Genomic DNA, 72,089 nt, shown 5'->3' with positions numbered 1-72,089 from the left:
GAAATAGGATTACAAAATAACTTGGAAGAACCCGACAAGATGAAGTCGAACTCCCACAAAAGAAGTTATAAAAGTAATCCCTAAAAGAGACCTGAACAAGGTCCAAGAAAGAGGATTACAAAAATAACTTAGAAGAGCCCGACATGATGAATTCGGACCTCCACAAAGAAGTTATAAAAGTAATCCCTGAAAGAGACCTGAACAAGGTCCAAGAAAAAGGATTACAAAAATAACTTAGAAGAGCTCGACATGATGAAATCGAAACCCCACAAAGAAGTTATAAAAGTAATCCCTGAAAGAGACCTGAACAAGGTCCAAGAAAGAGGATTACAAAATAACTTGGAAGGGCCCGACAAGACAAAGTCAACCCAAAACACAAAGCTACAAAAGTAACCCTAAAAGAGACCTAAATGAGGTCCAAAAAAGGAGGGTTACAAACAACAACTGGAGCAAAAAACCGACCTAACAAAATCGGCAACCACAAAAGTAATTCCTTACAAAGACCTGAACAAAGTTCAAACAAAGTAAATTGCTAAAAATAACATCAGGCAAAGGAATCAAGCCAATCAGGTCAAACAAAGTTCCAACACTCCCAAAACCTACAAAGGTACCGAGACGAGTGCAGACAGACATGATATAATAATAGCAAGCTTCAGAGGCCACCAAGGTCAGCCCAAAAAGCCTGGAAACGACTTTGTTTTTCAAAATAAAGTTGCTTAAAAAGCAACTAAGAAAGTGTCAACAGTCAACAAATACCATTTACAAAAGCAAAAGTTCAAAAGCCCACGAGTCGGGCTAACTACACACAATATCAAAAATAGCTAAAGAGGATCCAGAGGCTTCCCAGTAGTAGCATCAACATGGGGCGAAGGAGGACGAGTTTGTAGAGGCACAGCATCCACGGTCCCATCCTCTCGGTTCAAGATCTGACAGTCAGGTTCTGACTCAACTCCTGGCTGCAGGAGCTGAAGAAGTCGGCACAACAGAAGCCTTGGTGGCAGGCGCAGGAAGAGGATCAGCATCATCATCATCAAGGTCGTCAGGGACAATCTTACCATCCCTTACAACATTGTCAAGACTAAAGAGGGCAAGGTCGAGCTCGGGTGCAAAAACCCGAACCTGCTCCTTTAAGTTCTCATAAGCAGCAGTCACGCTACCCACGAGGTGACCCTGGAGCTCGGCATAATCATCCTGGGCAGTTTCCAATTCACCCCGGAGACGCACCACTTCCCTGTAAGCCGAAACATAACTCTCCTTGTGCTTCAGCGCAGTGTCTTCGGCCAACTTCACAGAAGCCGCCAAAGCCACAAAACTAGCCTTTTCACCCTCTAATTCTTTCTCCACCTGTGCCAACTTTACCTCTAGCTCCTCCTTCAAACCTTTTATCCTATCAAATTCCGACTTAGCCTCCATCATGAAAGATTTGGTAGCATGAACCGGGATACCCTGAGCAGTTCAAAAAAGAGCCACGCCCATATGAGCCATCTTCACACTACTTTTAGTTATGAACTCCAGGTGATAAAGAATGGACACATCATCCATTGAGAGACCTCCATAAGGAGCAATTTGCTGGTCAACAAATTCGATAGCATCAAAATCAGGGGCATCAAGGTTAAAAGGCTCAGATGTTTTTTGCTTTTTCGGAGGAGGAGCGCCAGAAGCAGTAGCTGAAGTTTGTGGAGGGTCAACAAGACGAACCCGGGGAGTAAGGATCACTCTCCTTGGCCCGGGTGAATTCGGCACGGGCATTTTCACCTGAACATGAGAAGATCCCTCTCCTGCCACCTTGGCCGATATGTTTTGAGTAGCAGCAGCCTTCCTTGCCTTTTTGAAGGCCTTCATGGAGTCATTATTTTTTGACATCTCTGAAAAACAGAAGCAACCACAGCAAAGCATTACAATCGCAGATAAGAGGAAGCAAAGCTAAAGAAGCAAAGGATAAAAAATAAGTTGAACTACCCAACATAGTTCAGACCAGGGACGGGTCCCCCAGAAACTTTTTTATATTAAGATAGGGGGTTCCCCCCATATGTCTTCTAGAATAACCACAAAAGCCCGCTCAACCTCGTCAACCATCTCCCAGGTATAACGAGACACCGTCACATTCTTTTGCCATTCCAGAGGAAAAGAAGGCTCATCATTCTCGTCAAGAAAAAAAGGGCCGGGCCCCTCAATAACTCGAACTTTAAAGAAATAGTTTTTAAAAAAGACTCATCATACATGGCAAAGACTTTGTGTCCTTGGGCAGCTCTAAAAGAAACCCAAGAAGCTTTCTTTTTAGAAGTAGCCCCGGGCTTGGCCGAGACAAAGAGGTAGAGGAAAAGAGTCTGAGAAGGTTTGACGCCTAATTCTTGACACAGCAACTGAAAGATTTTTATAAAACCCCAGGAATTGGGGTGAAGTTGAGATGGGGCAATATTACACGACCACAACAAGTCAGTCTCAAAAGCAGTAAAGGAAAAAGTAATGTTCAACTGGCTAAAGAAATATTCATATGCGTAGAAGAAAGGATGCTCCCCCTCGACCGAAGTGGGAAAACAAACCCTCTCGTCAAAACCAGGCGCTACAAGCTCATAGTCCCTCTCCTGGGCACCGCTACCACAAACCCTATGATGTTTTCGCAGCTCTACACAAAACTCAGTATTCACCACAGAAACACACAGAAGAACCATAGACTCCACCCAATCAGTCATGCCCTCAGGGACTTGGGAAGACGTCTCAACAATATTTTTGCGAGAAGACATGAGGCCAACTAGTCTTACATTAAGAAGAAAATATTGGATTACTAAAAAAACATCTCGAACGAAAGCAAAACAACTCGGCTAAAGATAATCCAGTATAATACGAGCAACAAAAGGAAACCCCAGGACCAACACCAAAGATCCAGGGGCATCCTTTGGAGGCAGCCACAGAACAAGGACTCAAGGGGATCTACAGACTCAAACCCCGATAACGACCCCTTTTTCAACTAAAACAACACTCGAAACAGAAGGTCACAAAGTCACAGGTAAAAACATTAAAATAACTACCCTCCAGACCCACAGTCCCAACTTAGTCAACAAAAGAAGGCAATCAAACAAGACAGCTCAAGGAGAAGGCATCAAAGACACGACCTTTTTTCAGAGATATAAAAGAAAACTATTGACATGGCGATAAAACATCAAAGAAGAAATCTTTTGAAAGTAAGAGGATTTACGAAGATCACAAAGAAGAGAAATAAACAGTGCAAACCCTAAAGAGACAGAAAGTTCATATCCAAAAAACCCAAAACCCCCAGCAATAGTAAACAAGCAGATGTACGGCAATGCAAAAGATTCAAACTGTCTAAAATCAAAAAGGGCACAGTTCAAGCGATGAAGAAAGTAGGGGAGAACCCACCTGGAGAAAAGGAGAAAACGCTGGAGAAAGCTGACAAGCAGAAGCGGTAGGAATTAGAATCACCTCACGAACAGAAAAGACTCACAGGAGTGGAAAATGGAAGACGGAATCCAGAAACCGCTCTTCACAGCAAAGAAAGCAACAACGTCACAAAGGGAAAAACGCGAGAATGCAGGAGAAAATAGAAAGTGAGAAAGAAAATGAAAGTTACGAAATAAAGAAGAGAACCGTTTCAAGTTCAAAAATCAAAGAAACGAAGCACTAAAACTAATTAATGAGGGGATTAAACCCTCGCTTGTTCCCAAGGCCAAAAGCGCCAATGTAAAGGCGCGCGCTTTAAAAGAAAGCAGATGTTACGCATTCAAAGGAGAACTCTACCAAGAAAGAAATTGACAAAATGCTCGAATCCGGCTTCACTAGAGAAGGATCGAAGTCCTAAAGACTCGACCTCAAAAACCGAGCTTGAGCAGGGGCACTTGATGTGTGGAAAACGATCCAACACAAAACTCACCGGCAAGTGTACCGGGTCGCATCAAGTAATAAAACTCACGGGAGTGAGGTCGATCCCACAGGGATTGAAGGATTGAGCAATTTTAGTTCAGTGGTTGATTTAGTCAAGCGAATCAAGTATTGGTTGAGTGATATTGTATCCAACAGTAAGTAAATAGCAGGAAATGTAAAGGGAGAGGGATGAATTGCAGAAATTAAAGAGAATTGGAAGTAAAGGTGCTGAATCTTAAAGAACAAGAAATTAAATGACTGAAACTTAAAGTGCAAGAAATGTAAATTGCAGTAACTTAAAGTGCAAGAAATATAAATTGCTTGAATGAAAAAGGGATTTGAGGACTGGGATGTCAGAATTCAAGCAAGGGAAAGTAAATTGCAACAATTAACAAAGCAAGAGATGATTTGAATTCTGTTAAATCTCAAACAGAAGGGGAAATTAAATTGCAGCAGGGGTTCACAGAAGAACCAAAAGGAAAATGGGATCTCAGGACTCCAGAGACTAGATAGCAAAGTCTAGATCTCAATTGCCTTCCCAGATCCAAGTTCACAAAGCAATTAACGAGAAATTTAAGAAGAAGCAGTAAAGGAAATGTAATTGAGCTTAATTATGCAGAAGAGGAATTAAAGAGATCTTGAATGGAGATTGAGATAGAAATTCCTCAATTCTGCAAACCCAAGACTCAAACAAGAAAAGTAAAAATGCTCAAGCAAGAATGAGGAAGAAGAGAGATCAATTCTCCTCCCCAATTCCCTGAAATCTCAGTTCCTAGCTCTCAATGAAGTCTCCAAATTCAAAAATCAAAAGAAGGTTCAAAAATCCAAAGTGAAAGAAAGGTCCTAATTACATCAAACTATCTCCTATTTATACACTTTCTATTCTTGGATTTTGGTATTTGGATGGGCTTTTGATTTGGTGAAGAAATGAATTTAATTGGATTTTTAATCCATTTCCAGCCCATGAGAAAAGTGGCTTCCAGGAGGCTGCCCTGTCCTTGTGGAGGGCAGGGCAGGAAATGGTGCGTGCGGCCCTTGTTGCGTGCGTGTTTGGTGCGTGTGGTGCTGCAGGATGCTGCCCTGCCCTTGTGGAGGGCAGGGCAGAGTTTTCTTGGTGCGCCAGATTCTGCCTGCGCGCGCTGCTGCTGGCCGAGACTCCCTTGGTGCGTGCCAATCTTGTGCACTGGCCGTGCATCACAAAATGCTGCCCTGCCCTTGTGGAGGGCAGGGCAATGTGCCAAAGGTGGAGTCCCAAGTTCGAAACTTGGTGGAGGCACACGCTACTTCTTTTCTTTGGTTTTCTTGGCACCAAAGTCATGCTTAGTTCCTTGCTTCCTCATGGTGCCGTGTTCGATCCTGGGAGAATGAAAGCAAGCTAATTTTTGCTTGATTTTATTGTGCTTGAGCGCTACTCCTTTCCTCTTTGTCCTTGGGTTCGAAACCCATAGGAAGCATTATGAAGCAATTCCTTTTGAATTTTTCTTGGGTGAAGCCCGATATTGCTCTTGAGGAGGGCAGGGCAGAGTTTTTGCTCTCTTTGATCCTTAGCATCAAATTGTGCTCCGCCCTTGTTGTGGGCAGGGCAATGTTGCTTTCAAGGCTTGGTTCATTATGTTGCTCTCCTGGAGGGCAGTGTGCCCTTATGGAGGGCAATGTTTGCTTCCTCCCTTCCATGCGCCACACTTCTTATCTCTTGGGCCACGCTTTCTTAAGCCACGCTTCCTCTTTTCTTCTTTTCTTCACCTACAAGAAACCAAAACAACCACTCAAAGTATCTCTAAACTCATAAGGCTTATAATTCATTAAAATTCAATTAATTCTTGCTTAAATCTCATGATTTAGCATCAATTTAATGGTGGTTGCTTGATTTAAAGAAGTTGTGCATTTTCATTCCAAATTGCTTACTTAAGATACAAGAAAGTGCATAAAGACTAATAAAACAAGTGAAATTAGCTTAAAAAATGGGTATATGATGACCTGTCATCACAACACCAAACTTAATTCTTGCTTGTCCCCAAGCAAGCATCAAAACTAAGAGAAAATGAAATGAACAAGAAAAGAAAACATATCCTTATTAGGCATATAGCAGAACTTGATTCATGGAGTTTTTATGCAGACAATGACAACTCAATTATTGTTGCTGTTACATAATATACATTTTTCCTCAAAGGCTTACTAAACTTGCTGTTATAAGGTTTATTCTTTCTTTGCTCCCTTGCTAACTTTTCTTTTCTCATGTTGCTTATCAAGCTTATTATTCTTTGAAGGCTTGGTGTCTAATGTTGCAGTAGTAGCCTTTGGCTTTATTATTTTTTTTTTACTCAACATCTTTCCACTACAGACACATGGCTCACTACTTCTTCCTAGGATCATTGATGCCCAGCATCTCTTTGGATTACTAAATATTCTGTATCTAGGTTGCTCTTTATTGTGGACTTTCAATTGGTCATCCCAAATCAGTTGATCTAAGTGACCGGGTTTTGAAATTCCCCTCAGAATTTACTTATCCAAGCATATCCTAGTACAAGAACACCACAGGCATGTGTCCTAGGGTCCAAGCTATTGGTGTCCAGCCTCTATTCTTTGTTTTTCTTGTCATATTGGCTTTTTCTTCTTCCTTTTCTTTCTGTTTTATTTTTGTTCTCAAGGGCTTTTTCTTTACTGATAAGAACCTTTATAACAGCAAGCTAGATCACACTTCAATGAAAATGACATTATGCAGCAATTATTTCATGAGTTATGCATTTAATCAAACACATGCACCACCATTAACTTCCATTCTATCTTATGCAACATTGGATATTTACTTTCCAATTCAAACAATTCTCTTTTATTCAAGCATATGGGAAACAAAACAAAATTCAAGCTAAGTGATGAATGACAAGCATTATGCAGATCATTTCTCTAGCTACTTATTGAACAAGGAAAAGTACAAGAAAATGAAATAAAAAGGAAATAAACAGTGGAGGCATATCATGTTTCAGACATGCTTCTCCTTATTAGAAGTATGAAAGAAGAGGTATGAAAGAACTTTGCCACCTTCTAATGGCTGCTGCTTGATTTTCCCTTTTTCTTCTTTCTCTTCCCTAGCTTGGAATAGTCTCAGATTTCTTCACCAGGACATCTTCTATCCCAGACAGAATCTAAGAGTCCTGAGAGCCCAACTTCTTCCAATCTGTTAAATGTTATCTCCGTATAGTGATGAGACCTTACTTGTTGCTTGGCTCCAAATTCAGGGCATTGCTCAAATGGCTTGATCTGTGGATTGAGTGTTGGCAAATTATGGGTCAGGTACTCCAACTTTGCTTGAATATTTTCATCACTCTCCATTCTTTGCGCATATCTAACTTCTCCCATGGTGTGATGAATATTCTTCCATTGATACAGGTTGTGACTATATTCCCCTATTTTAGCTTGACTAAAGTACAGCTTATCATATGATTCTTTGAATTCTTTGTATTGCTCTTTTTGTCCTTCAAGAATTTGTGCTTGAAACTCTTGCTGCTGAGTCATCATTTGTTGTTGCCATCTCTCTTGCTTCACCTCCATTTGACGCTGCCAAGCTTCTCGTTCCTCTTTATCCCTCAAATATTGCTCCCTAAACTCTGGATGGGGCTCTAGATATTGCTCTTGGTGCCCTTGATTTTGCTCTTGTTGAGCTTGCATGAGTTGCTGAGATAGCTCTTCAATTGTTCTTTGTAGCTGGCTCATGTCTATGGCGCCATGAGCTTGATTTCGTCCTTCCTCTCTTTGCGATCTCCTTTGTCTGGGAGCTACCACCCCCTCTTGATCATCTTCTTCATTCATTCCTTCCATACTCTTCTTGGTGATTCCTTTCCCCTTTTTCACTTTTTCTGTGTCCTCATCTTCAAAGATCACTCCAGCTTTGTTGCATAGCCTGAGGATGGTACTTGAATGTCCAAGACCACTTGATTTACTTGTGCTGTTAGCCATCTCTTGAATACTGTCGGCTATGAGTTGTACGAGGTTGACTTCACCTCCATGTAGGATGCAGTATGTCAAGAGTGCTCATTTAATTGTGACCCAAGAGGCATTTCTAGTAGGGAGGATAGACCTTCTTACTATCTCATACCAACCCTTGGCCACAGGAGTAAGATTTATTCTCCTCAAGTGGCTTGGAATTCCTTTTGAATCTCTTTCCCAGTCTGTATTTTCCACACATAACCCTTGCAAGATCTCATCAGGATTGTTTTCCATCTGCAATCTGGTCTCATAACTAGACTCTGCATAAGTTATGGTTCTCAACTTTAGGGCCCTTGTGATGGCTGCTGGACTGAAATTCACTTCAACTCCTCTGACATAACTCGTATAGGGGACACTATCTTTGTTCTCTTTTACAGCATTTGCATAGAATTCTCTGATCATGACTGCACTGATGTCAACAAGAGGAGCACATAAAAGTTCCCACCTTCTTTCTTTAGTGATTTGCCTCATGATGGGGTATTCCCCGTCCTTCAACTCAAGCCCCTTCTCATAAATGACATTCTTTGTCTTCATGAATCTATGATATCTTCCTTCATGGAATTGGGACCTAAATTTTCTTGAATCATATGATGGAGGCTCGGTCACCATTGGTTCCTTTCCCGGCCTTCTTTTTGAACTTGAGGAGGCCATTAGATTTAAGGTGAGAAGAAGGGAAAAGTGGGAGTAAAGGAAAAATGTGTTGTGTTTGGGATGATACTCGGTTTTGTTGTGCAAAAGAAGGGAGTTGTTGGCTTTAACTTTGGGAATAGAGGAGATTATGGTTTACAAGTGAAGGTGGTTTGAATGTGTAAGCCATTTAGTGCTAACGGCTATTTATAGGCAAACTCTTCATATTTTCTAACAAAACCATAATGAATGAGGAAGGAGTTCGTTGGTGCTTATGAAGGGTTGAGATTGAGTTGATCATACAGAAGGTTCATGGATTGAACGGTCTGCATGCATTGTTGAGGCTTTGACGAGGATTCTCTTCTCATTGGTTGCATGCATTTAGGTATTCGATGATACATGCATGCAAATTCTGCTTCCCAAGGAGCACGCTTTTCTAGGCACATGTGACCACTCCTCACTTAGCTTGTCCTAGCCGTGGCCCCTCCTTGTTTTTGTCTCAATCTCTTTTTCCTGAATAAACCAAAACAGCTAGCCTTAGGATATGAATGTATACGTTGGTAAGTGAATTGAAATAAAGAAGAGAGATGTTTTTGTTTCTTTTTTTCATAAATGATCAATTGTGTCCCTTAATTAGAATTGCTAAAGGTTGGTGAACACCAAACTTATCTCTTACTGAGAAGATGGCTTAGCAATGATATATATATATATATATTTTCTCTTTTTTTTTATATATCAAAAATATAATGATGCATGATCCCTCTCTGTAGAATTTTGATTCCATGAATAGGAAATGATCTTCTGAACATTGTTACACATGCAGACACCAAACTTAGTGTTTGGTTATATGCTTCATCAAAAGTGACTGTGCATATGTTCTAAGAATAAACTCCCCCCCCCCCTTTTTTTGAAAAACAAGTAAGGCACACCAAACTTAGAAGTCTGACATATGCTTCAAAACAATGTATGTATTTATATGAAAGTTCAAAATCATGCTCAGGTAATCACAACTTATTAAATGAAAGGCAGGACAAGAATCTTAAATCATGGGTTGCCTCCCATGAAGCGCTCTTTTATAGTCACTAGCTTGACATTGAACTCCCTTTAAGGTGGTTGATGCTGGTGATGTCTCAATTTGTCCCCTCTCACTGTAAACTTTCTCTGTGTGCCTTGATGCTCAATTTCAATGTGCTCGAGAGAGAGTATTTGGTTGACAGTGTAATGATCTTCTGTTCCCAGCTGTTGATATACTAATTTTACTTTGTCACCTTTGGAAAATCCTTCTGTTGGAATTTTTTTCTTCTTCCACCCTTTGTAAGCCTTCTTCTTGTTTTTCTTCTTTTTATTTCTTGTTGATCTGTCTTCTTTGACAGTGACTTGAGTTGTGACACCTCCCTTTTTGTTTATCATCCTGGCCTCTTTTTGAATTCCTTCCCCTCCTTGTACCTGCTCACTCTTCTGTTTTACTGTGTTGTTGTTTGCTTGCCTTGGAAGACAGTCACTTGTCTTGCTTGTTTCTTCATTACTTTGTGATTCTGGAAACACTTTCAAGGTGATGCTCTCTTCATGCATCCTGAGGGTTAGCTCTCCCTGCTCTATGTCTACAATGGCTCTAGCAGTGGCTAAAAATGGTCGACCAAGTATTATGGAGTCATTCTCATTCTCTGCTGAATCTAGGATCACAAAGTGTGCCGGAAAGATGAACTTGTCAACCTTAACTAAAAGGTTCTCAATCAACCCTTTTGGATATACCACTGATTGGTCCACCAATTCCAAGGACATCTGTATTGGTTTCACCTCTCCTATGCCAAGCTTTCTTACTAAGGAAGATGGAATTAGATTTATACTTGCTCCTAAGTCACACATCCCCTTGTTGATGAATAGGCTTCCAATAGTGCAAGGTAGGAAGAAACCTCCAGGATCTTCAAGCTTGGGAGGGAGCCCTTTTTTGATCAGTGCTCTGCATTCTTTACTGAGCATTACAGTCTCCTTCTCATTCCAACTTCTTTTCTTATTGATGAGCTCCTTTAAGAACTTGGCATATAGAGGCATTTGCTCCAATGCCTCAGCCAACGGTATATTGATTTCCAGCTTCTTAAAAGTCTCAAGGAATTTGTGGAAATGTTGATCCTTTGCTTCTTTTTGGAATCTCTGTGGATAGGGTAGTGAAGGTGTGGGACTCTTTTCCACTTGCTGCTGTTTTGAATTTGGTTCTTCCATGTTCTGCTTTCCCTTCTTGAAGTTCTTTGGTTGGTTGTTCTCTTCTATGAGCTTTTCTGGGTCATTCTTGTTTGTTATGTCCTTGTTATTAGCTCCATCTTTCTCTGTTGGTTTTGTGTCATTCTCCACAAGTTTCTTGGTTGCTCCTTGGTTGCCATCCACCAATGTCTTTCCACTCCTTAATTGCACGACTTTGCATTCTTCTTTTGGATTAGGAATGGTGTCACTTGGTAGTGAGCTTGAAGGTCTTTCAATAGAAATCTGCTTGGAGATTTTTCCAATCTGCCTTTCTAGGCTCTTCATGGAAGCTTCTTGGTTCTTTGTTGTCAATTCTTGGTTCTTCATCATCTTCTCCATGAGCAGTTCTAGATTAGTGATCCTCTGAGAGTCTTGTAAGATTGGTTGGTTTTGGGGTGTTGATGGATGATGGTAGGTGTTTTGGTTAGTTGGTTGGTTATTGGGTGGATAATGGTTTGAGTTGGGGTAAATGTTTTGTGGTTTTCTGTATGTGTTTTGGTTAGTGTTTGGCTGGTTGTTGTGGTTTGTGTTTTTCCAATTGTTTTGAGTTGAGTTCCTTTGCCATGGCTGCTGAGTTTGATTGTGGTTGTCTCCCCACCTAAGGTTTGGGTGGTTCTTCCAAGATGGATTGTAGGTGTCACCATACACTTCATTTGATCTAGAATTTTGGTTGTTCATATAGTGTACTTGCTCTTGTTGTTGCTCCTCTTGAGTTTCTTCATTTTGCACCCATGTGGTTGATGGTTGGCTTGTGGCACTCACTGATGCTACTTGCAAGCCATCAATTCTTTTGGCCATTAGCTCAAATTATTGCTGAATCTGCTGCTGCATCATTTTGTTTTGAGCTAAGATTGAATCCACTCCTTCCAGCTCCATTACTCCTCTTCTTTGTGATGGCTGGCGTTGCCTTTGGTGAGCAAAGAAATATTGGTTGTTAGCCACCATATCAATGAGGCTCTGAGCTTCCTCTGCAGTTTTCATCAATTGCAATGATCCTCCAGCTGAGTGATCAAGTGCCTCTTGAGCTTTCAGAGTAAGTCCTTCATAGAAGTTCTGTAACTTATCCCACTCAGTAAACATCTCTAGTGGACATTTCCTCAGCAGAGCCTTATATCTTTCCCATGCCTCATATAAATTTTCAGCATCCATTTGAGTGAATGTTTGCACCTCAGTCTTCAATCTTATGATCCTTTGAGGGGGATAAAATTTGGCAAGAAATTTGCTCACCAAATCATCCCAAGTGTTGATGCTTTCCTTTGGAAATGTTTCTAGCCATTGAGTGGCTTTGTCCCTGAGAGAGAATGGAAAGAGCAGCAACTTGTAACTGTCAAGAGGTACACCATTGGTCTTGACAGTGTCACAAATCCTCAAGAAGGTAGATAAATGTTGATTTGGGTCCTCCAATGGCCCTCCTCCAAAAGAGCAGTTGTTTTGGACCAATGTGATGAGTTGTGGCTTTAGTTCAAAGTTGTTTGCATTGACATTAGGGGTAAGAATGCTACTCCCACAATGTCTAGCATTTGCAAATGTGTAGGAGGCCAGTACTCTTCTTTGTTGTGGGTTATTGTTGGCCCCTCCTTCTGGTTGATTGGGATTTGATGGATCTCCTTCCATTTCTTGGAATTCCTCCTCAGATTCTTCCTCTCCAATAACGTTCTTCCCTCTTTCAGCTCTTCTTATTCTTCGAAGAATTCTTTGGTCAAGTTCCGAGAGAATAGGGGAAGCTCTTCCTGTACCTGACATACAAACACACAATAAGAAACACACAGATCCAGAAAACCAGTGAAACTTCAATCTATTGCTAGAATGAAGTTTTAGTTAGTTTAAGCAAAAATTCAAACAGTTAGCATGTTAGTTAAAGATAAAGAAAAAGTGCTTGATCTAGACCACCACTTCACTTAATCATTGTCAATCTATTTCAATCCCCGGCAACGGCGCCAAAAACTTGATGTGTGGAAAACGATCCAACACAAAACTCACTGGCAAGTGTACCGGGTCGCATCAAGTAATAAAACTCACAGGAGTGAGGTCGATCCCACAGGGATTGAAGGATTGAGCAATTTTAGTTCAGTGGTTGATTTAGTCAAGCGAATCAAGTATTGGTTGAGTGATATTGTATCCAACAGTAAGTAAATAGCAGGAAATGTAAAGGGAGAGGGATGAATTGCAGAAATTAAAGAGAATTGGAAGTAAAGGTGCTGAATCTTAAAGAACAAGAAATTAAATGACTGAAACTTAAAGTGCAAGAAATGTAAATTGCAGTAACTTAAAGTGCAAGAAATATAAATTGCTTGAATGAAAAAGGGATTTGAGGATTGGGATGTTAGAATTCAAGCAAGGGAAAGTAAATTACAACAATTATCAAAGCAAGAGATGATTTGAATTATGTTAAATCTCAAACAGAAGGGGAAATTAAATTGCAGCAGGGGTTCACAGAAGAACCAAAAGGAAAATGGGATCTCAGGACTCCAGAGACTAGATAGCAAAGTCTAGATCTCAATTGCCTTCCCAGATCCAAGTTCACAAAGCAATTAACGAGAAATTTAAGAAGAAGCAGTAAAGGAAATGTAATTAAGCTTAATTATGCAGAAGAGGAATTAAAGAGATCTTGAATGGAGATTGAGCAGAAATTCCTCAATTCTGCACACCCAAGACTCAAACAAGAAAAGTAAAAATGCTCAAGCAAGAACGAGGAAGAAGAGAGATCAATTCTCCTCCCCAATTCCCTGAAATCTCAGTTCCTAGCTCTCAATGAAGTCTCCAAATTCAAAAATCTAAAGAAGGTTCAAAAATCCAAAGTGAAAGAAAGGTCCTAATTACATCAAACTATCTCCTATTTATACACTTTCTATTCTTGGATTTTGGTATTTGGATGGGCTTTTGATTTGGTAAAGAAATGAATTTAATTGGATTTTTAATCCATTTTCAGCCCATGAGAAAAGTGGCTTCCAGGAGGCTGCCCTGCCCTTGTGGAGGGCAGGGCAGGAAATGGTGCGTGCGGCCCTTGTTGCGTGCGTGTTTGGTGCGTGTGGTGCTGCAGGATGCTGCCCTGCCCTTGTGGAGGGCAGGGCAGAGTTTTCTTGGTGCGCCAGATTCTGCCTGCGCGCGCTGCTGCTGGCCGAGACTCCCTTGGTGCGTGCCAATCTTGTGCGCTGGCCGTGCATCACAAAATGCTGCCCTGCCCTTGTGGAGGGCAGGGCAATGTGCCAAAGGTGGATTCCCAAGTTCGAAACTTGGTGGAGGCACACGCTACTTCTTTTCTTTGGTTTTCTTGGCACCAAAGTCATGCTTAGTTCCTTGCTTCCTCATGGTGCCGTGTTCGATCCTGGGAGAATGAAAGCAAGCTAATTTTTGCTTGATTTTATTGTGCTTGAGCGCTACTCCTTTCCTCTTTGTCCTTGGGTTTGAAACCCATAGGAAGCATTATGAAGCAATTCCTTTTGAATTTTTCTTGGGTGAAGCTCGATATTGCTCTTGAGGAGGGCAGGGCAGAGTTTTTGCTCTCTTTGATCCTTAGCATCAAATTGTGCTCCGCCCTTGTTGTGGGCAGGGCAATGTTGCTTTCAAGGCTTGGTTCATTATGTTGCTCTCCTGGAGGGCAGTGTGCCCTTGTGGAGGGCAATGTTTGCTTCCTCCCTTCCATGCGCCACACTTCTTATCTCTTGGGCCACGCTTTCTTAAGCCACGCTTCCTCTTTTCTTCTTTTCTTCACCTACAAGAAACCAAAACAACCACTCAAAGTATCTCTAAACTCATAAGGCTTATAATTCATTAAAATTCAATTAATTCTTGCTTAAATCTCATGATTTAGCATCAATTTAATGGTGGTTGCTTGATTTAAAGAAGTTGTGCATTTTCATTCCAAATTGCTTACTTAAGATACAAGAAAGTGCATAAAGGCTAATAAAACAAGTGAAATTAGCTTGAAAAATGGGTATATGATGACCTGTCATCAGCACTGTTCATACCTTGGGTCGAGCTGTCCGAACCGGGATGTTCTACAGACAAAGCGACCGACCTCTTCAGGACGTGATAATCCGACCTCTTCTCAGAGAGCTCGGCCCAATCACTAGGAAAAGCCCAAAAAGGGCCCAACAGAGGAACACGGCCCAAATCCTAAGGTAGTCCAAGCCTATAGAGATAAGGGCGGTTCCCTTGAAGATAAGATGAACTCACTCAAAGATAAGATAAGACAAGATAACTATCTTATCTCCTGAAAGGTCACTCCACACTATTATAAATACACTGGAGCACCCAGGTATAACTCATACTCTGATACTACTCAATACCTGCTTAATACCCTTGCTAACTTAAGCATAGGAGTCCCTTGCAGGTACCCCCCACCCTCTGGGGACGAAGGATCAGCAGCACCGCCAAGTCCAACAGGTCAGACACGACAGCTCCGACCGGCACAGAAGATCTCATCCGAGATCGACCTATAGTTTCAGGTAACCCGCGGAACACAAACTACTAGCACAAGAGACTCAATTCAACACACAAACAAATCATAATTTACAAACAACACAATCACAGAGAAGTAATACAAGCAAACACAACCAAATGCAAATGCGCAAACATTATAATGCATTTCTGTCCTAAGCAAGCCATAAGCTCACGTGTCGGTTTACACCCTACAGCCCGACATTACCTACGAATAAGTCCCAGATATGGTTTCCCATTGTGTCCTTCGTGCATATGTATTGGTGGTTAAGAATACCACTCCTTTGTGACTACCGGTAGTCGGCGCAAAGCTTGACCCCATAATATACCCACAACGGGAAACAGAGATCCTCAGTTCATGGGCATCCTGACGTTAGGATTTTTGTTAGTAAAGAATTTTGTAAAAGTATAGTCGTGTTGTGAGTATAGATTCTAAACCAATAGAAAATCCCTTCGTACAAACGTTTTGGTTGTCACAAGTAACAAAACCCAATAAATTTATAAACCGAAGTATTCAAACCTCGGGTCATCTTCTCAAGGAATTGCAGGGAAGTATGATTTATTATTGGTTATGGAAAAAGCAGTGTTTGGGTTTGAAAAAGGTTTTAAGCAAGAGAAATAGATTGCAAGAATTAATAAATTAATAACTAATAAAACTCTTGGCAAGGTATGTGGTGCACGAAATTGTGATCAATACTTTTCACAACTCAAATAATCCCTAGTAATGGCTCCAAAGACTTGGTGCTCAATACCATGGCATAAACACAACTTCGCACAACTAACCAGCAAGTGCACTGGGTCGTCCAAGTAATAAACCTTATGCGAGTAAGGGTCGATCCCACGGAGATTGTTGGTATGAAGCAAGCTATGGTCACCTTGTAAATCTTAGTCAGGCAGACTCAATTGGGTATAGATGATGAATAAAACATAAAGATAAAGATAGAGATACTTATGTATATCATTGGTGAGAGCTTCAGATAAGTGTATGAAGATGCCTTCCCTTCCGTCTCTCTGCTTTCCTACAGTCTTCATCCAATCCTTCTTACTCCTTTCCATGGCAAGCTTATGCAAGGGTTTCACCGTTGTCAGTGGCTACCTCCCATCCTCTCAGTGAAAAAGTTCCTAATGCTCTGTCACAGCACGGCTAATCAGCTGTCGGTTCTCGGTCAGGCCGGAATAAAATCCATCGATTCTTTTGCGTCTGTCACCAAACGCCCCGCCTGCTAGGAGTTTGAAGCACGTCACAGTCATTCAATCATTGAATCCTACTCAGAATACCACAGACAAGGTTAGACCTTCCGGATTCTCTTGAATGCCACCATCAGTTCTCGCCTATACCACGAAGATTCCGATTAAAGAATCCAAGAGATATTCACTAGAGCCTCGTATGCTTGTAGAACAAGAGTGGTTGTCAGTCACTTTGCTCATGGGTGAGAATGATGATGAGTGTCACGGATCATCACATTCATCAAGTTGAAGAACAAGTGATATCTTGGACAAAGAACAAGCGGAATTGAATAGAAGAACAATAGTAATTGCATTAATACTCGAGGTACAGCAGAGCTCCACACCTTAATCTATGGTGTGTAGAAACTCCACCGTTGAAAATACATAAGAACAAAGGTCTAGGCATGGCCGAATGGCCAGCCTCCCAAAGTGATCAAAAAATCTAAAGAAAATGTTCCAAAGATCAAAAGATGTCAAATACAATAGTAAAAGGTCCTACTTATAGAAAACTAGTAGCCTAATGGTGTACAAAGATGAGTAAATGACATAAAAATCCACTTCCGGGCCCACTTGGTGTGTGCTTGGGCTGAGCAATGAAGCATTTTCGTGTAGAGACTCTCCTTAGAGTTAAACGCCAGCTTTTATGCCAGTTTGGGCGTTTAACTCCCATTTAGGTGCCAGTTCCGGCGTTTAACGCTGGAATTCCTGAGGGTGACTTTGAACGCCGGTTTGGGCCATTAAATCTTGGGCAAAGTATGGACTATCATATATTTCTGGAAAGCCCGGGATGTCTACTTTCCAACGCCGTTGAGAGCGCGCCAATTGGGCTTCTCTAGCTCCAGAAAATCCACTTCGAGTGCAGGGAGGTCAGAATCCAACAGCATCTGCAGTCCTTTTCAGTCTCTGAATCAGATTTTTGCTCAGGTCCCTCAATTTCAGCCAGAAAATACCTGAAATCACAGAAAAACACACAAACTCATAGTAAAGTCCAGAAAAGTGAATTTTAACTAAAAACTAATAAAAATATACTAAAAACTAACTAGATCATACTAAAAACATACTAAAAATAATGCCAAAAAGTGTACAAATTATCCGCTCATCACAACACCAAACTTAAATTGTTGCTTGTCCTCAAGCAACTGAAACTCAAATAAAATAAAAAGAAGAGAATATGCAATGAACTCCAAAAACATCTATGAAGATCAGTATTAATTAGATGAGCGGGGCTTTTAGCTTTTTGCCTCTGAATAGTTTTGGCATCTCACTTTATCCTTTGGAATTCAGAATGATTGGCTTCTTTAGGAACTCAGAATCCAGATAGTGTTATTGATTCTCCTAGTTAAGTATGATGATTCTTGAACACAGCTACTTATTGAGTCTTGGCTGTGGCCCAAAGCACTCTGTCTTCCAGTATTACCACCGGATACATACATGCCACAGACACATAATTGGGTGAACCTTTTCAGATTGTGACTCAGCTTTGCTAAAGTCCCCAATTAGAGGTGTCCAGGGTTCTTAAGCACACTCTTATTGCCTTGTATCACAACTTTATTTCTTTCTTTTTTTTTCTTTTTCTTTCTCCCCCTTTTTTTTCTTTTTCGTTTTTTTTTTCTTCTCTTTTTTTTTTGTATTCACTGCTTTTTCTTGCTTCAAGAATCATTTTTATGATTTTTCAGATCCTCAGTAACATGTCTCCTTTTTCATCATTCTTTCAAGAGCCAACATTCATGAACCACAAATTCAAAAGACATATGCACTGTTCAAGCATACATTCAGAGAACAAAAGTGTGGCCACCACATCAAAATAATTAAACTATTATAAAATTTAAAATTCATGCAATTCTTCTCTTTTTCAATTAAGAACAATGTTTATTTAAGAAAGGTGATGGATTCATAGGACATTCATAACTTTAAGGCATAGACACTAAGACACTAATGATCACAAGACACAAACATGGACAAACATAAAGCATAAATTTCGAAAAACAAGAAAATAAAGAACAAGGAGATTAAAGAACGGGTCCACCTTTAGTGATGGCGGCTTGTTCTTCCTTTTGAAGGTCTAATGGAGTGTTTGAGCTCCTCAATGTCTCTTCCTTGTCTTTGTTGCTCCTCTCTCATGATTCTTTGATCTTCTCTAATTTCATGGAGGAGGATGGAATGTTCTTGGTGCTCCACCCTTAGTTGTCCCATGTTGGAACTCAATTCTCCTAGGGAGGTGTTAATTTGCTCCCAATAGTCTTGCGGAGGAAAGTGCATCCCTTGAGGCATCTCAGGGATCTCATGATGAGAGGGGTCTCTTGTGTGCTCCATCCTTTTCTTAGTGATGGGCTTGTCCTCATCAATGGGGATGTCTCCCTCTATGTCAACTCCCACTGAATAACAGAGGTGACAAATGAGGTGAGGAAAGGCTAACCTTGCTAAGGTAGAGGACTTGTCCGCCACCCTATAGAGTTCTTGGGCTATAACCTCATGAACTTCCACTTCTTCTCCAATCATGATGCTATGAATCATGATGGCCCGGTCTAAAGTAACTTCGGACCGGTTGCTAGTAGGGATGATTGAGCGTTGGATAAACTCCAACCACCCTCTAGCCATGGGTTTGAGGTCATGCCTTCTCAATTGAACCGGCTTCCCTCTTGAATCTCTCTTCCATTGGGCGCCCTCTTCACATATGACTGTGAGGACTTGGTCCAACCTTTGATTAAAGTTGACCCTTCTTGTGTAAGGATGCTCATCTCCTTGCATCATAGGCAAGTTGAATGCTAACCTTACATTTTCCGGAGTAAAATCCAAGTATTTCCCCCGAACCATAGTAAGATAATTCTTTGGATCCGGGTTCACACTTTGATCATGGTTCTTGGTGATCCATGCATTGGCATAGAACTCTTGAACCATCAAGATTCCGACTTGTTGAATGGGGTTGGTAAGCACTTCCCAACCTCTTCTTCGGATCTCATGGCGGATCTCCGGATATTCACCCTTTTTGAGTGAAAAGGGGACCTCGGGGATCACCTTCTTCAAGGCCACAACTTCATAGAAGTGGTCTTTGATGCACCCTTGAGATGAATCTATCCATCTCCCATGACTCGGAGGTGGAAGCTTTTGCCTTCCCTTTCCTCTTTCTAGAGGTTTCTCCGGCCTTGGATGCCATAAATGGTTATGGAAAAACGAAAAAGCAACGCTTTTACCACACCAAACTTAAAATGTTTGCTCGTCCTCGAGCAAAAGAAGAAAGAAGAGAGTAGAAGAAGAAGAAATGAGGAAGAAGGGAATGGCTTTGTGTTCGGCCAAAGAGGGGGAGAAGTGGTGTTTAGGTTGTGTGAAAATGAAGGGGTGAAGAAGGGTATATATAGGAAAAGGGGGAAGTATGGTTCGGTCATGTATGGGTGGGTTTGGGAGGGAAAGTGGTTTGAATTTGAATGGTGAGGTAGGTGGGGTTTTATGAAGGATGGATGTGAGTGGTGAAGAGAGAGATGGGATTTGATAGGTGAAGGGTTTGTGGGGATCCTGTGGGGTCCACAGATCTTGTGGTGTCAAGGAAAAGTCATCCCTGCACCAAATGGCATTCAAAATCACGTTTTGAGCCATTTCTGGCGTTAAACGCCGGGCTGATGCCCATTCCTGGCGTTTAACGCCAGGTTCTTGCCCTTTTCTGGCGTTTAACGCCAGTCTGGTGCCCCTTTCTGGCGTTAAACGCCCAGAATAGTGCCAGACTGGGCGTTAAACGCCCAACTGCTAACCTCACTGGCGTTTAAACGCCAGCAACATCTTCCTCCAGGGTGTGCTATTTTTCTTCCTGTTTTTCATTCTGTTTTTGCTTTTTCAATTGATTTTGTGACTTCTCATGATCATCAACCTACAAAAAAACATAAAATAACAAAAGGAAAATATATAAAATATAACATTGGGTTGCCTCCCAACAAGCGCTTCTTTAATGTCAGTAGCTTGACAGATGTCTCTCAATGAGCCTCATAGATACTCAGAGCAATGTTGGAACCTCCCAACACCAAACTTAGAGTTTGAATGTGGGGGTTCAACACCAAACTTAAAGTTTGGTTGTGGCCTCCCAACACCAAACTTAGAGTTTGACTGTGGGGGCTCTGTTTGTCTCTGATTTGAGAGAAGCTCTTCATGCTTCCTCTCCATGGTGACAGAGGGATATCCTTGAGCTTTAAACACAAAGGATTCTTCATTCACTTGAATGATCAGTTCACCTCCATCAACATCAATCACAGCCTTTGCTGTGGCTAGGAAGGGTCTGCCAAGGATGATGGATTCATCCATGCACTTCCCAGTCTCTAGGACTATGAAATTAGTAGGGATGTAATGGTCTTCAACTTTTACCAAAACATCCTCTACAAGTCCATGAGCTTGTTTTCTTGAGTTGTCTGCCATCTCTAGTGAGATTCTTGCAGCTTGTACCTCAAAGATCCCTAGCTTCTCCATTACAGAGAGAGGCATGAGGTTTACACTTGACCCTAAGTCACACAGAGCCTTCTTGAAGGTCATGGTGCCTATGGTACAAGGTATTGAAAACTTCCCAGGATCATGTCTCTTTTGAGGTAATTTCTGCCTAGATAAGTCATCCAGTTCTTTGGTGAGCAAAGGAGGTTCATTCTCCCAAGTCTCATTTCCAAATAACTTGTCATTTAGCTTCATGATTGCTCCAAGGTATTTAGCAACTTGCTCTTCAGTGACATACTCATCCTCTTCAGAGGAGGAATACTTATCAGAGCTCATGAAAGGCAGAAGTAAGTCCAATGGAATCTCTATGGTCTCATTTTGAGCCTCAGATTCCCATGGTTCCTCATTGGGGAACTCAGTGGAGGTCAGTGCACGCCCATTGAGGTCTTCCTCAGTGGCGATCACTGCCTCTCCTCCCTCTCCAAATTTCGCCATGTTTATGGCCTTGCACTCTCCTTTTGGATTTTCTTCTGCATTGCTTGGGAGAGTACTTGGAGGGAGTTCAGTAATTTTCTTGCTCAGCTGTCCCACTTGTGCCTCCAAATTCCTAATGGAGGATCTTGTTTCAGTCATGAAACTTTGAGTGGTTTTGATTAGATCAGAGACCATGGTTGCTAAGTCAGAGGGGTTCTGCTTAGAATTCTCTGTCTGTTGCTGAGAAGATGATGGAAAAGGCTTGCCATTGCTAAACCTGTTTCTTCCACCATTATTGTTGTTGAAACCTTGTTGAGGTCTCTCTTGATTCTTCCATGAGAAATTTGGGTGATTTCTCCATGAAGAATTATAGGTGTTTCCATAGGGTTCTCCTAGGTAATTCACCTCTTCCATTGAAGGGTTCTCAGGATCATAAGCTTCTTCTTCAGATGAAGCATCCTTAGTACTGCTTGGTGCATTTTGCATTCCAGACAGACTTTGAGAAATTAAATTGACTTGTTGAGTCAATATTTTGTTCTGAGCCAATATGGCATTCAGAGTATCAATCTCAAGAACTCCTTTCTTCTGACTTGTCCCATTGTTCACAGGATTCCTTTCAGAAGTGTACATGAATTGGTTATTTGCAACCATTTCAATTAGCTCTTGAGCTTCTGTAGGCGTCTTCTTCAGATGAAGAGATCCTCCAGCAGAGCTATCCAAAGACATTTTGGATAGTTCAGAGAGACCATCATAGAAAATACCTATGATGCTCCATTCAGAAAGCATGTCAGATGGACATTTTCTGATTAATTGCTTGAATCTTTCCCAAGCTTCATAGAGGGATTCTCCATCCTTCTGTCTGAAGGTTTGGACTTCCACTCTAAGCTTACTCAATTTTTGAGGTGGAAAGATCTTTGCCAAGAAGGCATTGACTAGCTTTTCCCAAGAGTCCAGGCTTTCTTTAGGTTGTGAGTCCAACCATGTCCTAGCTCTGTCTCTTACAGCAAAAGGGAATAGCATAAGTCTATAGACTTCAGGGTCTACCCCATTAGTCTTGACAGTGTCACAGATTTGCAAGAATTCAGCTAAGAACTGATGAGGATCTTCCAATGGAAGTCTATGGAACTTGCAATTCTGTTGCATTAGAGAAACTAATTGAGGCTTAAGCTCAAAGTTGTTTGCTCCAATGGCAGGGATAGAGATGCTTCTCCCATAGAAATCGGGAGTAGGTGCAGTAAAGTCACCCAGCACCTTCCTTGCATTGTTGGCATTGTTGTTGTTTTCGGCTGCCATGGCTTCTTCTTCTTTGAAGAATTCGGTCAGGTCCTCAACAGAGAGTTGTGCCTTAGCTTCTCTTAGTTTTTGCTTCAAGGTCCTTTCAGGTTCAGGGTCAGCTTCAACAAGAATGCCTTTGTCTTTGCTCCTGCTCATATGAGAGAGAAGAGAACAAGAAAATATGGAGTCCTCTATGTCACAGTATAGAGATTCCTTTAGGTGTCAGAGGAAAAGAAAAATAGAAGACAGAGGTAGAAAATTCGAACTTATCAGAGAAGAATGAGTTCAAATTTCGCATTAAGGAGTAGTGTTAGTCCATAAATAGAAGGATGTGAGAAGAAGGGAAGTAATTTTCGAAAATTAAGTAAAAGATTTTGAAAACATTTTTGAAAAGCATTACTTTAATTTTCGAAAATGAAAGTGGGAAAGAAATAAAGTGATTTTTTGAAAAAGATTTTAAAATCAGAAATCAAAAAGATTTTATTGAAAACTATTTTGAAAAAGATGTGGTTAAGAAGATATGATTGAAAAGTTATGGTTTAAAAAATGTGATTGAGAAAATATGATTTGAAAAACAATTTTAAAAAGATTTGATTTAAAAAAATTAATAACTTGGCTATCAAGAAAAGATATGATTCAATCATTAAACCTTTCTCAACAGAAAAGGCAACATACTTGAAATGTTGAATCAAATCATTAATTGATAGCAAGTATCTTTAAAAATGGAAAGAAATTGATTTTTGAAAAAGATTTGATTGAAAAATTGATTTGAAAAAGATTTGATTTTGAAAAGATTTTGAAAACTAAAAAAAATTTGAGTTGAAAACAAATTCTTCCCCCTTTAGCCATCCTGGCGTTAAACGCCCAGAATGGTGCACATTCTGGCGTTTAACGCCCAAAATACTACCCTTTTGGGCGTTAAACGCCCAACCAGGTACCCTGGCTGGCGTTTAAACGCCAGTCTGTCCTTCTTCACTGGGCGTTTTGAACGCCCAGCTTTTTCTGTGCAATTCCTCTGCTGTATGTTCTGAATCTTCAATTCTCAGTATTATTGACTTGAGAAGACACAAATTAAAAATATTTTTGGATTTTTAATAATAAGGAATAATCAAAATGCAACTAAAATCAAATAACAATGCATGCAAGACACCAAACTTAGCAGTTTGTATACTACTGACACTAATGAGAATGCATATGAGACACACAAAACACTCAAGTCAATTGAATTCAAAGATCAGAGCACGAAAATCATCAAGAATTACTTGAAGATCCTTAAGACATATGAATGAATGCATGCAATTGACACCAAACTTAAGATGAGACACTAGACTCAAACAAGAAATTTTTGGATTTTATGATTTTTTAAATTTTTTTTTTTTGTGTTTTTCGAAAATTAAGTGGAAAAAGATATCAAAATTCTTAATGAGAATTCCAGGAATCAGTGCAATGTTAGTCTAAGACTCCGGTCCAGGAATTAGACATGGCTTCACAGCCAGCCAAGCTTTCAAAGAAAGCTTCGGTCCAAAACACTAGACATTGCCAAAGGCCAGCCAAGCCTTAGCAAATCACTGCTCCAAAAGCAAGATTGATAGAAATCAACAAGCTCTTGTGATGATGAGTTGAAACCTCGGTCCAATGAAATTAGACATGGCTTCTCAGCCAGCCAGATTTCAACAAATCATCATGAAACTCTAGAATTCATCTTCAAGAATTTCGAAAAAAAAATACATAATCTAAGCAACAAGATGAACCGTCAGTTGTCCATACTCAAAACAATCCCCGGCAACGGCGCCAAAAACTTGGTGCACGAAATTGTGATCAATACTTTTCACAACTCAAATAATCCCTAGTAATGGCTCCAAAGACTTGGTGCTCAATACCATGGCATAAACATAACTTCGCACAACTAACCAGCAAGTGCACTGGGTCGTCCAAGTAATAAACCTTACGCGAGTAAGGGTCGATCCCACGGAGATTGTTGGTATGAAGCAAGCTATGGTCACCTTGTAAATCTTAGTCAGGCAGACTCAATTGGGTATAGATGATGAATAAAACATAAAGATAAAGATAGAGATACTTATGTATATCATTGGTGAGAGCTTCAGATAAGTGTATGAAGATGTCTTCCCTTCCGTCTCTCTGCTTTCCTACAGTCTTCATCCAATCCTTCTTACTCCTTTCCGTGGCAAGCTTATGCAAGGGTTTCACCGTTGTCAGTGGCTACCTCCCATCCTCTCAGTGAAAAGGTTCCTAATGCTCTGTCACAGCACGGCTAATCAGCTGTCGGTTCTCGGTCAGGCCGGAATAAAATCCATCGATTCTTTTGCGTCTGTCACCAAACGCCCCGCCTGCTAGGAGTTTGAAGCACGTCACAGTCATTCAATCATTGAATCCTACTCAGAATACCACAGACAAGGTTAGACCTTCCGGATTCTCTTGAATGCCGCCATCAGTTCTCGCCTATACCACGAAGATTCCGATTAAAGAATCCAAGAGATATTCACTAGAGCCTCGTATGCTTGTAGAACAAGAGTGGTTGTCAGTCACTTTGCTCATGGGTGAGAATGATGATGAGTGTCACGGATCATCACATTCAACAAGTTGAAGAACAAGTGATATCTTGGACAAAGAACAAGCGGAATTGAATAGAAGAACAATAGTAATTGCATTAATACTCGAGGTACAGCAGAGCTCCACACCTTAATCTATGGTGTGTAGAAACTCCACCGTTGAAAATACATAAGAACAAAGGTCTAGGCATGGCCGAATGGCCAGCCTCCCAAAGTGATCAAAAGATCTAAAGAAAAGGTTCCAAAGATCAAAAGATGTCAAATACAATAGTAAAAGTTCCTACTTATAGAAAACTAGTAGCCTAATGGTGTACAAAGATGAGTAAATGACATAAAAATCCACTTCCGGGCCCACTTGGTGTGTGCTTGGGCTGAGCAATGAAGCATTTTCGTGTAGAGACTCTCCTTGGAGTTAAACGCCAGCTTTTATGCCAGTTTGGGCGTTTAACTCCCATTTAGGTGCCAGTTCCGGCGTTTAACGCTGGAATTCCTGAGGGTAACTTTGAACGCCGGTTTGGGCCATCAAATCTTGGGCAAAGTATGGACTATCATATATTGCTGGAAAGCCCAGGATGTCTACTTTCCAACGCCGTTGAGAGTGCGCCAATTGGGCTTCTGTAGCTCCAGAAAATCCACTTCGAGTGCAGGGAGGTCAGAATCCAACAGCATCTGCAGTCCTTTTCAGTCTCTGAATCAGATTTTTGCTCAGGTCCCTCAATTTCAGCCAGAAAATACCTGAAATCACAGAAAAACACACAAACTCATAGTAAAGTCCAGAAAAGTGAATTTTAACTAAAAACTAATAAAAATATACTAAAAACTAACTAGATCATACTAAAAACATACTAAAAATAATGCCAAAAAGTGTACAAATTATCCGCTCATCAGTATGAAAACTGGAAGTCCTATCCCAGTTATCCTTATCAATTGTGATGAGAATTGGATTTTTCTCCCACTAAGTTAACCTCTAACTATGAAGGTAAGTCAAGTGGATGGAATAAGTTTGGTTCCTCAGGTCCTAGTCTTTCCTTGGGAAAAGGCTAGAGTTAGTGAAACTCGAGTTAATTCTTGAAGAATTCCAATTTTCAGTCGACAATGAGTTTGATAACTCAAGAGTTACGAATTAATCAATTAAAGCCAAGAATATAAAAAGCTAAATTGAAATCATAAATATCCGGAATACCTCAAATTATATTGAATGAAGATGTCAATTCTAACATGGACAATATTCATAAGCCAATTGGGCAACATAAATCAAACACAAATAAAAGCTTCAGAGTAAACAAAAATAGAAGAGAAACATAAATTATTGAACCTGGTATGAAGAAACAATCCTAATCCTAATAGAAATCCTAATCCTAATCCTAAGAGAGAGGAGAGAACCTCTCTCTCTAAAAACTACATCTAAAACCTAAAATTGTGAGTAATGATTGAATTCTAGTCCCCCCTTGAGTCTCTGCATGTTTTCTGAATTTAATCTGTGTTTCTGGACCGAAAACTAGGTTGAAATGCGGCCCAGAATCTCTGCCAGCGACTTTTGTAATTCTGCAGATCGCGCACGTCACGCATCGGCGTCGTCCACGCATTCGCGTCGTTCGTGCAGCTTCCAATCCATGCGGTTGCGTCAGGCACGCGAACGCGTCACTCTGATTTCTTCCATTTCGCGCGGTCGCGTGAGCCATGCGACCGCATGACTTCTCGATGATCATCTCCTCAATTCCTTGTGTTCCTTCCATTTTTGCATGCTTCCTCTTTATTTTCTAAGTCATTCCTGCACTATGAAGCCTGAAACACTTAACACACAGATCAAGGCATCGAATGGTAATAAGAGAGGATTAAGATTAGCTAAATTAAGACCAAAGAAGCATGTTTTCAATCATAGAACTAAACTAGGAAGGAATTGTAAAATCATGCAAATCCTATGAATAAGTGGGTGAAAAGCTTGATAAAACCACTCAATTAAATACATTATAAACCATAAAATAGTGGTTTATCAACCTCCCCACACTTAATCATTAGCATGTCCTCATGCTAAGCTCAAGGAGACAAAATAAATGAGTAGGGAAAAGCAGGGCTCATGCAATGCAACCTATGAATGTGAATGCAACTACATGCTAAAATGATTCTACCTACTTGGTGAAAAAGTAAATAAATCCTTCAAGAATAAATATGAACTAGATTTCACTAATTCAAATCACAAAATACAATACAAATAACTTGCAAGAAGAAGATAGCTCATGAAAGCAGGGAACATAGAATTAAGCGCTGAACCCTTACTGGTAGTGTATATCATTCTAACTCTCAAGTGTCTAGGGTTAATTCTTTCAATTCTCTACTAATCTTGCTTTCTATAGCTTGCTCTTCATCTAACAATCAACAAAAATTTAATGCACCAATACACAAATCAAGAGGTCTTTTAAGGGTTGTAATGGGGTTAGGGTCAAGGTAGGATTGTATTTGGCCTAGTGGACTAAAATCTGAATCCTTAATTAACATAAACTTTCCACCTAACTTAAGACAATCCATTTAATTAAAATACAAAATCTAACTTCCCATTAACTGTGTTTTCCATATATTCATGCATCCTAAATTTGAGTTTAGTACATATGCATTGATACCAACACTTACTTTGGGGCATTTTGTCCCTTTTTATTATTTGCTTTTTTTCTTTTCTTTTTCACTTTTTTTTCTCTTTTTTTTCTTTTATTCTTCTCAATGCATATGATTAAAGTATTGAATGTAATAATATGTGCTCAACTATTATTTTGCACATTTTCACTAAAATATACAACATCCAATTACTCAAACCAAATATTTTCAAATCCGACTTTCCCACACTTAAATCATGAGCACGTTTACTAGTCTGAGCTAATCAAGGATTCAAATTAAGGACATTATTGTTTTCTGCTTAGAGTTAGTAATGAGTTAAAGTAAGGAACAAATGGGTAAAATAGGCTCAAATTGGTTTGCAAAGGATAATGGAAGGGTAAGGCCATATGGGTATGTAAGCTTAGTGAAACAAGGCCTCAATCATATAAGTGCATGCATACATCAAACAGTGAAAATATAGAATTAAGCAAGACAAAGATTACAATTTTAGAGAGAATAACACACAAAAATAAAATATATTGGTTGATAAAATGCAACCAATCAAATAGGTTCAAAATCTCACTGGTTTTGTGTGTTCGAGCTCTAAACCATGTTCCAATATAATATTTCTCCAAAAAAGTTTTTCAAAAAGTTTAATTCAAATTAGTGAAATGCTATAAAAATTTTCTTGAAAAAGAAAATGTTACTTCAACCAAGTGGTAAAATATGCACAAAATAAAACAGACATGCAATCAAACATGCAAATGCAATAATGAAAAACAAAAATTAGTGTTGAGAAGGGACTAACTAACCCGTGGAGATCGGTATCGACCTCCCCACACTTAAAAATTGCACCGTCCTCGGTGCATGCAAAGATGTGCAGGTGACGGGGGTTGTGGTTCCTCAGCCGGTGCTCGTTGTAGAGTCTTTCTCTTTACTCTTCCTGGTTGCTAGCCTAAAAAAGGGAGAAGAGAAAGGGACATAAAGTCAAAGGGATAGAGCAAGGGAGAGGGCAGTACTAGTAAGAATCATGCCAAAATAAAGAAGAATGTCGTTAACACATGGTTGCGATTCCATGAAATTAGGACCTCAATGGAAGCATAGCATGATAAATTGAGGCAATTAAATGCAAGATGTTTATTAGCATGCTGGCAAAGGCATGAGTAGCGTAAATCAAGCATTAAAAGCCTTAATGTATTATTAGTCGTGAGAAACTAATAATAACGTTTGTATTGACAATTATAATTAATTAATAAAATATTGAAAAGGGTTTTGTGAAAAACAGGCATTAGAGTAGAAGGGTAGAATAATTAAGAATTCACAATGCCATACGGGCTTTTTTCACAAACACAAAGTATGCATATTAAATAAGGTATGGAAAGTATTAAATTGAACATGCAAGCACCCTTAAAAAATGATATATAATTGTCAAACAATTTCTTAACAACCCACAAGCAAAATAATTACCCAAATAAATTTCCAACACCAATTAAAAGAAAAAAGAAAGAAAAAGAAAGGAAGGAAGAAAGAAATAAGAAGGGAAAGAAAAGATTTAGATTTGGGAAAGAAAAGATAAGATATTTGGCCGATTTGGATAAGCTGTGCGACGCAGGCGACGCGAGCGCATGGGGCACACAGTCGCGTGGGTCGTGCTTTGATGAAGTGACGCTAACGTGTGTGGCACGCGGACGCTTGACTCGATATGTGCTAGTGGCGCGAGTGCAGCCTCGCGTTCGCACAACTCTCTGTTTAAATGCATGTTGCCAAAAATCTGGGTGACGCGGTCGCGTGGGGGATGCGATTGCGTGGATGGCCTATTTTGAAAAATGACGCGTACGCATGGGGCACGCGTTCGCGTGGTAGGGCTTGTGCTTCTAGTACGAGTCCAGCCCAATTCCAGCTCAACTTTCGGCCATACACCCTTTTTATGTCGATTTTGAGGCACGCGTTCGCGTGGGTGACGCGGACGCATGGGAAGCGGTTTTCCCACATGACGCGGACGCGTCAGCGACGCGGTCACGTGGACCAATTTGTGCCAAAGGCACGCCTCCAGCCACGATTTTGTGTGACTCTCTGTTCACTTTTCTTTTCTTCCCAATGCACATATGACGCGGACGCGTCAGCGACGCTGTCGCATCGCGTGTGTTTTTTTTTTTTTTTGATGCAGTATGCAGAATGCAAAATGCAATGAATGTCATGCAAAAATTTCAAGTTCAAACAAAATTCAAAAACAAAGCAAAACTGAATTGAAAAAAGAGTGATCATACCATGGTGGGTTATCTCCCACCCAGCACTTTTAGTTAAAGTCCTTAAGTTGGACATTTGGTGAGCTCCCTGTTATGGTGGCTTGTGCTTATATTGATCCAGGAATCCCCACCAATGTTTGTACATCCAATATCCTCCGGGATCCCAAACCTTGCTTGTGCACCCATCTTCTTGTTGATCATCATGATTCCATCCGGGTGGCAAGCAGTCTGAATTTTCACTGAAGCGGCCAAACAACATCTTAGACCCATTCAATTGAGCTTTATACCAACCCTTGCGTTTAAACTTAAAGCTTCCAACCATAATGAACCTTGCAGGACAATTCTTACCACTGATCATCTTCCTCTTACTCTTAATGTCACAAAGAGCTCTAAGTTCATCATCCGCCTCCAGTAACCCATATTCAAGTGGAATTAGAAAGCTAAGGGATATGAATTTTACCCACTTGAATGTTGTGAAGGATGATGGCAACTTAGGGGGAGGGGTTTCTAATGAACGTGTGGGCTCTACTCCATTGTGCTCTTCTTTGACATTTTCCACCTCTTTGCAAGCTTCTTCAATTTCAACCTCTTTCTCTTGGAAGCTTTCTTATGATTCAATGTCTTCTTCATTGTTCACCAAGGGCATGGGAGGTTGTGCTTCTTCTTCTTTAATCTCCATGTCAAGTCCAATGGGGGAGGATTCAAATGTAGATAAGAATTCATTAATGATTGAATCCATCTCTTGATCGTCTCCTTCAAAGTCTTCAACCATGATATGTGATGAGCGGATAATTTGTATACTTTTTGGCATTGTTTTTAGTATGTTTTTGATATCTTTTAGTTAGATTTTAGTACATTTTTATTAGTTTTTATTTAAAATTCACTTTTCTGGACTTTACTATGAGTTTGTGTGTTTTTCTGTGATTTCAGGTATTTTCTGGCTGAAATTGAGGGACCTGAGCAAAAATCTGATTCAGAGACCAAAAAGGACTGCAGATGCTGTTGGATTCTGACCTCCCTGCACTCGAAGTGGATTTTCTGGAGCTACAGAAGCCCAATTGGCGCGCTCTCAACGGCGTTGGAAAGTAGACATCCAGGGCTTTCCAGCAATATATAATAGTCCATACTTTGTCCAAGATTTGATGGCCCAAACCCGCAAAGCAATCCGGCCTCAGGAATTCCAGCGTTAAACGCCGGAACAGGAATAAAAGTTGGAGTTAAACGCCCAAACTGGCATGGGAGCTGGCGTTTAACTCCAGAAAAGTTCTCTACACGAATTTCCTTGATTGCTCAGCCCAAGCACACACCAAGTGGGCCCGGAAGTGGATTTTTATGTCATTTACTCATCTTTGTACACCTAGGCTACTAGTTATCTATAAGTAGGACCTTTTACTATTGTATTTGTATCGAGACTTTGGTAGCTATCGAGACTTTGGTAGCTATCTTTGTTTTATGCTATCTTAGATCTTTGGGAGGCTGGCCATTCGGCCATGCCTAGACCCTGTTCTTATGTATTTTCAACGGTGGAGTTTCTACACACCATAGATTAAGGGTGTGGAGCTCTGCTGTACCTCGAGTATTAATGCAATTACTATTGTTCTTCCATTCAATTCCGCTTGTTCTTTTACCAAGATATCACTTGTTCTTCAACATGATGATGGTGATGATTGACGCCCATCACCACTCTCACCTATGAACAAGGTGACTGACAACCATTCTTGTTCTACAAGCATTCGAGGCTTAGTGAATATCTCTTGGATTCTTCGGAGTCTTCGTGGTATAGGCAGGACCTGATGGCAGCATTCAAGAGAATCCGGAAGGTCTAACCTTGTCTGTGGTGTTCTGAGTAGGATTCAATGACTGAATGACTGTGACGTGCTTCAAACCCTGAGGGCGGGGGCGTTAGTGATAACGCAAAAGAATCACTGGATTCTATTCCGCGCCTGATTGAGAACCGACAGATGAATTCCGCTATGCCGTGACAGGACATATGCAATCGCTTTCACTGAGAGGATGGGAGGTAGCTGCTGACAACAGTGAGACCCTATACGAGCTTGCCATGGAAAGGAGTAAGAAAGGATTGGATGAAGGCTGTAGGAAAGCAGAGAGACGGAAGGGAAGGCATCTTCATACACTTGTCTGAAGCTCATACACCAATGATATACATAAGTATCACTATCTTTATCTTCTATGTTATTTTCGTTCATCACCATATATATCTGAGTTTGCCTGACTAAGATTTACAAGATGACCATAGCTTGCTTCAATACTAACAATCTCCGTGGGATCGACCCTTACTCACGTAAGGTTTTATTACTTGGACGACCCAGTGCACTTGCTGGTTAGTTGTGCGAAGTTGTGTAATGCCATGGTATTAAGCGCACCAAGTTTTTGGAGCCATTACCAGGGATTATGAGAGTTGTGAAAAAGTATAGTTCACAATTTCGCCGACCAAGTTTTTGGCGCCGTTGCCGGGGATTGTTCATGTTTTGAGCAAGCTTTTGGTAACATCAGAGCCAAGATCCGGCAACAACATCAAATTTTTGGTGTTATTGCCCGGGATTGTTTAGGCTGGACAACTGACGGTTCATCTTGTTGCTTAGATTAGGTATTTTTTTCGAAATTCTTGAAGGTGAATTCTAGAGTTTCATGATGATTTGTTGAAATCTGGCTGGCTGAGAAGCCATGTCTAATCTGATTGGACCGAGGTTTCAACTTATCACCACAAGAGCTTGTTGATTTCGTATCAATCTTGCTGTTGGAGCAGTGATTTGCTAAGGCTTGGCTGACCTTGGTCATGTCTAGTGTTTTGGACCGAAGCTTTCTTTGAAAGCTTGGCTGGCTGTGAAGCCATGTCTAATTCCTGGACCGGAGCCTTAGACTAGCATTGCACTGATTCCTGGAATTCTCATTAAGAATTTTGATACTTTTTTTTCACTTAATTTTCGAAAAATACAAAAAAATTTGCAAAACCATAAAATCCCAAAAATATTTCTTGTTTGAGTCTAGAGTCTCATCTTAAGTTTAGTGTCAAATGCATGTTTTTGTTATATTTTTCGAATCCATGCATATATTTCTTTGTTTTGATCTTTGAATTCTATTGACTTGAAGTATTTTGTGTGTCTCATATGCATTTTCATGTTGTTAGTGTCAGTAGTACACAAACTGCTAAGTTTGGTGTCTTGCATGCATTGTTAATTGATTCCTTTTGCATTTTGATTATCAAAAAAATCCAAAAATATTTTTAATTTGTGTCCTTTCAAGTCAATGATACAAAGAATTGAAGATTCAAAACATGCTGCAGAGGAATTATACAGAAAAAGCTGAGCATTCAAAAATGCCCAGTGAAGAAGGCAGACTGGCGTTTAAACGCCAGCCAGGGTACCTGGTTGGGCGTTTAACGCCCAAAAAGGGTGCATTTTGGGCGTTAAACGCCAGAATGTATACCATTCTGGGCGTTTAACGCCAGGATGGTGCAGGGGAAAGATTTTGTTTTCAAAATCAAATTTTTTTTTTTTAGTTTTTCAAAATCAAATCTTTTTCAAATCAAATCTTTTCAATCAAATGTTTTCAAAATCAATTTCTTTCCTTTTTAAAAGATACTTACTAACAATTAATGATTTGATTGAACATCACAAGATTGTTACCTTTTCTGTTGAGAAAGGTTTGAATGTTTCAAATCATATCTTTTCTTGTTAAGCAAGTCATTCATTTTTTAAAATCATATCTTTTCAAATGGTTTTCAAATCATATCTTTTAAAAATGTTTTCAAATCATATCTTCTCAATCACATTTTTTTTTTTAAACTCATAACTTTTCAATTAAATCTTTTTAACCACATCTTTTTCAAAACAGTTTTCAATCAAATCTTTTTAATTTCTAATTTCAAAATCTTTTTCAAAAATCACTTGGTTTCTTTTCCACTTTGATTTTCGAAAATCAATTGATGTTTTTCAAAAATGTTTTCAAAGTATTTTAATTAATTTTCGAAAATCTTCTTCCCTCCTTCTCACATCCTTCTATTTATGGAGTGCCACTCCTTCTCAATGCACAATTCGAACCTTATCTAACTAAAGTTCGAATTTATCTTCTCCTTCTTCTTTCTATTTCTCTTTTCCTCTGACACTTAAAGGAATCTCTATACTGTGACATAGAGGATACCACATTTTCTTGTTCCCTTCTCTTTCATATGAGCAGGAGCAAGGACAAAGGCATTCTTGTTGAAGCTGATCCTGAACCCGAAAGGACTCTGAAGAGAAAGCTAAGAGAAGCCAAAGCACAACTCTCTTTAGAGGACCTGACCGAATTCTTCAAGGAAGAAAACATGGCAGCAGAAAACAACAACAATGCAAACAATGCAAGGGAGGTGCTGGGTGACTTTACTGCACCTACTCCTGATTTTTATGGGAGAAGCATCTCTATCCCCGCCATTGGAGCAAACAACTTTGAGCTTAAGCCTCAATTAGTTTCTCTAATGCAACAGAATTGCAAGTTCCATGGACTTCCAATGGAAGATCCTCATCAGTTTTTAGCTGAATTCTTGCAAATCTGTGACACAGTCAAGACTAATGGGGTTAACCCTGAAGTCTATAGACTGATGCTATTCCCTTTTGCTGTAAGAGACAGAGCTAGAATATGGTTGGACTCTCAACCTAAAGAAAGCCTGGACTCATGGGAAAAGCTAGTCAATGCCTTCTTGGCAAAATTCTTTCCACCACAAAGATGGAGTAAGCTTAGAGTGGAAGTCCAAACCTTTAGACAAAAGGATGGAGAATCCCTCTATGAAGCTTGGGAAAGATACAAACAATTAATCAGAAAATGTCCTTCTGACATGCTTTCTGAATGGAGCATCATAGGTATTTTCTATGATGGTCTCTCTGAACTATCTAAGATGTCCTTGGATAGCTCTGCAGGAGGATCTCTTCATCTGAAGAAGACGCCTACTGAAGCTCAAGAACTGATTGAAATGGTTGCAAATAACCAATTCATGTACACTTCTGAAAGAAATCCTGTGAACAATGGGACTAGTCAGAAGAAAGGAGTTCTTGAGATTGATGCTCTGAATGCCATACTGGCTCAGAATAAGATATGACTCAACAAGTCAATTTGATTTCTCAAAGTCTGTCTGGAATGCAAAATGCACCAAACAGTACTAAGGATGCTTCATCTAAGGAAGAAGCTTATGATCCTGAGAACCCTTCCATGGAAGAGGTGAATTACCTAGGAGAACCCTATGGAAACACCTATAATTCTTCATGGAGAAATCACCCAAATCTCTCATGGAAGAATCAAGAGAGACCTCAACAAGGTTTCAATAACAATAATGGTGGAAGAAACAGGTTTAGCAATGGCAAGCCTTTTCCATCATCTTCTCAGCAACAGACAGAGAGTTCTAAGCAGAATACTTCTGACTTAGCAACAATGGTCTCTGATCTAATAAAGACCACTCAAAGTTTCATGAATGAAACAAGGTCCTCCATCAGAAATTTGGAAGGACAAGTGGGTCAGCTGAGCAAGAAAGTTACTGAACTCCCTCCTAGCACTCTCCCAAGTAATACAGAAGAAAATCCAAAAGGAGAGTGCAAAGCCATAGACATGGCCGAATTCTGGGAGGAAGGAGAGGCAGTGAACGCCACTGAGGAAGACCTCAATGGGCGTGCACTGGCCTCCAGTGAGTTCCCCAATGAGGAACCATGGGAATCTGAGGCTCAAAACGAGACCATAGAGATTCCATTGGACTTACTTCTGCCATTCATGAGCTCTGATGAGTATTCTTCCTCTGAAGAGGATGAGTATGTTACTGAAGAGCAAGTTGCTAAATACCTTGGAGCAATCATGAAACTAAATGACAAGTTATTTGGAAATGAGACTTGGGAGGATGAACCTCCCTTGCTCACCAAAGAACTGGATGACTTGTCTAGGCAGAAACTACCTCAAAAGAGGCAGGATCCTGGGAAGTTTTCTATACCTTGTACCATAGGCACCATGACCTTCAAGAAGGCCTTGTGTGACTTAGGGTCAAGTGTAAACCTCATGCCCCTCTCTGTAATGGAGAAATTAGGGATCCTTGAGGTGCAAGCTGCAAGAATCTCATTAGAGATGGCAGACAATTCAAGAAAACAAGCTCATGGACTTATAGAGAATGTTTTGGTGAAGATTGAAGACCATTACATTCCTACTGATTTCATAGTCCTAGAGACTGGGAAGTGCATGGATGTATCCATCATCCTTGGCAGACCATTCCTAGCCACAGCAAAGGCTGTGATTGATGTTGATAGAGGAGAGTTGATCATTCAAGTGAATGAAGAATCCATGGTGTTTAAGGCCCAAGGATATCCCTCTATCATCATGGAGAGGAAGCATGAAGAGCTTCTCTCAAAACAGAGCCAAACAGAGCCCCCACAGTCAAACTCTAAGTTTGGTGTTGGGAGGCCACAACCAAACTCTAAGTTTGGTGTTGAAACCCACATTCAAACTCTAAGTTTGGTGTTGGGAGGTTTCAACACGGTTCTGAGTGTTTCTGAGGCTCCATGGGAGTCCTCTGTCAAGCTAATGACACTAAAGAAGCGCTTGTTGGGAGGCAACCCAATGTTTTATAATTAATTATTTTCTTTTGTTATTTTATCTTTTTTTGTAGGTTGATGATCATAAGAAGTCACAAAAACAATGAAAAAAGCAAAACAAAATGAAAAACAGGAAGAAAAACAGCACACCCTGGAGGAAGATGCTGCTGGCGTTCAAACGCCAGTCAGCCTAGCAGTTGGGCGTTTAACGCCCAGTCTGGCACCTTTCTGGGCGTTTAACGCCAGAAAAGGGCACCAGACTGGCGTTAAACGCCAGTAAAGGGCAACAACCTGGCGTTAAACGCCAGGAATGGGCACCAGCCCGGCGTTTAACGCCAGAAATGGCTCAAAACGTGATTTTGAGCAACTTTTGGTGCAGGGATGACTTTTCCTTGACACTACAGGATCTGTGGACCCCACAGGACCCTACCATCACTCTCTCTCTTCTTCCCCCATTCACCAATCACCTCAACACCTCTTCCCCAAAAACCCTTCACCTATCAAATCCCATCTTTCTCTTCACCACTCACATCCATCCTTCATAAAATCCCACCAACCTCACCCTTCAAATTCAAACCACTTTCCCTCCCAAACCCACCCTCAAATGGCCGAACCTTTACCCCCCTCTCTCCTTTAAATACCCTTCTTCAACCCTTCATTTTCACACAACCTAAAGACCACTTCTTCCCCCTTTGGCCGAACACACTACCCTCCCCCTCTTCCTCATTTCTTCTTCTTCTACTCCTTTCTTTCTTCTTTTGCTCGAGGACGAGCAAACATTTTAAGTTTGGTGTGGTAAAAGCGTTGCTTTTTCGTTTTTCCATAACCATTATGGCACCAAAGGCCGGAGAAACCTCTAAAAGAGGAAAGGGAAAGCAAAAGCTTCCACCTCCGAGTCATGGGAGATGGATAGATTCCTCTCAAGGGTGCATCAAGACCACTTCTATGAAGTTGTGGCCTTGAAGAAGGTGATCCCCGAAGTCCCCTTTTTACTCAAAAAGGGTGAATATCCGGAGATCCGCCATGAGATCCAAAGAAGAGGTTGGGAAGTTCTCACCAACCCCATTCAACAAGTTGGAATCTTGATGGTTCAAGAGTTCTATGCCAATGCATGGATCACAAAGAACCATGACCAAAGTGTGAACCCGAATCCAAAGAATTATCTTACTATGGTTCAGGGGAAATACTTGGATTTTAGTCCGGAGAGTGTGAGGGTGGCGTTCAACTTGCCTATGATGCAAGGAGATGAGCATCCTTACACTAGAAGGGTCAACTTTGATCAAAGGTTGGACCAAGTCCTCACAGTCATATGTGAAGAGGGCGCACAATGGAAGCAAGATTCAAGAGGAAAGCCGGTCCAATTGAGAAGGCATGACCTCAAGCCCGTGGCTAGAGGATGGTTAGAGTTCATACAACGCTCAATCATTCCCACTAGCAACCGGTCCGAAGTTACCATAGACCGGGCCATCATGATCCATAGCATCATGATTGGAGAAGAAATAGAAGTTAATGAGTTGGAGTTGACATAGAAGGAGATATCCCCATTGATGAGGACAAGCCCATCACCAAGAAAAGGATGGAATACACAAGAGACCCCTCTCATCAAGAAATCCCTGAGATTCCTCAAGGGATGAACTTTCCTCCACAAAACTATTGGGAGCAACTAAACACCTCCCTAGGAGAATTAAGTTCCAACATGGGACAACTAAGGGTGGAGCATCAAGAACACTCCATTCTCCTCCATGAAATTAGAGAAGATCAAAGAATCATGAGGGAGGAGCAACAAAGACAAGGAAGAGACATTGAGGAGCTCAAGCACTCCATAGGACCTTCAAAAGCAAGGAAGAGCCGCCATCACTAAGGTGGACCCATTCCTTGATTTCCTTGTTCTTTATTCCCTTGTTTTTCGAAATTTTTAGTGCTTTATGTTATCCATGCTTGTGTCTTATGATCATTAGTGTCTTAGTGTCTATGCCTTAAAGTTATGAATGTCCTATGAATCCATCACCTTTCTTGAATAAAAATGTGCTTAATTGAAAAAGGAAGAATTGCATGAATTTTGAATTTTATAATAGTTTAATTATTTTGATGTGGTGGCAATATTTTTGTTCTCTGAATGTATGTGTAAACAGTGCATATGTATCTTGAATTTGTGGTTCATGAATGTTGGCTCTTGAAAGAATGATGAAAAAGGAGACATGTTACTGAGGATCTGAAAAATCAATAAAATGATTCTTGAAGCAAGAAAAAGCTATTCAAAAAAAAAAAAAAAAATCGAAAAAAAAAAAAGAAAGAAAAAGAAAAGAAATAAAGTTGTGATCCAAGGCAAATAAGAGTGTGCTTAAGAACCCTGGACACCTCTAATTGGGGACTTTAGCAAAGCTGAGTCACAATCTGAAAAGGTTCACCCAATCATGTGTCTGTGGCATGTATGTATCCGGTGGTAATACTGGAAGACAGAGTGCTTTGGGCCACAGCCAAGACTCAATAAATAGCTATGTTCAAGAATCATCATACTTTACTAGGAGAATCATTAACACTATCTGGACTCTGAGTTCCTAAAGAAGCCAACCATTCTGAATTTCAAGGGATAGATTGAGATGCCAAAACTGTTCAGAGACAGAAGGTTAAAAGCCCCGCTCATCTAGTTAATACTGATCTTCACAGATGTTTTTGGAATTCATTGCATATTCTCTTCTTTTGATCTTATTTGATTTTCAGTTGCTTGAGGACAAGCAACAATTTAAGTTTGGTGTTGTGATGAGCGGATAATTTGTATACTTTTTGGCATTGTTTTTAGTATGTTTTTGATATCTTTTAGTTAGATTTTAGTACATTTTTATTAGTTTTTATTTAAAATTCACTTTTCTGGACTTTACTATGAGTTTGTGTGTTTTTCTGTGATTTCAGGTATTTTCTGGCTGAAATTGAGGGACCTGAGCAAAAATCTGATTCAGAGACCAAAAAGGACTGCAGATGCTGTTGGATTCTGACCTCCCTGCACTCGAAGTGGATTTTCTGGAGCTACAGAAGCCCAATTGGCGCGCTCTCAACGGCGTTGGAAAGTAGACATCCAGGGCTTTCCAGCAATATAATAGTCCATACTTTGTCCAAGATTTGATGGCCCAAACCCGCAAAGCAATCCGGCCTCAGGAATTCCAGCGTTAAACGCCGGAACAGGAATAAAAGTTGGAGTTAAACGCCCAAACTGGCATGGGAGCTGGCGTTTAACTCCAGAAAAGTTCTCTACACGAATTTCCTTGATTGCTCAGCCCAAGCACACACCAAGTGGGCCCGGAAGTGGATTTTTATGTCATTTACTCATCTTTGTACACCTAGGCTACTAGTTATCTATAAGTAGGACCTTTTACTATTGTATTTGTATCGAGACTTTGGTAGCTATCGAGACTTTGGTAGCTATCTTTGTTTTATGCTATCTTAGATCTTTGGGAGGCTGGCCATTCGGCCATGCCTAGACCCTGTTCTTATGTATTTTCAACGGTGGAGTTTCTACACACCATAGATTAAGGGTGTGGAGCTCTGCTGTACCTCGAGTATTAATGCAATTACTATTGTTCTTCCATTCAATTCCGCTTGTTCTTTTACCAAGATATCACTTGTTCTTCAACATGATGATGGTGATGATTGACGCCCATCACCACTCTCACCTATGAACAAGGTGACTGACAACCATTCTTGTTCTACAAGCATTCGAGGCTTAGTGAATATCTCTTGGATTCTTCGGAGTCTTCGTGGTATAGGCAGGACCTGATGGCAGCATTCAAGAGAATCCGGAAGGTCTAACCTTGTCTGTGGTGTTCTGAGTAGGATTCAATGACTGAATGACTGTGACGTGCTTCAAACCCTGAGGGCGGGGGCGTTAGTGATAACGCAAAAGAATCACTGGATTCTATTCCGCGCCTGATTGAGAACCGACAGATGAATTCCGCTATGCCGTGACAGGACATATGCAATCGCTTTCACTGAGAGGATGGGAGGTAGCTGCTGACAACAGTGAGACCCTATACGAGCTTGCCATGGAAAGGAGTAAGAAAGGATTGGATGAAGGCTGTAGGAAAGCAGAGAGACGGAAGGGAAGGCATCTTCATACACTTGTCTGAAGCTCATACACCAATGATATACATAAGTATCACTATCTTTATCTTCTATGTTATTTTCGTTCATCACCATATATATCTGAGTTTGCCTGACTAAGATTTACAAGATGACCATAGCTTGCTTCAATACTAACAATCTCCGTGGGATCGACCCTTACTCACGTAAGGTTTTATTACTTGGACGACCCAGTGCACTTGCTGGTTAGTTGTGCGAAGTTGTGTAATGCCATGGTATTAAGCGCACCAAGTTTTTGGAGCCATTACCAGGGATTATGAGAGTTGTGAAAAAGTATAGTTCACAATTTCGCCGACCAATATGCTTTGGAGGTTGTACACCCTCCTCAACATCAGTTTCAAATGTCTTTGAAGGAGGCTCTATAACTTGACTTTCCCATGGAGGTTCAGCATCTCCTAAGTCTTCAACCACTGCCTTCTCTTCTTCTTCAATAATTTCGACTTCCTCCACTTGTTCCAATACTAAATCGTGCTGCTCACTATCCACTGGAGTGCCTAACTTCTCCTAAATACCACGTTCTTTAGTAGATTCTCCACATGAAGCCATGGGGTTCCTTGAATGTCCGAACGTTGGGAAGCTAATTGATTTATCACTTGCTCCAATTGATGAAGGGTTGCATGAAATTGATCCACTGTTTTCTTGACACGATCCTTTGATTTTTGTTGCGCTCGACTATCATAAGTAGGATCATAGTGCTCTTGGATTGATGGATATGGAGATGGTGTATATTGAGGTGGTGGTTCTGGGTATGGTTCATATGGTGGTTGGTGTGGTGAATAAGGATTGGGGTCATATGGAGGTGAATGGTGGAAAGGGGCTTGTGAGTGTGGTGGTTTAAAGCTATGTTGAGGAGGTGGTTCATTGGCATATGATGGGGCTTGTTGGTAACTACAAGGGGATCCACCATACCTATCATCTTGGTATGCATTATAGAATGGTCTTCATCCATGATATCTTGGAGGGTGTTGTCGCCTAAAGGATTGATCAGATCCTCTTGGCTCCGTCCATCTTTGATTGCTTTGACCTTGATGCATATTCCTGTTATATCTTTCTCTTCCTGCAACATAGTTGTAACCAGACTCAATAGCCAAAGGGGTGAGAGTTCATAGTAGTAGGAGAAAATAAAAACAAAAACTAACAAAAAGAGAATATTTTGAAAAAGATATTATTTTTGAAAAAGGATAAGATAAGATTTTGAAAAAGATATAATTTTTTGAAAAAAGATTTGAATTTTGAAAAATAAGATAAGATAAGATAAAAATTTTAAAATCTAAAAAAAAATTTTGAAAAATATTTACAATAACCAATAATAAGGCACACGTTTGCAACTCCCCAGCAACGGCGCCATTTTGACGTTAGGATTTTTGTTAGTAAAGAATTTTGTAAAAGTATAGTCGCGTTGTGAGTATAGATTCTAAACCAACAGAAAATCCCTTCATATAAACGTTTTGGTTGTCATAAGTAACAAAACCCAATAAATTTATAAACCGAAGTATTCAAACCTCAGGTCGTCTTCTCAAGGAATTGCAGGGAAGTATGATTTATTATTGGTTATGGAAAAAACAGTGTTTGGGTTTGAAAAAGGTTTTAAGCAAGAGAAATAGATTGCAAGAATTAATAAATTAATAACTAATAAAACTCTTGGCAAGGTATGAAAACTAGAAGTCCTATCCCAGTTATCCTTATCAATTGTGATGAGAATTGGATTTTTCTCCCACTAAGTTAACCTCTAACTATGAAGGTAAGTCAAGTGGATGGAATAAGTTTGGTTCCTCAGGTCCTAGTCTTTCCTTGGGAAAAGGCTAGAGTTAGTGGAACTCGAGTTAATTCTTGAAGAATTCCAATTTTCAGTCGACAATGAGTTTGACAACTCAAGAGTTACCAATTAATCAATTAAAGCCAAGACTATAAAAAGCTAAATTGAAATCATAAATATCCGGAATACCTCAAATTATATTGAATGAAGATGTCAATTCTAGCATGGACAATATTCATAAGCCAATTGGGCAACATAAATCAAACACAAATAAAAGCTTCAGAGTAAACAAAAATAGAAGAGAAACATAAATTATTGAACCTGGTATGAAGAAACAATCCTAATCCTAATCCTAAGAGATAGGAGAGAACCTCTCTCTCTAAAAACTACATCTAAAACCTAAAATTGTGAGTAATGATTGAATTTTAGTCCCCCCCTTGAGTCTCTGCATGTTTCCTGACTTTAATCTATGTTTCTGGGCCGAAAACTGGGTTGAAATACTGCCCAGAATCTCTGCCAGCGACTTTTGTAATTCTGCAGATCACGCACGTCACGCGTCCGCATCATCCACGCATTCGCGTCGTTTGTGCAGCTTCCAATCCGCGCGGTCGCGTCAGGCACGCGAACGCGTCACTCTGATTTTTTCCATTTCGCGCGGTCGCGTGAGCCATGCGACCGCGTGACTTCTCGATGATCATCTCCTCAATTCCTTGTGTTCCTTCCATTTTTGCACGCTTCTTCTTCATTTTCTAAGCCATTCCTGCCCTATGAAGCCTGAAACACTTAACACACAGATCAAGGCATCGAATGATAATAAGAGAGGATTAAGATTAGCTAAATTAAGACCAAAAAAGCATGTTTTCAATCATAGAACTAAACTAGGAAGGAATTGTAAAATCATGCAAATCCTATGAATAAGTGGGTGAAAAGCTTGATAAAACCACTCAATTAAATACAATATAAACCATAAAATAGTGGTTTATCACATTCCTAAGATCAACACAAGAAAATAGAGCTCCTCAGTTCGTGGGTTCCTCCGAGATCAATACACAACAGTTCGTGGGTTATTTCCGTAAAAAATGATTATTAATTCATGGGTTTTTCCCGCATATAAAACAAATAACAATTTATAGGTTTTTTCGAGACCAATGATCATTCAAAATTCGTGGGTACTTTCTAAATTTAACCAATTATTAGTTACAGTCTCAAACCAAAATTAATCCTGTCAATTAATCACTCACAACAACAAAACCCAGTAACATTCACAACCATAACCTAAACTCAATAAACTAATTGAAACACTAGAACATCATCTCAATACCAAACTTAATCCAAATTTCACAACCTCAAACCAAGTTTATTTCTATCAATTAATCACACAAAATATTATAAATTATTTGCAATTACTCACTAAAATTTATTGGCATTCATAAATTAAAACGATTAATTTTAAAATTAATCCCCTACCTCAACGTCAAAACTCACAGAAATCACTAAACCCGACAACTCCATCAACGGCGGCTTGTACCACAGCGACCTAGACAACGGCGGAAGCGGTCCCCCTCCCTCTCCCATCGCGTTTTGTCTTTTCTTCCTTAGCTCGATTCGGCGGCAGAGCAAATCCACAGCGGCGAAAATGGCACGCCGACTCCAACAGTGGTTTTCTGATGACAACAGCGGCGACATTGGTGGCTTCAACAACTGCGACGGCTGACGACGGTAGCAACGGGTCCCTTTCATGTTCCCTGTCACAAGCTTCCTTCTCCTCTTATTACTAGTGGCGGCAACCGCAACAGAATCAGCTCCTCCTTCCTCCTCAGTTCGCGATTCCAACAGCGGGGGAGGTCTCTACGGCTGCGGCAGGGAGGCGCGACAGCGACGACATAAGACCGCATCCCTTCCTCCTCTTCTGTCGTGCTAGCTTCGATGGGTCAACAGTGATGGAGGTGTGGCGCGAGCTCTCTCTTGTCGACACCACAATGGTGGTGACGGTCTGACAGCAAGTGGATGGCATCACGGGAAGCTTCGGCAACGACAAATCAATGGCGACGATAACGTGAAATGCCTCCAATTTGGCAACGATAGCTTTGTTTTAGGAAATTTGGGTTTTTGATTTTCAATTTGGGAATTATGGTTAGAAATTAAGGATTTTATAAATGAATAAAGATAGATTTGAATAGATATTTTGATAAAATTGGGAGATAAAATAATTTTAAAACTAAATCTACTGTATTAAAAATATCTAAATATATTATTTATCAACATATTGCTAAGTTTAATTAACTATTTCTAATTTCAATTATAAAATAAACATATTAATCACATTTTTATAGTTTAAATCAATATTAATTATTCAAATTAAATGATATAATTTTTCATTATTTTTCTATCACCGAAACGTTAATTTCAATTTATAAAATAACTAATTATAATAAAAATTGTACATAAATATTAATGGACTTAAACTTACAATATTTATAAAATCAATTTAATCATTCTTAATAAATTATTTTCTAAAATTAAGGAACTTGAATTAAATTATAAATTATTCATAATAGAAATTTACTTAAATTAAATTACACAATTCTTTCTTATTTTTCAATGATTGAAATTATGTGAAATATTCAATTATATAAAAATTATAATAAAATTCTAATTAATTTAAACTTCAATTATCATGAAACTCTATTTAATTATCCTCAGTAAAATAATTTTCTTAAAATAAAATTCTCAACAATTTTAATAAATCCTAAATAATTCATAATTTAATTTTTCGAAAACTTGGGTTGTTACATCAGTAACTCTATAATGGAAAATCTGTAACTGAATTCAGTCTGAAAAACATGTAAGGAAGGACACTTTTTGAGCATCATCTTGTACCTCTCCCAGACTTCATAAAGAGATTTGATAAACCACTATTTTATGATTTATTTTGTATTGAATTAAGTGGATTTTATCAACTATTCTCACACTTATTCATGTAAATTGCATGTTTTTTAGATTCCTTCCTAATTTGTGCTTAAGAATGAAAACATGCTTCCTAGGCCTTAAAATTGCTAATTTTTAATCCTCTCTTATTACTATTCGATGTCATGATATGTTTGTTGAGTGATCTCAGGGTTATAGGGTAGGAATGGTATAGAGGATAGAAAGGAAGCATGCAAAGGCAGAAGAAACACAAGGAATTGAAGATTTGGGAAGTTGGAACCGAAGTTTACGCGTAGCTAATGCGTACGCCTAATCAAGCCATCTTTCAACCGACGCGTATGCGTGACTTATGCGTACGTGTGACTGATACGTATGCGTGGTGAGTCAGCGACGCATACGCGTGGCTGACGCATACACATGACAAGCGGCACGTGCCTCATTAAAGAAAAAATACTGTGGGCAATTTCTGAGCTGATTTTTTGCCCAATTTTGAGCCTAAATTGAGGATAAGGCACTGGGAATGAAGGGGAATGGCATCTAGACAAACATTACACACTTTCGTTTTTAGTTTTAGTTTGAATTCTAGAGAGAGAAACTCTCACTTCTCTCTAGGTTTTAGTTTCTCAATTCAATTTCACTTGGATCCTTTGGTTAGATCTGTTTTAATTCCAATTTTGGATTGTTTTAATTTGTAGTTTCCCTTCTCCAACTTCATTTAGTGTTCTTGTTATTCTAGTTATTTTAGATCTTGAATTTGGATCTTCTTGAGATTGATTTCCATTAATGCATTGAGGAATTTCATGTTCGTTATTGTTAATTACTTTGTTATTGTTAGTTGTTTGTAGTGCATAACTTTAATTTGAATTGCTTTTTCAATTTCATAATGTCTTCTATTCTTGCTCACCAAGTATTTAAAGAAATGTTACTTATGGCTATGGAGTAGATTTCTACTCTTGGCTTGGAGGTTGAGCAATTGGAGACTCTTGAATTGTCAAAGTCTTTTGTTGATTGATAATTAGAAGTTGCTAGTTGACTTGAATTCCACCAAATCTAGTTGATAAACCATTATTTTATGGTTTATCTTATGCTCAATTGAGTGGTTTTTATCAACTCTTTACTCACTTATTCATACAATTCGCATGTTTTACATTTTCCTTCCTGATTTTGTGCTATGATTGAAAACATGCTTCTTTGATCTTATATTTGCTTATTATTAATCCTCTCTTATTACCATTAGATGCCTTGATATGTGTGTTAAGTGTTTTCAGATATTATAGGGCAGGAATGGCTTGGAGGATGGAAATGAAGCATGCAAAAGTGGAAGGAATACAAGAAGTTGAAGAAGTTGTTAAGTTGTCCAGCTTGACCTCTTCGCACTCAAACGGCTATAACTTTAGCTACAGAGATCCAAACGACGCGGTTCCAGTTGCGTTGGAAAGCTAACGTCCAGGGCTTCGATTTGATATATAATATGCCATAGTTTCCCTGACGCTAGGCAAACGCGTGATCTACGCGGACGCGTCGCATCTGCGAACTTTAATCCGCGCGGCCGCGTGGGCGACGCCTCCGCGTCACTTGGCCGCGACCTGTACGGACCAGAAAGCACTGGAAGTGACTTCTAGACTGTTCTACTTACCCTTTTATGCACCTATCCTATTTCCTTTAATGATCTTTTCACATGTTGTCATGACCATGTGTTTATTTCATTCATCTTTACTATGCACTGTCTATTACTCACTCTATCTCCTTACTTGCTTTAATTCTTTGGATTTAACTTACTTTCTCTTCCCTTTTTTAGAATGGCCACCAAGAAAGGCAAAGAGAAAGCTACCCCTAAACCCACAGCAAGGAAAGGTACGAAGAGAGCATTAGTGACAGAGCCTTCTTCAACTGCAGTTAAGCCCTCAACAAAAAGAATTAAAAGGATTATCAAGGTTGATGAAAAAGAGAGAGCCTTCCCAGCCAAGGACACTGCACGATTCCCAAATCGCTACTGTGAGCAGATGTTTCCTATTCTGGTAGCTCGAAATTACACCAATGAACACCTTCTTATCCTTCCGCCTCGTATCGCTGAATTTGTTGAGCCACAAATTGCACAAAGACATTGGGGATTCTTACAGAGACAGCCACGACAGGTTAATCTTTCTTGGGTTGTTGAGTTCTACTCCAACTTCCACCTGCTGACTCTGCAGTCCGTCTATTTACGCCAGAAGCAAATTCCCATTACAGAAGAGGCCATACAGCAAGCCTTAGAACTCCCACCTGCTCCAGAAGGGTTGGACGCTTTTCAGAAAGCCGCAATCAAGCGCCAGGCATACACCTTTGAATGGGACGCTGTTCTCAGAGTTATCGCTCGACCTGGCAGCAAATTGATCTTCAGATACCATTGTTCCCGTCCAAAGGGAATCTCGGCTTCCACACTTACCTTGGAAGCTCACGTATGGGCACAGATTATGTCCCATTACGTCTTTCCAAGTACTCATGAGTCCTCCTTCACCGCAGACATGGCCGTTTGATGAGCGGATAATTTATACGCTTTTTGGCATTGTTTTTAGGTAGTTTTTAGTAAGTTCAAGCTACTTTTAGGGATATTTTCATTAGTTTTTATGTTAAATTCACATTTCTGGACTTTACTATGAGTTTGTGTGTTTTTCTGTGATTTTAGGTAATTTCTGGCTGAAATTGAGGGACTTGAGCAAAACTCTGAAAAAGGCTGCCAAAAGGACTGCTGATGCTGTTGGAATCTGACCTCCCTGCACTCAAAATGGATTTTTTGGAGCTACATAACTCCAATTGGCGCGCTCTCAACGGCGTTGGAAAGTAGACATCCAGAGCTTTCCAGCAATATATAATAGTCCATACTTTATTCGGAAATTGATGACGTAACTTGGCGTTGAACGCCAAGTACATGCTGCTGTCTGGAGTTAAACGCCAGAAAAACGTCATGATCCGAAGTTGAATGCCCAAAACACGTTATAACTTGGAGTTCAACTCCAAGAGAAGTCTCAGCTCGTGGATAGATCAAGCTCAGCCCAAGCATACACCAAGTGGGCCCCGGAAGTGGATTTATGCATCAATTACTTACTCATGTAAACCCTAGTAGCTAGTTATTACAAATAGGACTTTTTACTAGTGTATTAGACATCTTGGGACGATTAGTTCTCAGATCATGGGGGCTGGCCATTCGGCCATGCCTGAACATTTCACTTATGTATTTTCAACGGTGGAGTTTCTGCACACCATAGATTAAGGGTGTGGAGCTCTGCTGTACCTCAAGTTTCAATACAATCACTATTACTTTCTATTCAATTCTCTTTTATTCTTATTCCAAGATATACGTTGCACAACACTTTGATGAATGTGATGATCCGTGACACTCATCATCATTCTCACCTATGAACGCGCGTGATTGACAACCACTTCCGTTCTACTCTAGGCCGGGCGCATATCTCTTAGATTCCCCAACAGAATCTTCGTGGTATAAGCTAGATAGATGGCGGTATTCATGAGGATCCGGAAAGTCTAACCTTGTCTGTGGTATTCCGAGTAAGATTCCGGTATTGAATGACTGTGACGAGCTTCAAACTCCTGAAGGCTGGGCGTTAGTGACAGACGCAAAAGAATCAATGGATTCTATTCTAACCTGATTGAGAACCGACAGATGATTAGCCGTGCTGTGACAGAGCATTTGGACCATTTTCACTGAGAGGATGGGATGTAGCTATCAACAAGGGTGATGCCTCCAGACGATTAGCCGTGCAGTGACAGCGCATAGGACCATTTTCCCGAGAGGATTGAAAGTAGCCATTGATGATGGTGATGCCCTACATACAGCTTGCCATGGAAAGAAATAAGGAGGATTGGAAGAGTGAGTAGTGAAGTAGAGTTTCAAGAGGAGCACAGCATCTCCATACGCCTATCTGAAATTCCCACTATTGATTTACATAAGTATTTCTATCTTAATTTATTTTCTGTTTATTTATTACTTTCGAAAACCCATAAACCAATTTAATCTGCCTAACTGAGATTTACAAGGTAACCATAGCTTGCTTCATACCAACAATCTCTGTGGGATCGACCCTTACTCACGTAAGGTTTATTACTTGGACGACCCAGTACACTTGCTGGTTAAGTTGAACGGAGTTGTGAATTCAAATAGAGCCAATTATTAAATTTCATACAAGTACAAAGAGCATGGATCACAATTTCGTCCACCAAGTTTTTGGCGCCGTTGCCGGGGATTGTTCGAGTATGGACAACTGACGGTTCATCTTGTTGCTCAGATTAGGTAATTTTCTTTTCAAAAATCTTTTTTTCAAAATTTTTCTTTTATTTTTCGTTTTTCCAAACTTTGTTTTCGAAAAAAAATTAATAAAAATACAAAAAAATCATAAAATCATAAAAAAATCAAAAATATTTTGTGTTTCTTGTTTGAGTCTTGAGTCAATTTTTAAGTTTGGTGTCAATTGCATGCTTTAAAAAATTTTTTCTTGCATTTTTCGAAAATTCATGCATTCATAGTGTTCTTCATGATCTTCAAGTTGTTCTTGATAAATCCTCTTGTTTGATCTTGATGATTTCTTTTTTTGTGTTGTTTGTTATTTTTCTTATGCATTTTTCGTTGGTTAGAGTCCATGCATTAAAGATTTCTAAGTTTGGTGTCTTGCATGTTTTCTTTGCATCAAAAATTTTTCAAAATTATGTTCTTGATGTTCATCATGATCTTCAAAGTGTTCTTGGTGTTCATCTTGACATTCATAGTGTTCTTGCATGCATCATGAGTTTTGATTCATAATTTTCATGTTGTGAGTCATTTTTGTTGTTTTTCTCTCTCATCATTAAAAATTCAAAAAAATCAAAAAAAATATCTTTTCCTTATTTTTCTCATAATTTCCGAAAATTTGAATTGACTTAGTCAAAAAAAATTTCAAAATTAGTTGTTTCCTACAAGTCAAGTCAAATTTTCAATTTTAAAAAAATCTTATCTTTTCAAAATCTTTTTCAAAAATCATATCTTTTCCATTTTTTTTTCTTTCTATTTTCGAAAATTTAAAAATTATTTTTTTCAAAATCTTCTTTTCTTATCTTTATATCATATTTTCAAAAATATGCTAACAATTATTGTGATTGATTCAAAAAGTTTGAAGTTTGTTACTTTCTTGTTAAAAAAGGTTCAATCTTTAAATTCTAGAATCTTATCTTGTAGTTTCTTGTTAGTTAAGTCTTTTTAAAAAGAAAATTAAATCTTTTTCAAAATATCTTTTTCAAAATTTGATTTTAAAATATCTTATCTAAACTTCTTATCTTCATATCTTTTTAAAATTTGATTTTAAAATCTTTTTCAACTAACTAATTAACTTATTGTTTGTTTCTTATCTTTTTCAAAACCACCTAACTACTTTTCCCTCTCTAATTTTCGAAAGTATCTCGCCTCTTTTTCAAAAAAAAAATTCTTTTTGTTCTAAATTTTAATTTTAATCTTATTTTTATCTTTAATTTTCGAAAATTACTAACCCTTTTTGAAAATTATTTTCGAAATTTCCCTTCTCTTTTCTTATTCTATTTAATTATTTATTTACTAACACTTCTCTTCACCTCTCTTCATCTAAAAATCTGAATTCTTCTTCACTCTTCTCCCCTCTCTTTTTCTACTAACACAAAGGAATCTCTATACTGTGACATAGAGGATTCCTCTCTCTTTTCTTGTTTTCTTCTCTTTCATATGAGAAGGAACAGGAAAAAAGGCACTCTTGTTGAAATTGATCCTGAACCTGAAAGGACTCTGAAGAGAAAATTAAGAGAAACTAAATTACAACAATCCAGAAACAACCTTTCAGAAATTTTCGAACAAGAGAAGGAGATGGCAGCCGAAAATAATAATAATGCAAGGAGAATGCTTGGTGACTTCACAAAGCCAACATCCAAATTTGATGGAAGGAGCATCTCCATTCCCGCCATTGGAGCCAATAATTTTGAGTTTAAGCCTCAACTAGTTGCTTTAATGCAACAAAACTGCAAGTTTTATGGACTTCCATCTGAAGATCCTTATCAGTTTTTAACTCAGTTCTTGCAAATCTGTGAGACTGTAAAGACGAATGGAGTTGATCCTGAAGTCTACAGACTCATGCTTTTCCCTTTTGCTGTAAGAGACAGAGCTAGAATATGGTTGGATTCACAACCCAAGGATAGCCTGGACTCCTGGGATAAGCTGGTCACTGCCTTCTTGGATAAATTCTTTCCTCCTCAAAAGCTGAGCAAGCTGAGAGTGGATGTTCAAACCTTCAAATAAAAAGACGGTGAATCCCTCTATGAAGCTTGGGAAAGATACAAGCAGCTGACCAAAAGATGTCCATCTGACATGTTTTCAGAATGGACCATATTAGATATATTCTACTATGGTCTATCTGAATTTTCGAAAATGTCATTGGACCATTCTGCAGGTGGATCTATTCACCTGAAGAAAACGCCTGAAGGGGCTCAAGAACTCATTGACATGGTTGCAAACAACCAATTCATGTACACTTCTGAAAGGAATTCCGTGAATAATGGGATACCTCAGAAGAAAAGAGTTCTTGAAATTGATGCTCTGAATACCATATTGGCTCAGAACAAAGTGTTGACTCAACAAGTCAACATGATCTCTCAAAATCTGAATGGATGGCAACATGCATCCAACAGTACTAGAGAGGCAACTTCTGAAGAAGCTTATGATCCTGAGAACCCTGCCATGGCAGAGGTTAATTACATGGGTGAACCTTATGAAAATACCTATAACTCATCATGGAGAAATCATCCAAATTTCTCATGGAAGGATCAACAAAAGCCTCAACAAGGCTTTAACAATGGTGGACGCAATAGGCTGAGCAATAGCAAGCCATATCCATCATCTTCTCAGCAACAGACAGAGAATTCTGAACAAAACACTTCTAATTTGGCCAATCTAGTCTCTGATCTGTCAAAGGCCACTTTCAATTTCATGAATGAAACAAGATCCTCCATCAGAAATCTGGAGGCACAATTGGGCCAGCTGAGTAAGAAAATCATTGAAACTCCTCCCAGTATTCTCCCAAGCAATACAGAAGAGAATCCAAAAGGAGAGTGCAAGGCCATTGATTTAATCAATATGGCCGAATGCACAAGGGAGGAGGAGGACGAAAATCCCAGTGGGGAAGACCTCCTGGGACGTCCCTCAAGCAAGAAGGAGTTTCCTATTAAGGATCCAAAGGAATCTGAGGCTCATATAGAGACCATAGAGATTCCATTAAATCTCCTTCTGCCATTCATGAGCTTTGAAGACTATTCTTCCTCAGATGAAGATGAGGATGTGACTGGAGAGCAAGTTGCTCAATATTTAGGAGCTATCATGAAGCTGAATGCCAAGATGTTTGGTAATGAGACTGGGGAAAGTGAGCCTCCCTTACTCATTAGTGAACTGGACACCTGGATTCAGCAAACTCTACCTCAAAAGAAACAAGATCCTGGCAAGTTCTTAATACCTTGTACCATAGGTACCATGACCTTTGAAAAAGCTCTGTGTGATCTGGGGTCAGGGATAAATCTTATGCCACTCTCTGTAATGGAGAAGCTGGGGATCATTGAGGTACAACCTGCCTTGTTCTCATTACAACTGGCAGACAAGTCAGTGAAACAAGCGTATGGAATAGTAGAGGACGTGTTAGTAAAGGTTGAAGGCCTTTACATCCCTGCTGATTTCATAATCTTAGACACTAGGAAGGAAAAGGATGATTGCATCATCCTTGGAAGACCTTTCCTAGCCACAGCAGGAGCTGTGATAGATGTCAACAGAGGTAAATTAGTCCTTCAATTGAATGGGGACTACCTTGTGTTTAAGACACATGGCCATTCCTCTGTGACAAAAGAGAATAAGCATGAAGAGCTTCTCTCAATTCAGAGTCAAGAAGAGCCCCCACAGTCAAACTCTAAGTTTGGTGTTGTGAGGCCACAACCAAACTCTAAGTTTGGTGTCAAGACCCCATATCCAAACTCAAAGTTTGGTGTTGGGACTATACAACATTGACCTGATCACCTTGTGGCTCCATGAGAGCCACTGTCAAGCTATTGACATTAAAGAAGTGCTTGTTGAGAGGCAACCCAATTTTATTTATCTAATTTTTATTTTATTCTATATTATTGTTATTTTGTGTTTTATTAGGTATATGATCATGAGGAGTCACGAAAAAAATCAGAAAAATTAAAAACAGAGTCAAAAACAGCAGAAAAAAATTCACACCCTGGAGGAAGCACAGGCTGGCGTTCAACGCCAGTGAGATGCATCTGGCTGGCGTTCAATGCCAGAACAGAGCACCATTCTGGCGCTGAACGCCAGAAACAAGCAACATTCTGGCGCTGAACGCCAGGAATGTGCCTAAAGAAGAAAAACTGGCGCTGAACGCCAGTAACAAGCATGAAACTGGCGTTCAACGCCAGAAACATGCTTTACATGGGCGTTAAACGCCCAGAATGTGCACCACACGGCGTTTAAATGCCAGAATGGTGTGCAAAGGCATTTTACATGCCTATTTGGTGCAGGGATGGAATTCCTTGACACTTCAGGATCCTGTGGACCCCACAGGATCACCTCAGGATCTGTGGACCCCACAGGATCCCCACCTACTATATTCCCACCTTACCTCCTAATCCTATTTTTGTGATTTGTATTCCCCATGTCACACTTCCCAACACTCTTCACCAATCACCTCAATTCCTCTTCCCAATCACCCCCTTCACCACTCACATCCATCCACTCTTCCCCATAAACCCCACTTTCCTTCAAAATTCAAAAATATTTTCCCACCCATTCCCACCCTAAATGGCCGAACATTCACTCCCCCCTCTCCCTATAAATACCCTTCCATTCTACTTCATTTTCACACAACACAACCCCCTCTTCTCCCCCTTGGCCGAACCATCACTTCCCCTTCTCCTCCATATTTTCTTCTTCTTCTTCTTCTCTTCTTTCTTCTCTTGCTTGAGGGTGAGCAATATTTTAAGTTTGGTGTGGTAAAATCATAAGCTTTTTGTTTTTCCATTACCATCAATGGCACCTAAGGCCGGAGAATCCTCTAGAAAAGGAAAAGGGAAGACAAGAGCTTCCACCTCCGAGTCATGGGAGATGGAAAGATTCATCTCCAAGAGCCATCAAGACCACTTCTATGATGTTGTGGCAAAGAAGAAGGTGATCCCTGAGGTCCCTTTCAAGCTCAAGAAAAATGAGTATCCGGAGATCCGACATGAAATCCGAAGAAGAGGTTGGGAAGTCCTAACCAACTCCATGCAACAAGTCGGAATTTTAATGGTTCAAGAGTTCTATGCCAATGCATGGATCACTAGGAACCATGATCAAAGTATGAACCCGAGTCCAAAGAATTATCTCACAATGGTTCGGGGGAAATACTTAGATTTTAGTTCGGAAAATGTGAGGTTGGCATTCCACTTGCCCATGATGCAAGGAGATGAACGCCCCTACACTAGAAGGGTCAACTTTAATCAAAGGTTGGACCAAGTCCTTATGGAAATATGTGTGGAAGGAGCTCAATGGAAGAGAGACTCCAAAGGCAAGCCAGTCCAACTAAGAAGACTGGACATCAAGCCTGTGGCTAGAGGATGGTTGGAGTTCATTCAACGCTCCATCATTCCCACTAGCAACCGATCTGAAGTTACTGTGGATCGGGCCATCATGATTCATGGCATCATGATTGGAGAGGAAGTAGAAGTTCATGAGGTCATCTCTAATGAAATCTACAAAATAACCGACAAGCCCTCACCCATGGCACGGCTAGCTTTTCCTTACCTTATTTGCCATCTATGTTACTCAGCTGGAGTTATCATAGAAGGAGACATCTCCATTGAAGAGGACAAGCCCATCACTAAGAAGAGGATGGAGCAAGCAAGAGAGGCCCTTCACGGTTCTCAAGAGATGCATGAGGAAGCTCATCATCAAGAAATCCCTGAGATGCCTCAAGGGATGCACTTTCCTCCCAACAACTATTGGGAACAACTCAACACTTCCTTAGAAGATTTGAGCCATAATGTTGAAAAATTAAGGGTGGAACATCATGAGCACTCCATCATTCTCCATGAAATAAGAGAAGATCAAAGAGCAATGAGGGAGGAGCAACAAAGGCAAGGAAGGGACATAAAAGAGCTTAAGAACATCCTTGGTCCTTCAAGAAGAAGACGCCACTAAAGGTGGATTCATTCCTTGTTCTTTATTTCTTTCTGTTTTCGGTTTTTAATGTTGTGTTTATCTATGTTTTGTGTCTTTACTTCATGATCATTAGTATGTAACCATGTCTTAAAGCTATGAATAAATTCCATTAATCCTTCACCTCTCTTAAATGAAATATGCTTTAATTCAAAAGAACAAGAAGTACATGAATTTCGAAAATTATCCTTGAATTTAGTTTAATTATTTTGATGTGGTGACAATACTTTTGTTTTCTGAATGAATGCTTGAATAGTGCATATGTCTTTTGATCTTGTTGTCTATGAATGTTAAAATTGTTGGCTCTTGAAAGAATGATAAACAAAGAGAAATGTTATTGATGATCTGAAAAATCATGAAATTGATTCTTGAAGCAAGAAAAAGCAGTGAATAGCAAAAGCTTGCGGAAAAAAAAAGTGGCGAAAAAAAATAGAAAGAAAAAGAAAAAGCAAGCAGAAAAAGCCAATAGCCCTTAAAACCAAAAGGCAAGGGTAAAAAGGATCCAAGGCTTTGAGCATCAATGGATAGGAGGACCCAAGGAAATAAAATCCAGGCCTAAACGGCTAAATCAAGCTGTCCCTAACCATGTGCTTGTGTCATGAAGGTCCAAGTGAAAAGCTTGAGACTGAGTGGTTAAAGTCGTGATCCAAAGCAAAAGAGTGTGCTTAAGAGCTCTGGACACCACTAACTGGGGACTCTAGCAAAGCTGAGTCACAATCTGAAAAGGTTCACCCAGTTATGTGTCTGTGGCATTTATGTATCCGGTGGTAATACTGGAAAACAAAATGCTTAGGGCCACGGCCAAGACTCATAAAAGTAGCTGTGTTCAAGAATCAACATGCTTAACTAAGAGAATCAATAACACTATCTAAACTTCTAAGTTCCTAGAGAAGCCAATCATTCTAAGCTTCAAAGGAAAAAGTGAGATGCCAAAACTGTTCAGAGGCAAAAAGCAACAAGTCCCGCTCATCTAATTAGAACTAATATTCATTGATATTCCGAATTTATAGTATATTCTCTTCTTTATCCTATTTGATTTTCAGTTGCTTGGGGACAAGCAACAATTTAAGTTTGGTGTTGTGATGAGCGGATAATTTATACGCTTTTTAGCATTGTTTTTAGGTAGTTTTTAGTAAGTTCAAGCTACTTTTAGGGATGTTTTCATTAGTTTTTATGTTAAATTTACATTTCTGGACTTTACTATGAGTTTGTGTATTTTTCTGTGATTTTAGGTATTTCTGGCTGAAATTGAGGGACTTGAGCAAAACTCTGAAAAAGGCTGACAAAAGGACTGCTGATGCTGTTGGAATCTGACCTCCCTGCACTCGAAATGGATTTTCTAGAGCTACAGAACTCCAATTGGCGCGCTCTCAACGGCGTTTGAAAGTAGACATCCAGAGCTTTCCAGAAATATATAATAGTCTATACTTTATTCGGAAATTGAGGACGTAACTTGGCGTTGAACGCCAAGTACATGCTGCTGTCTGGAGTTAAACGCCAGAAAAACGTCATGATCCGGAGTTGAATGCCCAAAACACGTTATAACTTGGAGTTCAACTCCAAGAGAAGCCTCAGCTCGTGGATAGATCAAGCTCAGCCCAAGCATACACCAAGTGGGCCCCGGAAGTGGATTTATGCATCAATTACTTACTCATGTAAACCATAGTAGCTAGTTATTATAAATAGGACTTTTTACTAGTGTATTAGACATCTTGGGACGATTAGTTCTCAGATCATGGGGGTTGGCCATTCGGCCATGCCTAAACATTTCACTTATGTATTTTCAACGGTGGAGTTTCTGCACACCATAGATTAAGGGTGTGGAGCTCTGCTGTACCTCAAGTTTCAATACAATCACTATTACTTTCTATTCAATTCTCTTTTATTCTTATTCCAAGATATACGTTGCATAACACTTTGATGAATGTGATGATCCGTGACACTCATCATCATTCTCACCTATGAACGCGCGTGATTGACAACCACTTCCGTTCTACTCTAGGCCGGGCGCATATCTCTTAGATTCCCCAACAGAATCTTCGTGGTATAAGCTAGATAGATGGCGGCATTCATGAGGATCCGGAAAGTCTAACCTTGTCTGTGGTATTCCGAGTAGGATTCCGGTATTGAATGACTGTGACGAGCTTCAAACTCCTGAAGGCTGGGCGTTAGTGACAGACGCAAAAGAATCAATGGATTCTATTCCAACCTGATTGAGAACCGACAGATGATTAGCCGTGCTGTGACAGAGCATTTGGACCATTTTCACTAAGAGGATGGGATGTAGCTATCAACAAGGGTGATGTCTCCAGACGATTAGCCGTGCAGTGACAGCGCATAGGACCATTTTCCCGAGAGGATTGAAAGTAGCCATTGATGATGGTGATGCCCTACATACAGCTTGCCATGGAAAGAAATAAGGAGGATTGGAAGAGTGAGTAGTGAAGTAGAGTTTCAAGAGGAGCACAGCATCTCCATACGCCTATCTGAAATTCCCACTATTGATTTACATAAGTATTTCTATCTTATTTTATTTTCTGTTTATTTATTACTTTCGAAAACCCATAAACCAATTTAATCTGCCTAACTGAGATTTACAAGGTAACCATAGCTTGCTTCATACCAACAATCTCTGTGGGATCGACCCTTACTCACGTAAGGTTTATTACTTGGACGACCCAGTACACTTGCTGGTTAAGTTGAACGGAGTTGTGAATTCAAATAGAGCCAATTATTAAATTTCATACAAGTACAAAGAGCATGGATCACAATTTCGTCCACCACCGTTCTACTATGGTGCATCCTCACAGACCAGCCTCTTAATTTACCAAGACATATCCGGCATGCTATGGAACATGTGCAGATCGCGGGCAACATACCTTTCCCCGCATTGGTCTCTGATCTTATCTCAGCAGCCGAAGTATCCTACAGAGCTGGAGACACCAAAGCCATTCTTCCACGGGATGATCAGTATGTCCCTAACGGGAGATATCTCAGGCCACAGCTTGCCACTACCAGTCAGTCCACAGAGGATGCTGCAGCTCCTCTACCATTTACTAGTCAACTGCTGCATCAAATATTGAAGCGGTTGGACCAACATGAAAAGAAAGCAAAGCTCCGAGAGCGCCGCAACCAACGCCGATTCAAACACCTCAGGGAGCTACTTAGAGGAGATTGCAGAGACTCAGATACCCCGGACTCCACTTCCTTCACCAGCACAGTGAGCCATGATGGCCCCGACTGTGGAGACACTGCCACCAGCCCACTATTGTTCCTGACAGATGGCACCGAGGACGGTGCAAAGCTTTAAGTGTGGGGAGGTCGGTCAGTACCTGACTTCCGGAGGTAATTTCTCTTCCCTAGCACCAATAAATTAGGATATTTTAGTTAGATTTTCTTTCTTTTATAGAATAGGATAAATTGCATAGTAATAGGTTAGTTGCATGCATGTTCTACTTGATTGAAAAGACAATAAGTTTCTTCTAAAAAGATATCTTTGGAACAAAATTTCACTCATTTTAATCAAAACTTTTATGATAAATTTGCTTGAAGCTGTATTTGGAACGTGATTTTTGAGCTAAAGAACACACAACCTGTGAAGATTTGAGCTTTTATGCATGGTTACATTATTTAACCATAATTATTTTATTCTTGTGTGTTTACTTCTCTATGATTGTAATCTATATTTTGTTTCATCCTATATGTCCAATATTTATTATGTTTATATGCTTGCATGTGATTGAGGCCATTATTTGTTTAAACTCACTTATCCATATTAAGCCTACCCTTTTTAATTACCTTTGTTAACCACTTTGAGCCTTTAAATCCCATTTGTTCTATATTTTACCACATTACTAGCCTTAAGCGGAAAAACAATTGTATATCCCAAATTGAATCTTTGGTTAGCTTAAGATAGAATTGTGTATGCTAGTTAAGTATGGGAATTTATGGGAACAAAAGTTATTAAGGGAATATGTCATGATAATACAATGGGAATTTGGATACCTACTCATGTGAAGCTATAAGAATTAAAAATCTATGTGCATTGATAAGCTATGTTTATTTTTATAAAAAAAAATCAATAAATAAATAAGCGGACAAAATCACCCCAAAGCTGAATTAAAAATTCAAAGATCAATGCAAATATGATAAAATTGATACATGAGTATGGAATGTAAAAGGGAATTCTGGGTAGCTAGGTATGAATTCTAAAGTTATATAAAAATATAGGTTGGGTTAAAGCTGGGTTAATTAAAGATTCAATTTATAAGCTCACTTAACCATATATATATCCCTATCCTTACCTTGGCCCCATTACAACCTTAAAAAGACCTCATGATGTTTGCATTGGCATATTAACTGTTGTTGATTGGTTAGGAGAAAACCAAAAGTTAGAGAGCATAATTAGAGAAGGATAGAGTGATTACCCTATACACTAGAGAGATTAGAGCGTACATACATCATCAGTGAGGGTTCTATGCTTGAATTTCCATGTTCCCTGCTTTCATGAGCTATCTTCTTGCACTTTTATCTGTCTTACTGTATAATGATAGAATTAGTGGAATTTGATTTGTAATTGTTTTGAAGAGCTTATTTACTTTGATCAAGTGGGCAAGAATCATATAGTTGCATTCATATATATAGATTGCATTGCATTGCATGAGTTTCTACATGTACATACTTATTTATCTTATCTCCTTCAATTAAGCATGAGGACATGCTAATGTTTAAGTGTGGGAAGGTTGATAAACCACTATTTTATGGTTTATATTGTGTTTAATTGTGTGGTTTTATCATGATCCTTACCCACTTATTCATTAAATTAGCATGCATTTATATTTCCTTCCTGAAATTATTACATGGTTGAAAACTGCTTCCTAGGGACTTTTTAATTATGCATTTTAGTTCTCCTTTATCCCATTCGATACCATGATCTGTATGTTAAGTGTTTCAGGCTTTATAGGGCATGGATGAGTTGGAGATTGGAAAAGAAGCTAGCAAAAATGGAAGGAACACAAGAAATTGAGGAGATAACCAGCGAGAAGTGACGCGACCGCATGGCTCACGCGTTCGCGCGAAAGAGGAGAAATCGCAATGACGCGGCGGTATGGCTCACGCGACCGCGTGGAATGGAAAAGCACAGTGACGCGGAGGTGTGGACGATGCGAACGCGTGGCAGGGAAAAACGCGAATGACACGTCCGCATGGATGACGCGATCGCGTGACGTGCGCGATCTGCATAATCTGCAGATTCCGCTGGGGGCGATTTTGGGCCCTGTTTTGACCCAGTTCTCGGCCCAAAACAGCAGACTAGAGCCAGAGAACATGCAGAAACCAGAGACAACATTCATTCTACACAGTTTTTAGTTTTAGATCTAGTTTTACTCCTCCTCTAGGTTTTTCTCTCTAGACATTCATAGTTTTTAGGATTTGATTTTTCTACCACTTTTTGTATTGGAATACTGAGAAGAGTTATTACCTCATCAAGACTTCGTCATTCTAGTTCGTTTTCTTTACTTGGCTTTACTCTTCCATGTCCTTTGCTTTGTTAATTTTACCATTGGAATATTATTAGGATTTATTTAATACAAGGATTACTTTTATTTTTAATTGATTATTTTTTATTTTTAATTACAATGTCTTTCCTTAATTCCCTTTCTTATGTTATGAATTTTACATTCACAATGAGCGAGTAGTTCCCTAACTTGATGGGGAGTTGATTGAAAGGAACCCTTGAGTTGGAAGGCTTGAAAGAATGATTGTAATTGGGCTATTGTTGGCTTGCTCTCTAGTCACTAACACCAATCCCTTTTAATTAAGTGGGTTGCAACTTGTGAACGGGCATAGCATCCCAACTTGTTTGACTTTCCCTTACCTAGTAAGAGATAACTAAATAGAATAACCTTTAATTATCAATTAATCTAGAGAGTAATCCAACAATAGCGGGACTTCCAACTAATCAACTCCCAGTCAAGGCCTTTATTATTATTATTCAAATTCTCCAATTTAATTTCCCGTTTACTCAACTCAAACCTTTTTTTGAAAACATCTGATTAATAACATAGCACACTTTTCTGCAACTCGTTGGGAGATGACCTGGGATTCATACTCCCAGTATTTAAAATTTAAATTTCTGTGACACCTTTCTAAATTGATAAGTGGATTTCTGGTGAATTAAGAACTATACTTGCAATGTATATATTTTAATAATTTTTAATTCACCAATTTCTGCCGCATCACTAGTCTTTCACAAGGATTTGACTAGGATGTGTGGATTAGAGTCAATTATACCACTTGACTTTCCTTCATTGTTAGAGGTTAACTAAGTGGGAGCAATAGACAATTCTTGTCACAATTGATGATGATAATGAGGATAGGAATTCCAATTCTCACCCCTAGCCAAGGTTTTTACCCTAACCAATGATGTGCATCTTATGTCAACTCCTAGGGAGAATGACCCGGGATTCTACTTTCGGTTATTGATTTTATTATTGTGACACATTTTCTAACTTTGAATAGAGGATATCTCGTTGGTTGGGACTATACTTCGCGACATTGAATTGGAAAACCTCTTTGGTAATTCCTAACCGACACTTATCCTCGTCAAGATTCACCCTCTCTCTGCTTGAAAGTATCATTCCTCAACTTGGTTAGCTTCTAAGGTTGAAAGAACTTGGTTAAGAATCTATTAACCAACTTGTCCTATTGATAACGTGAGAATTCTTGTATGGTTTGGAATCAATCAAAAACATGAATCACTTCGTTAGTAGCATAGTCCAAACCAACAATGAATTCTCACAATCAAATGTTAATTCAAATTAAAGTAATCGAGATCAAGAGTAATTCAACCTCAGGTCGTCTTCCCTAGGAGGTGCAATTAAGTGTCATGTTATTGGCTATGGGAGGAAATGGGGGTTGGATGATAGTAAAGAGAGAACAAGCAATGTAAATGACAAGAAAGTAAATGATCATGCAAGAAATTAAAGGAAAGCAAATAAAGGCAATGCAATTGGAATTTAAATTGTAAAAAAGAGCTCTTGGTGAAGATTGAGGAGTTTAGGATTTCTATCCTAGTTGTGAACCACAAATATGGCAATTGTGTGGAATTTATCCCAATTAGTCAATTCTACTTGAGAATTAGTCAAAATGGCATAATTGGTTCCAATCCCTAAGTTCTAAGTCAACACTAGTGGGTCACCTAGAGTCAAGGGAAACCAAACCAATTAACAATTCTCACACAATGCAGAATGGACATCTACAACTCAATTCCACCCAAACAACCAATCTCTCAACCAAGAGTGTGAAAACTAAACATGCAAGAAATTAAACATCAAAGCAATTAAATGTAGGAAAGAAAACTTCAAATGCAAGAAATCTCTTGGGAAGTAATTGAGAGCTAAGGTTACCTATCCTAACCATTGACCACAAACACATGATGATTATGAAGAGTTAATCCTACTTAGTCAACCATACATCGAGGATAAGTCAAATAGGCATAGTTGATTTCAATCTCTAAGTCCTATGTCAACACTAAGGGGGTCACATAGTGTTAAGGGAGACCAAATCAACTAACTACTCTAATGTATCAAACAAGAATGGATATCAATGACTCAAGGGCCACCAAAGTCATCAATTTCAAGCCAAGAGTGAAGAAAAACTATGTAAAAACTAAGCCAAGCATTTCATCAAATACTTGGTGTGCATGAAAATAAAATAATATTAAATTGCAGCAAACATAAAAGCTCACTACCAAAAGCAAGAAAACCATAACAACAACTAAAGAAAGCAATAAATGAACATAAAACATAAATTGCATTAATTGAAAATTAAATGTAACATGAATGTCATAAAACATAAAAATGACAAAACAAATGAAATACAAGAGAAATGAAGAACAAAGATGCAATAACAATAATTGACAAGGAAAAGTAAATGAAAACAAGAATTAAAAGTAGAAATTACAAGAAATTAAACTAAAGAACCCTAATTCTAGAGAGAGGGAGGAGCTTCTCTCTCTAGAAAAACTAAGCTAAAACATGTAAAAACCTAAATATAAGTGCTCCCCCTTCATTCCTCTTCACTTTGGCCTTAAATAGCTTCAGAAAATGAGTTGGACTGGATTTTGGAGGCCTAGAATTCGCCCCCGACGATTTGCATTAATGACCTCACGTGCATGCAGTCATGTGTACGCACGACTGACGGTGTGTACTCATAGTTGTGCAAAGACATTTGGTGCGTACGCATCCTTACACGAAGTCATCGTTATGTGTACGCACGCATCACTGTGCGTACACATCTTTGCAGCAGCTTCCAAACTTCATTTTCTTCATGGTTTCTCCCCTTTTTTAGATGCTCTTTCATCACTTCTTCAACCCAAACTTGCCTTGAAAATCTGAAATCACTTGACAAATACATCAAGACACCATATGGGATCAAAGTGAGTAAAATTTAGCAATAAAAAGGCCTAAAGAGCATGTTTTCACTTTCAAGCACAAATTAGAAAGACATCATGAAACTATGCTATTTCAATGCATAAATGCAAGAAAAGTCAATGAAATCCACCTAATTAAAGCAAATAAATACTATGAAATGTGGATTCATCACCTATGTATCCATGCTCTCCTTGGATTATGTGTCAAGCCACTGCTTGGCTCTGTCCCATACAGCAAATGAAAAGAGGAACAACTTATAGACATCAGGATGAACTCCATTGGTCTTCATTGTATCACAGATTTGCAGGAAGTTTGAGATATATAAGTTTAGGTCTTCTTGCGAGAGTCCATGAAACTGATGATTCTGTTGCACCAGAGAGATGAGCTGAGATTTCAGCTCAAAATTGTTAGCAGTAACAGGAGGTACAACAATGCTATTACTATAGAAGTTAGGGTTAGGGGAAATGTATGAGCCCAGTGTCCTTCTATGTTGCACAGGCATATTAGAAGCATTGAGAACATGAGGATTAACAACATTGTTATTATTGTTTGGATCTATAGTATGTTCTTCAAATTTCTTCTCAAAATTATCCTTGAGATTGTCAACAGTTTTGTAAGCTCTAGCCTGCTGTAAATGCCTTCTTAAAGTTCTCTCAATCAGGATCAAATTCCAGAAGAGGTTTCTTGTCCCTGTTTCTACTCACAAACAAACATAAAACAAGAAAAAGTGGGAATCTTTACGTCTGAATGAAGATAATTCCCAGTGAAGTAACCTGAGTAAAAGGGATAAAACAAAATAAACTAAATAAATAAAGCAACAATTTTCGAGAATTAATAGAAATAATTAAACAAAAAATTTTGAAAATAATGAGAAGAGAAATTAGGAAAATAAAATAAATAAACTAAAGAAACACCAAACTTAATTTCAAAATTAAAGGAACAATTTTAAACAACCTTAAACTAAATTTTCAAAAAATAAAAGAAATAAAATTAAATAAAATTACAGCAAAAACGTCTAATATAAGTAATCAAACAATGACTAGTTGTCAATCACAGTCAATCCCCAGCAACGTCGCCGAAAACTTGGTTTCGGAATTTTGAATACCACAACTAAATCGACAAGTGCACCGAGTCGTACCAAGTAATACCTCAAGTGCGTGAGGGTTGATCCCACGAGGGTAGATAGACCAAGCAACAACAGTCGAATGACTCACTTAGTCAGACAAGCAAAAAGGAGTGTTTTGTCAAAAGCATTAAACGGTAATTCAGCAATTAAGAAAGCAAACAATGACTTTGGTGTGATGATCATGTGAGAAAATAGTTAAGGTTTCAGAGATATTTATTTTTCCAGATTAACAATTCTTACCAACTACTTTAATCATGCAAAATTTAATTCATGGCAAACTTTAGTTGAGTAAACCCTAATTCCTCAGTGATCTAATCTCCTCTGACCTAATCAACCATCAATTCTTTGGTCACTTAATTTAGATTAGAGGTTTAAGTTCAATTATAGTTTATTAGCCGCACAAACCTTAATTACTCAAAGATAAGGTGATTATATGTCACGTATCACATTAAGTCCAACCAATTAAAGAGTTATGAGTGTAACACCCTAATTACCCTAAGCCTTACCTCATGCCGTAAAGCAAAGGTTAATCAAATGTCACGACAATCCTAAGGCTTATACATAAATATATATAGAAGGAATACTAATTCTAGAAGCCCGATGAAGGATACAGCTCAAAAACAGAGTTCGAAAAGCGCAAAACATACTCACGAAGCTACATTAAATGAAGTTCAAGATATACGTACGAATATCAAGGTATATGTAAATAGATATATAAAAAGATAATAATATAGAGATCCAATCGCCACTCATAGAGTTTAAGCCGGCTAGTTACATACAGATCAGAATTTAGACAGTAAAACAGCTTACACAAATTTTCCTCTCAAAATAAGCCTCTAGGCAAAATAAATACAAAAGTGAGAGATCTTAAACAAAATATTCCAAAGACTTCAAAACAAGAGAGAGATCCTCCACTCTGTCACCACCAAAGCAACTCACCGAGGTGGATTGCGACCTGCATCTGAAAAACAATAGCAGAATATGGTATGAGAACCAGAGGTTCTCAGTATGGTAACAGTGTCCAGTAATGTAAGATAGAAAACCCCTGGACGCCAGAGGCAATCCTCAGCTTCATATCCATCATGAGATTCAAGCTTAAAACATAAATAAATTGATAACGTTAACTTTAAAACCACAATGAAAAAAGGGGTAATCTAACTTAAAGATTTCTAACTATCAATTCACCGCTATCCCACAGCCTTTTCCAGCCTAACCGCCATGCGATCCCATCGCCACCGCCTTCTGATCCTCCTCAATCCCAGTAGAAAACACAGGTAATAGCAATGCAAGTAAAGCATAAGTATAAGCATGTATATCAAGTAATTCAAGAAGCAAGTAAGCATGTTATACAATTAGGCAAAGAATTCAAGTCGGCAAAGCAAGCAAACAGATAGAAGATGCACATGATGAATGCATGTCCTATTGGATGTGATATCACATTGTCGGTTTAACTGCCAACCCGACACATCTCCATGGAGATATCGCACATCGGAATCATAATGGGAACCCCCGAGATATGGTGCTCAGAACACTATCCAGGATTTTATGCCTGCACACTCTAGTGATCCGAAGGGATGCGAGTGGGATACTCTTGCCACGGACCTCACATCTCAACGTAAGCGGGATGAACCACCGCCCTTACGTCGCCGCTGCTACCTCGACAAGCAGGATCCAACCAAACCGTCCCTGCCAGGCACATAGCGTCTCAACAATCTCAGTATAAAACAGTGATTCAGTGGTTGTCAGAAATCATTTTTCAATATATCATGGATCCAGCATTCCATTTCGAGTCCTAGACTCGTCTCAACCACCATCAATTCAAAATTTTCATTCCGAGCTCATTAGTTCACCACTTTCACAATTCATTCACAACTCATCAGTTCACCACTTTCACAATTCCTTATCAATAATCATCAATACCGTACGCCGCCTTCTCACTCAACCAAAACCATCCTCAATACTCCAGAAACCTAAGCCTTCGTTCTCTAACTTTTTACCAGAAATACCGAATTAAATCTTCTAGGACCTTTTCTATGTTTTGATACCCAAAAACAAGCCAAAGAGTCTTATATAAAAGTCACGGAAGATTACAAGCTTGCCGGAAAGGTGAAATAGTTAAAAAGAAGATTTTTGTTGAAAAACAGGGCAGTGTGCGTACGCACATGGGTGTGCATGTGCACGCCCAAGAGGATTTTCAAGATGTGTGCGTACGCATAGACGTGTGCGTATGCACACGTAGTAAAAATTTCAACTCTGTTCATCCGCACAAGGCGTGCAAACGCCCTCAACAAAGTGCACCTTCTAACGTGTGCGTGCGCACAACTTGCAAAATTTCGTTGGTTGTGTGCGCACACAAGGCATGTTAGCGCTCTCAACAGCTAGCCTTGCCCTGTGTGTGAGTGCGCACAAGACTGTGCATGCGCACACTTTCAAAAACACACAGGATGTGCGTGCGCACAAGGCTGTGCGTTTGCAAACAAACCAGAAATCACAAATTCTGCAACATTCACAGAATTCAAATTTCAATACTAAACTTTGAATGATCATAGATTTCCTTACAAAAATTCATTCTCTACAAACTTTATATCAATTTAAAGCTCTCAAAGCCATCTTTAATTTAAAACAAGTTTCATTCAATTTTAAGCTTTGAGACTCAAGTTATGATCCGTCAAAGTTCACAAAAATCTATTTTTTTTACCAAAGTTCACTACTTTCTCAAATTCTTAAAATTCAAAATCAAAATCACATCAAAACCATAGAAAACTCCAATTTACCCCATAATTTACCACTTTGCACCACAAATTCACCATTCATATAGATTTTTCGCTCACATTACATAATCCTCAACCTCAATTATCAAATATATCACACTAAAACCCTTTTCTCAACCAACACAATCATCCATCATCATTATATTACCAATAATCATCATTATTAACCTCATTCAACCCCAATCTCAAGCTTTAACATTATTTTATCACATCCACACCAAAATTTTTAAAATAGCCAAAATCATCACATCATCATACATCAACATTCAACAAGTCAACAACCAATATAATCCAAACCTATCCTATGGGTCACTAGCCTAAGTGTCCAGAAATATTATATATTACATAGAGAAAACTAAAACCATACCTTGGCTGATTTCCAATATGCACGAAATCCCAAAATTGAGTCCAACCAAGCTTTCAATCACCAACAATCCACCAACTCAGATCCAATGCTCCAAATCAACACCAACAATATCAATCTCAAGCTATACACAAGTAATATACCCAAAATGAATATCTAGGATCCACAAAATACCAAACCACAAGGGTTTTGAAGCAACTCACCTTACCCAAAGGAAATAGGGGCGAAACACAACAATGCTCCAATGCTAGATCACCCCTAAACAATCAAAATTACAAAAATCCTTCAAAATCCAAACCTAAAAACGTGAAAAGTATTAGGGCTGAGAAATGGAGTGTGAAACATGATTTTTTTTTACTAGTAATACTTAGGTAGGAATGACGGGCTCGGCGAGAGCTTCGCGTAGCCGTCGACAGCACGGGAATCAGAGCACCGTATCTCAAGATATGATCAATTGAAGTGAGATGTGAATAGTGAATTTTTGGAACCCTTGCTCTCTTCTCTCAACTCACATTGCTGCTGCTGCAATGGAGACAAAGTGGCTGAATTGTCACTTAAGTGGCTTTAAAAATGTTGGGCTTGGGCCCGGTCCAACCCGTTAGCGTTTTTTGCCTAATTTCGGGCCAAACCTTTAAAATTACAGCCCGGTTTTCAACTTTAATTATTTTTCTAAGTTGATCTACTATTTTTACTGCTCTTACACAGTACCGGATAGATTTAAGCCGGCACTGTCGGTTAATTTACTAGTACGCGTTTTTACGTAATTTTCCGAAGAAAATTACATTTTCCAACTCAGAAAAATCTACTGAGTCCAAAAATCATAATTAAATTTTCTAATTAATATTCTAAAATTTTGAACCTAATTCGGGCAATTAAATTATTATTATTTAACATTAATTAATCGGTTAATTAATTCACGGTTCTTACAATGAGGATCTATTTTCAAGTTGTTATTCAAGTGAGTTAACTTTTTCAAGAATCAACAAAAATTCATGTAGAAAAAGAGTTATCTTCCAATATACTCAAATTCATAAGATGAAGAACAAAAGTAATCCTTGAATTTAAATCAGTATGACAATAGTACTAATCCATAGAATAAACAGAGCTCCTAACCTTAACAGAGGAGGTTTAGTTGCTCATGGTTCAAAGAAAACTAGGGTTCCCAAAGTGTGTAAAGTGTAGAATGAGGAAGAAGGAGAAGAAAGAGGAGAGCCCGAAGGGCTGAATCTTTTCCCCTTTTATATCTAACCTAATTGATTTGAAACTGAAATAAAATAATAACTACTAAAAGCCCAAAAAATTGTGTTTTGTTTTAACTAATAATGAAAAGAAAACAAATAATTAATTAAATCTTCAGCCACGAAGCCCTTCTTTGAAATCCATGTATGCGCTACTGGCAATAGTGTGTTCTGGTCACAAATTACGGTGTTGTTTTCTTCCTGGCACTAAACGTCCAGCTCGGCATTTAGCGCCAATAGTGTGTTACTGGTCACAAATTACGAAGCACCTGGCCCTAAATGCCCGGTCGTGGCGTTTAGCGCCAACTTGCAGAAGGCTCGCATGTGTTAGGAGGTGCCTAGCGCCAAATGCCAGGTAGCGGCGTTTGGCACCAACTTGGCAGCATCGATTTTTTTCTTTTTCTTCTGCACGAACTCTGCCAAACTCGCCCAGATTTTTTCTGAAATAAATAAAACCACAATGCACCTCAAAGTAGCATCCAAAGAGGTTTCAAACACTATAATCTCAATAAAACTCAATAAATTTGTATCTAAAATAATAAGAAAATAGAGAAAATATGCTCACATATTAACGTCAATGGTCCTATTTATATAGACGGGAGCAGTGGTAACAGCTCATCTGGTAGGACAGAGGATATTTTTGTAGCGCCAGAAGAGGAGGAGGACGATGATCTGGAGAACAACCTTGAGGTGGAGCAGCTGAGTTTAGGGAGCGACCAGCCAACAGGTGGGCTCTAGGAGACCTGCCTAATGGTAATATATGATTATGGTCGTGAGCGTTTGGTGCCATTCTTTTTTACGGCACTTCAGCTTAGCATCGACACAGAGTTGTCTCTCACTTTTGTTAGTACAATTGTGAGATTAGGTGTGTTTAGAGTTACTTGACTAGCCTGTGTGCCAATTTAGAGGCTTTTCCTATGGGCCAGACCCTGGGGTGTCGTATGTCTATATATGTACATATTTACTAGTAGAGACTATGAAAGGGTGTGAACTATCTGGGTGTATGTATGACATTGTATATAATGTATATTATGAGTTTGATGATCTGCTGTTTTAGTTGTATTTATATTTCTATTTTTTTATTATGAATGGCTTGCTATATCTATTCTGCAAACGTTTCAAAAAAAATTACTTATAAAACATAACGTTTTAACAAGCTAACATGCTGATATAATATATTAATAATTATAGGAAGGTAAGTTAATAGCACTCGACTTCTAGAATGATTATGACATATCGGGAGTTGGATCGTTACATTAGGTATGAGGTTGAGTGACCACTACCCATATCTACTCCATATCCAAACAATTATTATTGAGCATTCCTCGTACCTACCCTAAAACATAGTTAATGGTTAACCGCCTACTTGAGACAGGACATGGTGAATCAGACCGGATCAACTCAAAATGCCATATTTAGATATAAGTCTTATTAATTTATACTATTGTTATTTTTTATGTGCGATGAGTTGAATTCTAATATTTTACTTTATTGATCAATTGAATAAAATATTATAAAATTGATTTGATATGTCATCATAACAATTTATTTTTTAAGTATATTCTAGATTTAATAATATAAAAATTATAACAATTAGATCATATATTCATAGTTATTAGAATTGGCTGGTCGACCGAAAAATTAATGGTCTGGTCGATTCAAGTGAAAACGTGGATCGAATAAATAATTAAACTGTCCAAAACCAGCTGATTTGGCACAAATCTATAGAAAATTTATCGGTTCGGTCTAAACCCGTGAATTGGCCGATTCTTGCAGTGATTCAATGCTAAGAAGATCCTCCGTGCTCCAGTGCATGAAGCTCTATGTACTCTTCTAGCGATTACTAAGGCCTCGTTTGGTTCATGTCCATGTCCACTAGAGACATGAGCATGGTGGAACGTGTACACTATTTGTTTTCAGAGACACAAAATTTTAATGAACACGGTTACATATATATGTACATAAAATACATGTATTTTGTGTATCTCCTTCAAGTTATGACACTAAGAGATAATTCATGAGACACAAATTTTTTTAATTTTATCCCTAGTTATTTTTTAAAATTCCAATTTTATCCTTTACCCTAACCCCAAAGCTCTCACTCTTCTCCAATTCATTCTATCTTCCTTCCTCCGTTCTACCTCTGCCTTCTCCTTCCACCATTGTCACCACCACCATTACCGGCACCGACACCGCCTCATTCCTTTGTCTGCCTCTCTTCCTCTCTTCTGCCTTATCTCTCTTCCTCCGCCACCGCCACCCCCATCCCCTCTCAGTGTTGTTGTCGTCACCATCATTGTGCCGCCTCCGTCTCGTCCTCCGCTATTAGCATCATCATCCTCGTCGTCGTGTTGCCTGTAGATCTGCCTTGGCCTGCCTCTTTTCTCTGTCGCATATGTTGATACCTCTGTTGCCTCACCTTGTTTCCAGATCTACCTTCACCCACCTCTGTTGCCTTTATTTTCTTTGTTGGCTCGTGCCGGCACTGATACCTCCGTTGCCTTTCTCTACATATAGATCTGTCTTCACTGGCTCTATATCTATTTTTCAAATTGTGCTTGCTTCTTATATTTTTTTTGTTGCCTATTATTCTTTT

At 39.2% G+C, this 72,089-nt stretch overlaps 2 non-coding genes across 2 annotated transcripts; one reads left to right on the top strand and one right to left on the bottom strand.

The window, feature by feature from the left end:
• Positions 1-22,060: 22,060 nt before the first annotated feature.
• On the top strand, positions 22,061-22,164 carry LOC130977319 (small nucleolar RNA R71). The gene has a single exon (XR_009085016.1). It is a non-coding gene; the product is annotated as a small nucleolar RNA R71 (small nucleolar RNA).
• A 12,521-nt stretch (positions 22,165-34,685) lies between these two features.
• Positions 34,686-34,793, bottom strand: LOC130978605 (small nucleolar RNA R71). Its single transcript, XR_009086227.1, has one exon. It is a non-coding gene; the product is annotated as a small nucleolar RNA R71 (small nucleolar RNA).
• Between the last annotated feature and the right edge of the window lie 37,296 nt (positions 34,794-72,089).

The sequence above is a fragment of the Arachis stenosperma genome, chromosome 4 (assembly GCF_014773155.1).
Source record: "Arachis stenosperma cultivar V10309 chromosome 4, arast.V10309.gnm1.PFL2, whole genome shotgun sequence".
Taxonomy (NCBI): domain Eukaryota; kingdom Viridiplantae; phylum Streptophyta; class Magnoliopsida; order Fabales; family Fabaceae; genus Arachis; species Arachis stenosperma.
This window is presented reverse-complemented; position numbering and strand designations above follow the sequence as displayed.